Source organism: Panthera uncia, chromosome F1, assembly GCF_023721935.1.
Source record: "Panthera uncia isolate 11264 chromosome F1, Puncia_PCG_1.0, whole genome shotgun sequence".
In the NCBI taxonomy this organism is placed as follows: Eukaryota; Metazoa; Chordata; class Mammalia; order Carnivora; family Felidae; genus Panthera; species Panthera uncia.
The window spans coordinates 39,046,758-39,117,172 of NC_064813.1; the positions used below are offsets into that span (position 1 = coordinate 39,046,758).

A 70,415-nucleotide genomic window follows, 5' to 3' on the forward strand; every position below is an offset into this window, starting at 1 on the left:
TACAGTCTACCGAAGGTGTTATCCCCATGTCATAGCTGATAGGAGTATGCATATCAGTCAGGATGGGCTAGGCTATGGGTCACTAACAAATTCCCCCCAAATCCCCAGTACAGATTCCAAACACACATTCTCAGGCCCCACCCAGTCCGGCTGAATCAGAATCTCTAGGATGGGGCTGGGAATCTATTTTAAAAGCTTCCCCCTAGGGATTCCTGGGTGGCTCAGTCAGTTCAGCTTCCAACTTCAGCTCAGGTCATGATCTCACAGTTCCTGAGTTCGAGTCCCACATCGGGCTCTGTGCTGACAGCTTGGAGCCTGGAGCCTGCTTTAGATTCTGTGTCTCCCTTTCTCTCTGCCCCTCCCCCGCTCATGCTCTGTCTCTCTCTCTCTAAAATAAACATTAAAAAAACCTTTTTTTAATTAAAAAAATAGGGGTGCCTGGGTGGCTTAGTCGGTTGAGTGTCCAACTTCAGCTCAGATCATGATCTTGTTGTTCATGGGTTCGAGCCCCACGTCAGACTCTATGCTGACAGCTCAGAGCCTGGAGACTGCTTCGGATTCTGTGTCTCCCTTTCTCTCTGCCCCTCCCCAACTCGTGCTCATGCTCTCTCTCTCTCTCTCTCTCTCTGTCTCAAAAATAAATAAGCATTAATAATAATAATGATAATAAAACAAAATTAAATCAATAAAAGCCTCCCCCAATTCAGGGGAGGCTCTGCTCACTGTGGCACTCACAGATCCAGATCGACAGAGGCTCTGTCTTGATACGTTTGGTCATTTGTAAATGGGCGTAATGATAGCACCTATGTCTCAGGGTTACTGTAAGGATTAAGTGAATTAATACATGTAAGGTCTTCAAATAAGCTACGGCACATAATAAATACAAGAGATGGAAAAAATGATAACTTTCTGTGACAGGGAAAAGGGAAAGAATGGCATCCACAGTGAGTCCTAAAGAGTTCTGCCCACGGGTGACACAAATTACTTCTCACCTTAAGTTAGGGGCCAGAGCAAGCCACACAGCTACATCTAACTTCAGAAGAGGATAAGTGTAACCCTATCATGTGCCCAGAAGATGGGGAGTGTCTGTAAAGAGCAGTGTGGCCACCATGGACCCGTTGGTGTCCTCAGGAGGCAGGGCCATGAGGCAAGGTGTCCAGGGACTTCCCTTCACTCCTTGATTAGAGAGAATCAACGCCCCGCCCCGGCCCAGCACCAAGCCCTTGAACCCTCTGGAGGAATCAGGTTGAGGTCAACAGAGTGGAACTGTAAAAGGTTCAGGGCAGATGCTTCAGCAAAGTCACCAAGGGCTTGTCTGGGCATGAAAAATGCCCACTAAGGGCTTTATTTATCGTAATCTACTTCCTGAATTTCCATGGCCTTTGGGGCGAGTCTTCCTAGGCCCATAAACTTGGAACATCAGAGCTGGGTGGGTCCCCTAGAACCTGGCAGCTCAAGTGTGGTCCCGGGATCAGCAGCAACACCACCTTCCCCTGGGAGCTTGTGACAGAATCTCAGGCCCCACCCCAAACTACTGAATTATAATCTGCATTTGAACAAGATCCTCAGGAGATTTGCGTGCACCTTAAAGCCTGAGAGGCACTTCACTAGAATTAATTCAGGCCAACATCTTCATTTCACAGAGAGGCTGACACCCAGAGGGGAGGAGGGCGGCTCAAAGTGACACAGCTGGTTCCAATCTTGGCTCCAGAGCTTGCCAGTGATTTTGTGCAAGTCGCTTAAAAATTCACTGCATCTCAGTTTCCTCTTCTATGATAAAGGGATTATATAACTCCTTCATAGTGCTGACGTAGGAATCAACTAAGACGACATTAAGACCACTGCCAGCACATAGTACGTGCTCGGTACATGTGAGCTATTGCTATGGTCCTAACTCACTGTTCTGACACCACATCTCATACCTCCTGGCACATGCAGTTTCTTCTAAAAGAAGGAGGAGCAGGGGATGGGACCCAGCTGCTTGTGTCTATATCCTGCTCTGCCATTTGACCTTGAGCCCAGTTCCTCAATTGTTCTTTGGTTCCTGGCTTCAGTTAGATCATTCATAAGTGGATATAATGATGGCACCTACTTCACAGGCTTATTGTGAGGATTAAATGAATGAATACGTTTAAGGTCTCCAAATAGGCTATGGCACATAGTAAATGAGCGAGATGAATGAATGATACCTCTAAGGGTCCAAAAGAGGCGATCTAGATTGGATGGAGCCAGGCCCCGGGTAGGGTAAGGGTCTTTCTCAGAGGGAGTTGCTTCTGCTTTGGCCCCCAGACCTATGGCAAGTCCCCAGTCTGCTTCTCTGGCCCCTGGACAGCCCCCAACCCCTGGCTGGGTTTTTCTTTCTTTTCTTTCTTTCTTTCTTTATATTTTTTAATGTTTATTTATTTTTGAGAGAGACAGACAGACAGAATGAGAGCAGGGGAGGGGCAGAGAGAGGGAGAGACACAGAATCTGAAGCAGGCTCCAGGCTCTGAGCTGTCAGCACAGAGCCCGATGTGGGGCTTGAACTCACAAACAGTGAGATCATGACCTGAGCCAAAGTTGGTCGCCTAACCAACTGAGCCACCCAGGTGCCTCCAGGTTTTCCTGTCTCAACTGCTGAGATAGCCTCACTGGTGCTCCCTTGTACCTCGATCAGGAACCTCAGAAAGGCCAGAGCATTTTTGTCCTGGAGATGCACAGACTCGGGCAGGTGGGGCCACTGTTTTGAAATCTCTGAAGCACAGTCACACTGGAGAGGAGTTAGATCTGCTCTAGATGACTCTGGGGGACAGAAATAGGCAGCTTTGGGAAGTCCTCTCCAATCATGACAAGTATTCAGAGGCAGCTTCAGCTGTCAGGTGGGGCAGGGGCCTCACCTGAGAGGTTAACCAAATACAGATTCCAAATACAGATTCTCAGGCCCCACCCAGGCCAGCTGAATCAGAATCTCTAGGGTGGGGCTGGGAATCCATTTTAAAAGCCTCCCCCAATGATTCTCTTATTTGTGGGGAAGTGGGGGGGAGCATGGCCAGGGGGTTAGGGGAGGGGAGAGCAACCGGAGGAGTGAGAATCATCCGCTAGACGATCTGAGGGTTCTCTTTTGATCTTGACCACCTCCCTTTCTTGATCTAGTTCTGGAAGACATGGCCTCACTGGGATTCTGCCCTCTTCTAGAGGATTTCTGTGCCCTTGATTCAGGGATTACTCCCAAAACCCACCAGCAGCTCTAACCACCGCCCCCCCCCCCCCCCTTCCCTGCACCCTTGTCCCATGGCTCCTTCAGGTCTTTCTGCATCCTCAGGCCCTCAGGTGACCCAAACAGATTGCAAGGGCACTTCCTGGAGGCAGGCCTCAGGGGGCTGGGCTGGCCTCCCATTAAGACAGGCAGCTGTTTCCCATCACACCCTAAGAGCCCACATCAGGGCCACACCCCCAACCAGGACATTGTTCCCACCAAAATCGGTCTCCTGAAGGCGCCCTGGACGCATAGCTCAGAGATCACAGATATGAGAAAAGAAATACCTGAGTAGGCACAAATATCCTTGCTCCCCCTCTGCCCTTGGGTCAATTCCACAGTTGGATATACCGCAGTGCCCCGTAGCTTGCAAATCCTCCGACGGAGACTATTATCTGGGGTTTGGAGGCGAGCGCCCTCTCGCGGCAGAAATTAAGGTCCCCAGGGCCAAGGGGGAAGGGGTGTGGGATACGCGGAAGCGGAATGCAGGCCTATTGCCCCGACCCCACAGCGCCACCTGCTGTCTCCGGGCACAGCGCCAGCGCTGCGCCCGAGGGTAGAGGGCCCACTCCCTGCTGGTGGACTCTCCTTTTCCCAAGGCACCGTCGCCTCCGGGTGACCCTTTCCTTCTCTCGGAGCTCTCCCGCGCCACCCCATCCTACGCTGTCCAGACGGTGCTTCGGCGCCAGCCACCTCTGCTTACAGGCCTCTGCCTTTACTCCGGTTTCACTCCCAGGAGGTGCGTCCAGCCTCCTCCCCACCACGGGCCTGCTCTGGAAGACCGACTGTCCCCCAGTTTGACAGCTAGTGTAGGAGAGGCTAGCTAGGCAGATGGCTTTGTTCTGGGGTGCCAGCACCCACCCCTAGCAGCCAGCAGAGGGCAACCTATCTCCAGATTTGGGCCCTAAAAGTTCCCATCCTGGCCGTTCTTATAGGCCCTTTCCAGAGCCTACCATGATCCCACTGTTTGTAGAACCATTCCATCCATTCATCCTCCCTCCATGCACTAACCCTTCCCTGAGAACTTCCCTTTGGCTATATCCTGCTTTGGACCTAGAGAAGTTATCAAGATGAAGGAGACCTTGCCCTCGCCTGGGGAGCTCACAACCCCAGGTGGCATTCTCCTCCAGCCCTTTTACATGCATGTTGCACTGTTCTGCACCATTGACTGGTCTTATACATGTTTAGGTACTATTCCCAGGGTCAAGGAGATGGGTGTGTCAAGGCCACTGTTGGATCCGGTCATCTGGACATTACACATCCAAGGTCTGTTGTTAAAGCCTCTGCTTCTTGGTGTTTTGTAAATTCGCAGTGTGGGCAGGGAAGCCCAGCCCCAAAACATCAGACAGGCATCCTTCAGATGAGACGCTGCAACTCCTCAGACGAGCTCATTTACAAAAAGGTAAGCCCTGTGGGGGCCTGCCATAGTCTAAATGTCTGTGTCCCCCGCAAAATTCCTATGTTGAAATGCTAACCTCCAAGGTGATGGTATTCAGAGGTGGAGCCTCCGAGGTGGTTAGGTCATGAGGGCCGAGCCTTCCTGGGTGGGATTAGTGCCCTTATGAAAGAAGCCTGGGCGCTCCCTCCTCCTTTCCGCCATGTGAAGACACAGCAAAAAGATGGCCAAGAACCAGGAAGTAGGCTTTCACAGACACTGAATCTGCCAGCACCTTGATCTTGGATTTCCCAGCCTCCAGAACCGTGAGAAAGAAATTTCTGTTTTTTAGAAGCCACCCAATTTATGGTATTTTCTGAACTGATTAAAACAGAAATTGGCACCGAGAAGTGGGGTGCTTCTGTAACAAATACCTAAAAGTGAAGAAGTGGTTTTGAAACTGGGTAATGGATAAAGGCCAGAAGAGTTTAGAAATGTCAGCTAGGAAAACACCTACAGTGCTATGAGTGGACCTTGAAAGGAGATTCTCATGAGGGCTCAGAAAGAAATAAGGACAGCCGGACAAAGCCTCAGTCATGCCGGAGAATAATGACTAAGTAATTTTGAACAGAATGTTGGTAAAAATATAAATGATAAAGGCCATTCTGATAACAGAAATGAGGAACGTGTTTTTGGAAACTGTACAAAAGGGGATCCTCATTATAATGTGGCAAAGAACTTGACTCAATGTGTTCAGATACTAATGTCTCATGGAAGGTAGAACTTGTGAACAATGAAATTGGTTATTTGGCCGAGGCGATCTCTAAGCAAAGCATTGAAGGTGCAGCTTGGCTCCTTCTGACTGCTTATAGTAAAATTTAGGAAGAGAAAAACGACTTAAGGATGGAACTGTTAAGCAAAAAGGAAGCATAATTTAAGATTTGGAAAATTCTCAGCTTACCCATATTGCAAAAAAGTGAAAACATTAAGGGTGTGGCCAGGTGACTTTATGATAAGGAGATTAGTCTAGGTCAGCCATCTTAACAGAAGCTAAGTGCCACTCTTCAAGACAATGGAAGAATGACCCAGAAGGTCATTCAGTGATCATTAAGGCTATCATTTCCAACTGAGGCCCTGAGTACAAGGGCTTGGGGGTCATGGCTTCTTCCAGCTAGGTTTTAAACAATGGGGCCACCCGGAGCCATCACAGGGATAGGGTCCTGGCAAAGAGTCTGGCTGTAGGCATCACCCTGCTGGGCTGTGGGGGTGATGTTGCCACCCCAGTGGGTCCAGAAGAAAGGATTATTCTCAAGCTTTAAAGTCTAATGGAATTTGCCTCATCAGGTTTGGGACTTATTTGGGACCCATCATTCCTTTCTTCTCTCCTGTTTCTCCCTTTCAGAATGAAAAGGTCTATCTGGGGCGCCTGACTGGCTCAGTCAGTAAGAGTGTGTGACTCTTGATCTCAGGGTTGTAAGTTCAAGCCCCATATTGCGTGCAGAGATTACTTTAAAAAATAAAGCCTTTAAAAATTAAAAAAAAAAAAAAAAAAAAAAGGGACATGTCTATCCTGAGCGTGTCCCACCATTATATTTTGGAAGCACATAACCTGTGTTTTTCACCGGTTCACAGCTGGGGAGGGGATTTGCCTACGGATGAATCATACCTGGAGTCTCCCCCATATCTTATGTAGATGACACTGAGTGAGGCTTTGGACTTAGCCTTAGAGTTGATTCTGGAACAAGGTGAGACTTTGGGGACTGTTGGGATGGAAAGCATGTGTTTTGTATGTGAAAAGGATGTGAATTGGGGGACCCAGGGGCAGAATGCTATAGACTGAATGTCTGTGTTACCCCCCACCTCAAATTTTTATGTTGAAACCTAATCCTCAATGTGATGGTATTAGGAGGTGGGGCTTCTGAGAGGTGGTTAGGCCATAAGGGTGGAGACCTCATGAATAGAATTGGTGCCTTTATAAAAGAGGCTCCAGGGAGCTCCCTTGTCCTTTCTGCCAGGTGAAGACATGGCAGAAAGTTGGCTATGAACCAGGAAGCAGGCCCTTACCAGACAGCAAATCTTCCAGTGCCTTGATCTTGGACTTCCCAGCCTCCAGAACTATGAGAAATACAGTTGTGTGTTTATAAGCCACCCAGTCTATGCTATTTTTTTATAGCAGCCAGAATAGACTAAGATAGGGCCCTGACCATGCAGCACACTGAGCTAGGCCCCACCACTCTGTCCTTCCTGGGCAGAAGTAAACTTTCTGGATTTGACAGGAAAGTTCCTCTGGCGAAGTTTCCCTCCCGCTCAGGGGTTTTCCAAGCTGGAAGAAGTTCTGAGCGCAGTTTTGGGTCCTTGCTGAGCCCCTCAAATTCCAAAGCCCACAGAGTTTTCCCACCCAGATACGGGAGTGGCGGCCAGACGGGGCAAGGCAGCAGGATTTGGTTGGTCGGGTCATTCCAGGCAGTGTCGTTTGTTAGAACTGATACTAGAAAGTGAGCAGCCCTTGGAAAAACAGGAACAAACCCTACTTATCGCCACCTAACCTCCTAGGAATTTGATCGTTCTGTCAAAGTTCCCTCCCAGCCCTGTGGGTAGTGGTCCTCTCACAGACGAAGGATCTGGACGCCAGAATTCTGTTCTAAGAGCTTTATTGACCAGATGAGAAGTCAGCTTGAATACAGCTCATGCCTGCAGCCCCTTCCAGGTGACAGCTCCATATAGTGTGGTCCTTTCAGTCACTGGGAGCAGCGAGACCCAGCCCCTCCCCTTCCTCCTGCTGCTCCTGAGTGGGAGGGCCTGGAAGGGATGGGAGTGATGTGGCCGGGGAAGGGTCCCTGGAGAAGGGTGGGATGGAAGGGGCGAGGCCCCGAGTGGGCAGGTGGGGTCCTGAGGACTGGGCACACAGGGAAGGGGTGTCCGGATCAAGACCGAGGCTGCGTGTGCCTCCCTCCACATCCGAGGGTCAAGCAGGAGTGGTAAGAACAGAGCACTGGCCTGGTCTGTGCTGTGACGAGAGGAGCTGCCACCATAGCCTCGGGACCCAGGGGTAGGGGCAGAGCTATTTACCCTCAGGTTGGGGCCACTGATAAATGAAAGTATGTGTTGGGGGTGTTTCATTAGGGCTTCTGTCAAACAAGGAACTAGACTCCTGGGGAAGTCAGACCACATCTTGACTTTGGGGCTCTCAGACCTAAGTTGTTCTCTCATCCGGAAGGGGAGGACACCAGGTCCCCAGAGCCTCAGAGGCAAGAGGCCCAGAGAAGCAAGTGGCTCCTACAGTCCATGGCCCTTTCTCTGTGCCTTTCTGCATCCACCTAATAACTCCCGGAGCTGGGACATCCCAGGCCTATTCTAAGGGACACCAAGAAGCCCACCCTCTTACCCATAGAGGAGAATCTCCAGGATCCAATAAACCACAAGCTTCCTCTGCCCCATCATGGTCCTGCTTCCCTCCCCACTGGGCCTACTGCTCCTCTGGGATCTGAGATGTGGGCTCAGGGATCTTGGCAGGTTGATGACAGACACTCAGCCTAACAGGCCAAGAACAGAGGACGGTGGGGCAGGGTGTAGGAGGAGGGGTCGGGTCCCACCTACACTGAAACACTGAGGTCTCCTTCTGGTGACGGGTCAGATCCCAGGCAGAGGGAGCCCTTTAGAGGGGTGGGACCTCAGGTAGACTCCAAACCAAAGGGGGCCAGACACCCAAGTTCAGGTCATTAGTGATGTGTGGCAGGGCTAAGAGAGGGAGGAAGAATCCTGAAGGTCGCCGAGGCTGCTGGGAAGGATAGGCGATGAAAAGCACGGGAGTGGGCAGCGTGCGTGGGTGGCGGCAGCCTCACTCAGAGTGGACCAAAGCCCCAGCTCCTTGCCCAAAGCCGAAGCCCTTGGGTCCGAAGTTTTTAGCGTAGCATCCTGTGGAGAGTACGTGAGTGTAAGGCCTGGCTCCTCCTCCTTCAGGCCACACCTCCCAGCCCTCCCACTGGAGCACTGTCTGCTATAAGGGCATCGGACTAGGAGTTAGGAGGCCGGGTTCTGGTCCCATCCTGCCCCGATTGGCCATATGACTCTGGTCAAGTCACTTTTGCCCTCTGGCTTGTCTCCTCCTATGTAAAGTGAAGGGTCATATTAGAAGCTCTGCAATCGACCCCGAGGCCAGGAATTGGTTTAACATTTAGCAAGGGCATAACTACTTAGCCCCCGACCCCCTCAGACCTCTGGACCTCGCATTAGAAGTGCAACCACCCACCTTTGCAGTAAATCTCGCCATCCTTGTCAGCCAGGGTGGTGGACTCGAGGCCTTTGCCGCACTTGGCACACCGGAAGCAGGACTTATGCCAGGACTGGGTAGGGAAGGAAAGAGTTAACGCTGCCACCAGGGGCTAGAGTGTCCCTTACCCCTCCACCCCCAGCCCCATCCCCCTTGACATGAGGACGGGGGCGGAAGGGCTCAAGACCCTTGGGAAGTCTGCTCAGCTGGTACCACTGGGAGGATGTGGCCTGGGGGGCCAGGCAGAGGAGGAAGCAGGCCAGGGACCACGAACTACCTCATGCCATCTTCAAGGAAGTGTTGCAATGGCACCAGCTGCACCACAAAGGGTAGGTGAGGGGGTGGGACCACCACCAAGGTAGCAGCTGTTTCTCCACAGGCAGGGCCAGACAAGCCTTCTCCGGACCTGCCTGTGGGTTAGCAGTGTGGGCATGGGCTCCTGACTCGTCCTGGCATTGCCACTTACTGCTGCACAGTCTGTCATCTCCTGCTCTGGGACACCCCCCTGCCTACCTTGCAGGATGGATGGGAGATCTGCGTATATTCACATATGGTGCCTGGCCACAGCGCAGGCTATTGGAAGTCCTATCCATCGGAACCAGCCCAGCCTCTGAAGTTCTAGAACTGGGTGCCTTGTGCACCCACAAGCCATCCCCTCACAGAGAGTGGGCTGGTGGTATCTCCCTTGCTAGGTAGCTCTGGGGACTAGAGGGCTTTAGCAGGGTACCGTGCCTGCCACAGGCCTGGCCCAGAGGAGGCCCTGAACCAATCATATCTAGTATTACTCTGGAACAAGGGGGTCTGTGAAGTATGCTGATCTGAACAGAGAAAGGCCTGAAAAGTGCAGTCTCTCCAGGGGCCGCAGAAAGCTTTCTGTGGTTCTAAGAGGAGCCTGGAGGCCACACAGGGCTAACAAACAGCCTGCCGGGGGAGAAGCCGGCTCAGGTTTGTACACAGTGACGGGAGCCAGCACAGACAGGAAGACTTCTCAGCACCCTGTTCCCATTAGCCACAGCTGAGCAGGCTAAGCCACTGCTGTGTGGACAGCTCTGCAAAACCAGGAAAGCTGGGGGCAGGCAGCACGCAGGCAGGACAAAACAAAGCCTTTTAAGGTCAAAGAGCCTCCCTCAGCACAGCCTGGGCTGGAGAATGAGAAAGGAAAATGGATCCTCTCAGATTTCCTGGCTGCCAGACCTTCCATGCTCCAGGGACGGCAGGGTCCAGAGAGCTGAGATGCGGGGGAGGGGGAGGTGGGCCAGATCTTGGTCTCCTTCCCAGCACCCTGTGTACCTCAGCGGTCACCCAGCCTTTGCCTCCTCCTCTGCAAAGCAGGGGCTGCTACCCCAACTCTCCAGGCTGGAGCAGGGCTGAATTGCATATGGACCACCACCCGCCCCTCATTGCCTAGCCCTCCCTCCAAGTAAGCTTGACCCTTTTTTGCTCATTCATTCAGCACTCCAAATCACTCCTGTTCCTCAATAGTTCTTTCCTGGCCAAGGCCAAAGAGAGGTAGGTGGGAGTTTCTCCCAACTTTTTCTGCTTGAACCCCAAATCCTCTTATCCTATCCCTTAGAAGTTACAGCCTTAACTGAGAGACCCTGTCTAGGTAATGCACATACGGATTCTTCTCTAGTTTTCATAATTTTCTAATCTCCTAGTGAGACACTGTGAGCAGGAAAGATGCCAACTTAACAATAAGATTAATATCTCCTGTTTTCATATCATTTAATCAGTAGCGAAGATCTTCATTTTGGCCTCACAACAATCCCCAAAAGTAAACAATAACAGTAATAATAGTAATAACCCTAACAGCAATAGCCGCTGTGTACTGAGCACGTCCCAGGCACTGCACTGGGTCCTGAATGTGCATTCTCATTTAATGTGTAAAACAACTCTATTTGTCAGGGATCATCACTGGCTTCACCTTACAGATGCGGAGCTGAGGCTCAGAAGAGAGAAATGATTTGCCCAAAGTTGCACACCTAGTAAGCAGCTAAACTAGGTTTCAAACCAGGTTGTCTAGGGTCCAAGGTCTTCATCATCATCGTGCTAGGATTCATGATCCCTTCCCATTGTACAGCTGTGGAAGTGGGTTCAAAGAGGTTAGACGGCCCAAAGCAGAGTGGACAGTAGTAAGAGCATGGGCTTTGGAGTTAGATGGACCCAGGCTTGACTCCTAGCCTAGCCACTGCCTCGCTAGGAGGTCTGAGCAAATTACTTAATGCTTCCGACACTCAGCTTCTTCATCTGTAAAATGGGATAATGATACCTATCTCCGACCAGGACTGTCAGGGTTAAAATGACAGCCTGCTAAGGTCTAGATGGAGCCCAAGTGTTAGTTCCCCATCTGTTGGTCCCGGGCACCTTCCTCATGGCTTGAAAGCCAAGACCCAAAGCCAGAAGAGTTGCAGACAGGCTCTTGCCTTGGCCACATCACCCCTCCATCTGGGCTTCCTGTGGAGATCCCGAAGTCCTCTCTGGCCATATATTGAAGATGCCTCTTCTGTGATTCTCTGACCGCTACTCTGTGACTGCCAATTCTCCCGCCTCTTCTCCACTGCAGCCTCTCTGCGAGATGGGATTGTCTCACTTAGGATGCGGGCTCACTACAGTGATTCTTACCATGGCCTGGACTGGGGGTCCACAGAGGAAGGGCATACGTAGTGGTCAGAAATAGTTTGCAAAAGCTTCCCAGGAGGCTCTGATCAGCCCTGAACCTTGAAAGTTTCTCCCCTGGGAGTACACGGATGGGCTTCCTGGAGTCTACAACTTATGACATGGAAGGTATATAGATTTTTGAGTGGTTCTTAATACTTTGGGGATCACAAATCATTTTGAAAATCTGATGAAAGCTATGGATCTTCTTCCCAGAGACAGACATGTTCCTACAAAATTTTGCATATAATTTTAGGGGGCTTGTAGCTCCTTTGAAACCCATCCCTGCACCCTTAGGGGGCTGTGGTCCCCAACTCTAGAGATGCAAATTGATCTTTACAACTCCCTATAAATTGCCCCTAAGCATTTAATAATCAATTCCATCCATGGCGGGCCTGTTTTCCTCAGGAGTAAGAATGCTGGCCAAGCCACCCCTCCCAGGAGCCCACAGGTGCCTTCCTCAGTCCTTGCACATGGAGAGGCACAGAGACAAGCCACCCATAGGGACAAAGGGTTCCTCCTTCCCTAGAAGGGAGGGAGTTCAAGCCCAGTGCTCCGGCTCCCTAGAGCAAAGCCAGGGTCAGCGTTCTAGGACAAAGTTCTAGGACTCACATTTCAAGAAGGTGTCTCACCAGCCCGTCTCCCCGCACCCCATCTCCCCAGAAGCCACCTTACCTTCCCAGCACCGATCACCTTCTCGGCAGCATAGACTGCCTGGGTGCATCGGGGGCAGCGCTCAGAGCCACCAATCTTCTGGGCAAACTTGGATGCATTAGGGTTGGTGGTGGGCCTGTGGCCAGGGGCCCTGTGTGGGAAAGGACATGCGGTGAGATGACTTTCACTGAGGAACATGAGTGCAGCTGGCCCTGTGTGGGCATGACTCTGCCTTCCTCTCGCGCCAGGTAGCGGGCAGCTCTCCCGGCCAGGGCCTCCAAGGTCATCTCCCATTTTACAGATGGACAAACCAAAGCTCAGCACCATGCTATTTTCACAGAAGCATTGTACTCCCCTCAGTCACTGAGTTAAAACACGGGCATCATTTAGCACCTCGTTTGCTAAGAATTGCCCTCCTCCGGTCCCCATGCCTGCAGCCTGCCTATTATCAGAGTCTTTCCAGGAGAAATCTGCTGACAAATCACTCCCTCTGGGGCAATGACCTTGGCTAAAATGTGCTAACTCATCTGTCATTTCTGTCCATTCCCCCCAAGGTCAAGATGCTGGCCAGGCTGACTGCCAACAGCCACTGTTTCCGCAGGCCAGAGGTCGGTGGGTGCCAGTGAAACCCTGTAGTCTTTCCAGGGAAGGGAGATAACTTCCCCTGACAGTGGGCGAGAGACGGCGGAGGGAATGAGACTGGCCTGGCAATGGGGCTGCTTCTGAACCCAGGTCTGGCTCAGACACTGGCTGTGCGACCCCCAGCCAAGCCACTGAGCCTGGGCTGGGGTTTCTCTTCAGAGAAAAGGGGAAATTAGACAAAGTAATTCTTGGGGCCTCTCTAAGCTCCAACCCTGATAAAAATATAGGTGGCACTCTCCATACAGGGTGGAGCCTGTCCTGTTTTCTTCCCCCGCTGGACCCTCAGCTCCTCTCATTGGCTCATTGGGGTGTTCTAGTCCTACCCTGGAAATCAGGGGGTCTCTGGGGCACCTGGGGGGCTCAGTCGGTTAAGCGTCCGACTTTGGCTCAGGTCATGATCTCACGGTTTGTGAGTTTCAGCCCCACGTCAGGCTCTGTGCTGACAGCTCAGAGCCTGGAGCCTGCTTCGGATCCTGTGTCTCCCTCTCTCTGCCCCTCCCCCGCTCATGCTCTGTCTCTCTCTGTCAAAAATAAACAAACATTAAAAAAAATTAAAAAAAAAAAAAAAGGAAATCAGGGGCTCTCTGAGCCTTCCGCTGCTTAACCAAAAGTGGTTGACGATGTGTAGGACCCGGGGGCGGGAGGACAGAAGCCAAGGAAAAGTGGTGAGACTCTTGTACTCACTCCTCGTGCTTGATGCCCAGAGACTCCCCCTTGTCGGTGCTCAGCGTGCCTGCGCCCTGCCCGTAGCCATAGCCTTTTGGCCCATACTTCTTGCCATAGCACGACTTGCAGTAGATCTCTTCACCATGCACAGCCACAGTGGTGCTGTCCAGATTCTTCTTGCAGACCACTGAGGAGGGAAGTGACTATGGTGAGCCGGGTCTGGGGTGAGCTGCTTGCTCACTGCAAGCCCCCTGCCATTGAAGCTCTCTGGGCCCTCTGATAACTAATATCCTGATCTTTCAGGAGCAGCCTGGAAATGGAGGTCAGATGGCCAATGAGCTGGGAGGACAGAGGGAGGAGATCTGCGCGGCCTAATTCTAGAAATTTTGGCCCAGCCACCTCTCACAGGAGCCCACGTGTGCCCCCCTCCGTCCTCTCCACCTTCACACCCGCCTGGCGGCAGTGCACCCCAGGTTGCGAGGCAACGGGCTAGGCTGACCCCAAGCCACAGGAAAGGTGTTGAGGGCCTTCACTCTGCTCTCGACAAAGAGACCACGGGTCCCAACAGGAGAGAAGAAAACAGAAAGGAAGGAAGAAGAAGGGCAGGGTTTTCCTGCTCCCAGCAATGGGACCCTGAAAAAAAAAAAAAACAATCTGCATGCTTGGGGGTGCGGGGAGCACAGGCGAAGTGATGCACCCAGAAGAGCAGGTTTCTATTTATTAAGTACCCAGCATGGTGGGCTTTAGAGTGAGATGTGGGTCATGCTGATCACAACAACAAGATCTGGAGTTTCTGATCTCAGAAAACAGTTTGCCACAGGAGAACTGAGGTCAGACTCGGGGAAGAATTCCTAACCCCGGGGGTATGGGAGATTGGAAAGGGATGAGCTTCAGAAAGCCTGTGAGTCTCATATATCTTCCTGTGTATCTCAGAAGAGGCCTGTGCCCATGAAGTGGAGCCTGGGGCCCTGTGCAGTCAGACTGCCCAGAATCAAATCTCAACTCTTTCTCTTTGCAGCTGTGTGACCTGTATGTGATGGGCAAGTTATTTTGCCTTGCTAGCCTCCGGGTCTCCATTTGGGTTTTTTTGTTTATTTGTTTCTTTTTTTTTTAAGTAATCACTACACCCAACGTGGGGCTCGAACTCACAACCCTGAGATCAAGAGCGGTACGCTCTCCTGCCTGAGCCAGCCAGGTGGCCCTCGGTGTCTCCATTTGTAAACGCAGACAATAATATCTACCCCAAAAGGTGGTTGGGAGAACTAAATAAGATCTTGCATGTAGCGTGCTTAGCACAATACCCCATACGCAGGAGGTACATGATAAATGTTGGGTGCTCTTACTAGTATCATATATAAAGTTAGTACTGCGGGGACACAAGGGAGGAGGGAGGACAGGCCCAGGCCTCAAAAGATCATGTGCTCCCAACTTCCACCTACTTCTCTCAAGAGACTCGTCCTCACTTTATTTGCTTAGGTCTTATCCTACGATGCTAATTTGGTTCGATGAGGTTCCTTAAGTATGGCGGTCCAGTGTGCCCAGCGGTCCAGTGTGCCCATATCCTCAAACATGTCCTGAAGAGGGAGACCTCTAGCAACCACTGGAGAAGCTACGCCTCTCACCTCCCTGTGAGAAGGCTCTCAGCTCAGCAATTTGTGACTTGCCATCCTCTAGCTTTTAAAGGGTCGGGCCCTCTGCCAGCTCCTCTCTCACCCTGCCCTCCAGGTTGGAGAATTCAGACTAAATAAGGACCCTCCGGTCTTGCCCTTGACATTCCCACCTCATTCCAGTGTTCTGGGCAGCCCATATATGGAACTTCCCACCACCTCCCCTGGGGCTTGGCTCCCAGGAAGGAGGGAGAGAGAACGGCACGCTCCAACATTCCCTTCTAGGGCAGGAAGTCAGGAGTCGGCCTGGAATTGCTTCCCGTAAGACCCAAGTTGAACTGGGAATTCCAAAACCAGAGGGAAGGCAGAAAGCAGAGACGAGGTCAGTTGGGGGAGCAGAGGTCTATTTTGACTCATCATCAGGAGTCACAGGAGCTCAGCCCAGAGGAGACAGCGGGGCCTACAAAGTCGTTAGCCTCCAGGTGGCTCCCTGCAGGGCCAACTGAGCCCTGACTTCCAGAACCCCAGAACCGGAGTCGAGACCACCCTGTGGGTTTCTGCTCTGCTTTGTTCTCCCCAAGACCTTCTGCCCTTCCACCTCCATGCGGGCAATATAGTCTGGTCACCTGGAGGCTCCACCAAAGACTCAAAGGGAATTTTGAATGAAGGCCTAACTAAATTTCTACCAAGTGTTAAGATAAAAAAAGACTTAGTTGTGGTGAGTGATGCACCTGTCGGGAAAATGTCCTTCCAGATGCCACAGGCTCGGTGAGGCCTTTTTGGTGATGCTGTTTTGAAATACGGGCAAGAGGCAAGCCGCAGGTGAGAGGTCGGAGCCCCCTCACCCCACCCCAAAACAGAGAGGGATTCTCTCTGGAAGGAAAACCAAGGCCCACAAAGAAGTTTAAGCTCACAGAATTGGCCAGAAGCAGGGCTGGGTCAGAACCAAGCCTGATTTCCATATCTGGCTATTTTCTGCCTGCCCGAGACCCCCTTCAGGTAGGCCAAGCATGTGGGACCAAGCGGGTGAAAACCGACCCGAAATTTCAGCTGCAGACGAGGCGATGCTGGTGTCAGAAGGCATGCAGGGTTCCTCTGAGCTTCCCCTATGCTCTGCGGTTCCGGGAAACAGCCCAGTTCTGTCACTCACCACCATGGGGTTAGGTCAGACCAGGTCCACTGTTCCACAGGGCTGGCTGCTCAACCCTGCCCTGCCCAGGAGGGAGTTGGTTACAGCTCAGAGAAGGCCACACAGCCTCAGGCCGAACCCCAGCTGCAGCGCCCAGCTCTCCCGCCTGCTAAGAGGAACTGGCCACCCCTGCTGAGACCACAGGTGTATACTAGACCCTCTCTGTCCCTGCTTTCAGGTCAGAGGCCAAGCCCAGGGTGGAAGCCATTCTCCCCGACTCTTATTACATCATCCTGTCTTCCTCCTGTCTGTCCCAGGCCCTCAGGAAAGGGAACGTAGGTGCCACGCTGAGTAGAAGCCACAGCCAAGGACCCAAACGGTCAGAGGCCCAGCCAGCAAAGGGACTGTGGCCCTTAATGCCCCCCAGGCCCATACTCTGCTAACCTTAGGAAGGAAAGAGCCTTCAGAAGAAACTTAGGAAGGAAGGTGCTTTGATTCTCTGAGGGTTATTCTGAGTTCTTGAATTCAACCTGGACACTTTACACCCACTTCTCTGAAAGAGAGAAGGGACGCTCCTTCCAATCATAAACAAATGTGCAAAATGCTGTTCTGGCACCAGGAATAAGCAAGTTGTGGAGACACCTGATTGCCGGAACCTCTTTGGGCTCAGATACTAAGAACCGTGCAGGCCCTGAGGCCCCAGGCAGACGTAAGATCCTTCCCTATGGCTGTTACTTTCACAACACCCCCTCCCAGCCCTGCTCCCCGGCCTGACTTTCCACAACTGTTTCTAGTCCTCAACACCCCCTCACACCCTGCCCCAGGCCTGCTCCCATCGTCCTATGCCACCCCCTAAATTCCTGACTTCCCTCAACCACAACTAACAGCCACTCCTCCACAGGCAGGACTGAGGCCTCTCAGCTGGCCGCTTCTAGTGATTAAGCAACATTTGAGAGCAAAGACAGAAGCCCTATGGACCCCAGCAGCCCAGACCCTCTTTCCTAGCCAATGCTGAGCCCGCTTATTCCTTCTGAAAAAATAAACGGCTTGAAAATTCCTAAGTGCAGGGAACTGCTGATAACGAGATGCGGCTGTCTGCGGCCTCCTCTGCGGGCTAGAGGCCAACTAGGCCCCACCAGGGCTCGTTTACTCCCATTCATCAGACACAGCCCTCCGGCTGCCCCTGTGGCTGGCTGCGCAGGGTGTGGGCCCCTGCTGCCCTGTGCTGGGTGGCTTCCGGCTGAGTCTCCCAGCAGCAGGTAGAGATCTGGTGAACATCCGGTGACCAGGCGGCCCTTGGCCCATCTGGCTCCTACTCTGGACCACAAATCACCTGGGAACAGAGGGGCCACAGACACCCACCCCCAACTGTGCTCCATGCGATGTAGGATGAACGGGACCCCTTTTCTGGATCTCTCAGGTGGGGTGGGACTTCAGCGCCCTGTGAGGCCACCACACCACATTGCCTGCAGTCCCATAGGCACCGCGTGCATGTCCGGGGCAGTGCCTATCATGTATCGATTGCGGTAAGGACTTGGTTTTCCAAGCTTCTATCTTTTCATTCTCACAACAACCCCGTGAGATAAGTATTGTTAGCTCCCCTGTCACCATGAGGCAACTCAACCCAAAGAGAAACTGAGTAACTTGCCCATCACCACCACCCAGATAACCAAAACTGAATTCAGATTAGAACTCTGGCCGACTGGCTGAAGAAACCCAGGGCTTAACTAAGACATTCCATTGCCTCCCACTCTTGTCTGCCCTCAAGGAAAACTCGTGTCGCTGAAAATACCTCTTCCTCTGACCCAGACCCTCTGTTCTGATCACAGTGAACTGAGTCATTTAGAAATGGGGGGGGGGGGGTGCCTCCCTGAGGCACTGCTTCCTGGGTGCTCTGAAAACACCGTCGGGGTCAGGATCCGGACTCATCCAGGCTTGTGATTCGAGCCACTCTTGCTCTGGGTTACTGGGAGAGGATACCAAAAGATCTGCCTGCCTGCCTGATCTGTCTTCCTCTTATCCCAGGCTGTTGGAGCAAAATGGGAGGTGAGGGAAGTGACCAGGCAGGCTCAGAAGGGGGCGGAAGAAGGGAGAACCCAGTTCTTCTCCCAGACTCGGGTGTCCCCATAAAATTGCAGCCTCTTAACAAGTGATAATTTGGGTAAAACTTTTATGTTTTCCTCTCCAATGATGGCATTGTGGCAGGGAGAGAAAGAGGAGAAAGCAGAGTGGAAAGTTTCCCTAACCAAGTCTGAAAGCTTGGCTCCCAGCCCCCCAGCGGCTGCCACCCCCGCCAGCTCTGGCCAGCCCCTCCCCTTAGAAAGCAGCTTCTGAGCAGAACAAAGAGGCCCTTAAGTGTTTCCCTCCCCAGCTGCGCTCCAGCCAAATGTCAAGCTGTTTACATCCCATGGGGCCAGTTCCCTGGGGTGTTGACAGGCCCAGCCTGTGGGGGCGGGCCCAGACCCAGTCCCCACGACAACGACAGCAGGGCCCGGGGCGCGTACTCACTGCACAGGAAGCAAGATTTATGGAAGCTACTGCCTTCACACTGAACCTCTTCCGCAAAGTAAACCGTCTTCTGGCACACCCCACATTTCTTGCCTCCGCCCCAGTTCGGCATTCTGAAACGGGACACAGAAACGGGAATTAAATTTACGGGGAGATGGAAACACAGATTGCCCATGACAGAAGAGCCACAGGCAGACCAAGGACAGAAAGAGGGGGAGCGGAGCACCTGTGGGGGCCCCCAGCCCTGGCACTTCCTCCTGGCTTCTTGCCCCAGAACCATCAACAGATGTGCACTGAGCAACCATTGACTTTCAGCCTGTGCCAGGCACTAAACAGCATAAATAAGCAGCAGGGGCACCTGGCTGGCTCAGGGGGTTAAGTGCCCGACTCCCGATTTCGGCACAGGTCGTGATCTCACGGTTCATGGGATCAAGCCCCACATCTGGCTCTGAGCTGACAGAGCGGAGCCTGCTTGGGATTCTCTCTCTGCCTCTCTCTCTCAAAATAAGTAAATAAACATTAAAAAAAAAATAAACAGTATAAACAAGCATAAGAATACCAGCTCTAGGAGGCTGTAGTTGCAATAAATTGAACCCTCTGCTACATGCATCAACAGGGATAAATCTCACAGAGATGCACCCGAGCCAAAGAAGTGGATAAAGTGTAGTTCACAAAACACAAATCATTTGTGTAAGGTTCACAAGCAGACACAATTCATATTGTCGAGAGATGAACACATGGGTGGAGAAGTTATAAAGAAAAACAAGGGAATGATTATCACAAACTCTTATCTTAGATTTGGTGCCTCTAAGACAGGGAAAGGACCACAACCATCTTGGGGGTCTCCAGAGGGGCTGCTAAGGCGCCCCTTAACCTGGGTGGTTGCCATATGGGCACTTTATAATTATTCTTTGAACTATACGTGAAGGCTTTATATGCTCCTTTATGTGTATGATATAGCTCACCAAGAAACCCAGAGAAAATTTTAAGTAGGAGGTAGCACACAGGGCATAGTTCTCAAGCTTTAGAGCCCATTAGGGGTGCGGGGGGCGGGGGACTTCTGCGAAATCAGATTGACCAGCACCACACCAGACCCCAAATGAAGTACAGGAATCTGGGTTTTTAATAAGCACCTCTGGTGAGTCCAAAGCAGGCAGCTCAAGACCAGCTCTGAGATGCTCTACGTATTGGTTCTGACTTGAGGTCCTGATGCCAGATGGGGTGGGTCCAATTCTGAACCCACCACTCACTGGCTATGTGTAGTTGGTCTTTCTCCCCCCGCCACCACCCCCCCACACTTTTTTTTTTAAGTAGGTTTCATGCCCAGCACAGAGCCCAGCTGGGGGGCCTGAACTCATGACCCTGAGATCAAGACCTGAGCTGAGATCAAGAGTTGGACGCTTAACCGACTGAGCCACCCAGGGGCCCTGTCTTTGGGTAGTTGGTCTTTCTAAACTTTGATTTCTGTGTATAAAATGAGGAGAAAAACAAAAGCTATTTCATAGATTATTTCTGGGGATCAAATGAGGTAGGGCATGTCACAGGCATGACACAGGGGCTGGCCTAGAGTTGGCATTCACTAATTATTATTAACTCAGAAGCCCAAGACTGCAGGACAGGCCTGCTGCCAGTGGGTACCTGATGCCCCAGAAAGCAGCACAGAAGGTAAATGCCATAGAAGTTTGGAGAGCCTGGATCCCCTTCGGCTGATGGGATCAGCTTCTCTCCTTCCATTTCACTCCCTCACTCAACAGACATATGACCGAAGGACGCAGATGACCCTTTGGCTTTCCTTTAAAAATTTGTAAATGTTTATTTATTTTTGAGAGAGAGACAGAGTAAGAACGGAGGAAGGGCAGAGAGAGGGAGACAGAATCCAAAGCAGGCTCCAGGCTCTGTCTGAGCCGTCTGCACAAACCCCTACATGGGGCTTGAACTCATGGACTACAAGATCATGACCTGAGCTGAAGCCAGACGCTTAACCGACTGAGTCACCCAGGCACGCCGACCCCTTTCCCTTTCTTGACAGAAGTTCATGGAGGGCGGGTTCCCGTGCAAGGCACGGGCGACTGTGGGTAGAAGATGGGCGATGAGGTAGCCCAGGATGGGGTGCGTATAGGATGATGCAGGGTGTTAGGAAATGAAGGGGGGACGGGGCCAGAGGGGGCTGTTGACTCAGGATGCAAAGGCGCCTAAGGAGAAAACTCACCAGGAGCCTATCAGGAAATGCTGAAAACAGGGATGAGTTATCCAGAGCCCCGGGAGCAGGACTTGTGCCGACAGCAAGAATCAATGTCAAGGACAGAGGAAGACATGGTTTCCACTGCTGGAGAGCTTCCCACCTGACTGTGGACATAGGCCTCAGCTCAACAAGAAGGTCTAGGTCGTGCTCACAACGGAGTCCCACACCCTACACAGCACCTGGCATACAGGTGTTCAATAAGTAGCAGAGGAATGAACGAAGGATGCCCTAGGGCCAAGTGCTCTTGGGGCATTTCTGCAGAGCCTGGGACCCAGTAGAGGTACTCAGTAAAAGTGTGCAGGCTGATAAGCAGGGCTTAAGGTGGGCAAAGGGGTGTTGGTGGTGCTGGCTCATCACTGTCACTGGGGCTCAAATATCACAATGAGCACGGGGATTTTCAGCAAGGTTTTGTCCCAGCGGAGGAGACAGACACATTTTCATTCCCCCCTGCTTTGTCCTCCCACATCCTAAAAGCTGGGGTTTCCTCTGGTCCCAACCTGGCCCCCATCTCTCCCCAATCTCCTATGGCCCCACCGCACTTGCTGTCCTTTCATGCCAAGGACGTCCATACATCTCTGGCCTCGACCTCTCCTCTGAGCCCAGTCTCGTCCATCTGACTGAGTTCAGGTGAGTATCTCTGCCTGGATGGTCCACAAGTACCCTAGTTTCAACGTGCATGACCTGAACCCATTGCCTTTTCTCACACTTGTTCTTTTGCTCGACTTTTCCGTTTTTTGCACGTGCTGCCACAACCATTCTCTCCATCACAGAGGAATTATCCCACAGCCGAGAATATCAGTGGGTTCTTCCCCCTCCCTTAGCTGCACCCCACTCTATGCTCCCCTTTGGCCACTCACCCCCAAAACCTGTGCTGACCCTATAGGCTCTCTCCTCTCCAGCCCTCTTCCCAGCACCCTAACCCAGCCTACTCGCCTCTCCCTCACGCAGCCCATCCCCTTTGAAGAAGACACCATGCTATATTCACCTGTTTCTTGGCAACTATCCCAATTTTCAGCCATGGCACATGGCCTGGATCTAACCTAAGCAGCCAAGGCTATTGGCTTAAAGGTGGGCCAGCTATACATTTCAAGCCAATAAGATGGGAGAGGGCAGTTCTGGGGGCTCTGGAGGAAAAAGCATCCCGATCTTCGGAGAAAACTTCCTGGAAGCAAGTCTCTCTTCCCCCCAGTGAGGACAGGGAGCAAGGGGCTCTGAGGTGGTTGTCCCAAGGGGGACAAACAGTCTCAGAATGAAGCTGACAGCAGGGAAGACAGAGCTGAGAGACGAAAGAAAAAGAAACCGAGTCTGTAATGACATCATTAAGCCACCAAATTCAGCCAAACCTAAAGTTCAATCTATCTCTGAATTTTCCAGTTAAACCAACAAATTCCCTCTGTTGTTTAAGTTACTTTACAAGTGAACGCAGCCCCAGGGAGACAGCAATTATGGCCTTGCTGCTTCTGGAATCTCTTTCCTATTCCATTCCCAAGCAGCTGCCAGATCATTTTTGTGGAGGCTCCCCCTGCTCAAAAGCCATCAGTGACTCCCCGCTGCCTGAGAATAATCACTCCCCTCACACTGAGGTTCTCCCCTGCGTGGTCTCCACTTCCTTTTCCAGCTGTCTCCTGTTACCATACCTCCCAAATGATCAGGGTTGGCGAAACAATCACTGGGTTCTGCCCCCACAATGCCCGCGCCGGACCTGGCCTGTGGGAAGTGTTCCGTCAATGCCTGTGCACAGAGTGGCCAACCACAGCCATCCCGTTCTCCTGCGAGGGCTGCTTCAAGCACCTGTAGTGACATGCGAGGGGAGCTCTGCTTGGGAAGCTTCTGGGGAAAAAACGTGCCTGTTCGTACGACGCCACACAGGTTCTCTTCTGCCTCTGACTAAGGGACTAGATGTCACCCCCAGAGAACTCTTGCAGCCAGGGCACCCCAAATGACAGCCTGCCATTGACGGCATGCTTACTATGCACCAGGTTACAAAAATCATCTCATTCTTCCCCACCTGGAGATGGGGTATACGTGCCTACCTTATAGATACGGAAAGCAAGGCTCAGAGAAATTAGGCACTTGCTAGCAGTAACTCATCTGGAAGAGACAGGACAGGGATTCTAATGCGGGTTTAGCTACTTCTGAGTCTTCTGCCTCTCCAGCTGTCACACTGATGCCCCATCGTATTTCAGTGTGCCTGCTCGCAGTAGGCATACAGTACCCCAACGCGTGGCTCTCTCCTCCCTTTCCAACCTCCTGAACCAGCAAGGGATATGCTTCATGCCCCTAGGAATACCCCCGAAGGAGGAAAGTTCCCCTAACCATGTGGTTGAGAGCCGGTTCCAAACAGTGTTTTGTTTCCAGATACAAAGCCCTTCTCCCTCTGGGGGAGACCCACAGCTCCATACAGGCCTCTCCTTGTTCTCCAGCAGGGCCCCAGGGAAACAGGAACATGGGCGGAGAATGGGTGAAACCCAAGGCCCTGCCAATGAGGAAAATCTGCCCGGGATGCCTGCACCATTCCTTTGAGCCTGGCCATTTGGCTGGGGGCTCTCCTCTCAGGAGCCCAGTGAAGGGACAAGGGCTCTGGAACCTCGGGATGAAAAACAATGATGGTTCACTAACTGGAAGGGTCCCAGACCACCCCTGTGGATGGGCTCCCCATCCCCTCTGTCCACATGAGGACCCCTCCACCTGGGACTTGCCGTGGGGAAGTCTCAGCTGGAGGGAGCCCTGGCCACCTCCCTCCCTACAAGAGGCAGGGAGCACTCTTCACTCCACCCCCGCCCTCCTGCTCGGCCCCTTCTTTCCAACAGCCAAATTCCAGCTATCTATCAGGAGGCCGAGTGGCCTTAAAAGGAAACCTGTTTCTCAGAGTTTCTGGGGTGCTTAGGAGGACACCTAGCTGCTTCTCAATTGCCTTCCTCGTTCTGGCTGTCAAGAGGCACTATGGGAGACTCTGAGGAGGCAAGTTCACCAGGTCAGAGTTCAGGTGGGAGAGTTCAGTAGTTAGAAAAGTGGGTCTGCACTCCATCCCTTCGTAGCTGAAGGATCGTGAGCAACTTACTTTCCTCTCCGAGCTGCAACTTGCTAGTCTCTAACTTGAACCATACATGGGCTCCCTAAAATCGCTGCTCAGAGGAGTGATGAAAATATATGGAAGTGATGGCAGGGGGCCAGGCATACCATTAAGTCCTCGGTCCTCTGATCACCACTGACAGGACCGGCCCAGGCAAGCTTGACACCAGCTGTGGGGCCAGATGTCTGCCGTCCTTCCAAGCTAGTCCACATCTGGAGGGAGCAAGGCTTGAGCAAGAACGTGCCAAATGGGGACCACGGATTCCTGGCTGATCTGTCAGCCCAGCAAAGGAGACAAGTGACTTGCCCTTCTTTGGGATCTAGTTCCCCCTGGCTGCCTGAGATGCAAGCAGAGACTTGTGTCTTTATATCAAGCTCTTTTGTATATTGTTCTGGGTGTTCAAGAATCATTGCTATCTTCTGTAATCCCATTATCCACCTGGCGAGTTTGCAGCGGGTGCCCTCCGAGAGTTACATTCCCACTGGCAATTGCAGTCTGTGTTCTGGTTTGCCCTTTTTCACTACGTTGATCATCTCAACAGAGAATAGGCCTTGAATTTTCTGCTGAATGGCTAGAAATATCTGGTCAGCTCTTTACCTGAAATGTCAGGATCCTTAGGGCCGGCTGGAAGCTAGAAGCCAAGGGTTGGCCTCTTCTGATAAGCAGCTAACTGTCCACACCTTTCTATCTAGTTGTCCCATTAAGAGCTGTATCCAGATCCTCAATCTTGAGAGGAGGGATTCAAGATGGCGACTTGCATAGCAAGAGAGAAAGAAGCAGACGTAAGGCACAGACGCTCATGTTCACACACGTCATGAAAGTTGGGATGAGGTGATGGGTTCAGCGTGGTCATGTGTGAAGTCCAAGGAACCATCTCAGAGATGGATAATCCTCAGCCACCGGCCACAAGTGTCTGAAGGAAAGCCTCCTCTCGTCAAACCGTGATTTGACAAACCATCCCATGTCTTTATTCGTCCAGTGGAAAAATCCCATCTCTCCCATTCCAAAAATCTCTTTTTCCCTAGGGTCAAAGAGCAACTTTTGGCCACAGAGCTCAGGTCCCCACCCACTCGGTCTGGTAGAGACCCGTCAGGTGTTCATCTAATTAGAAATGCACTGCTCGTATTACCTGAGCTTTGTGGTACTTGGCCAGGTACACGGGAGAGCTGTCACCCTTTCCAGTCCTGTAGCTCAGCCTCTTCTTCCATGCCCCGTCAGGAGAGCAGCCAAGGAGAAAGAGGGAAGGAGGCAGGGCCATGTTGATCAGGGTTCAGAACCCACGTCTTAAGAGCTGGCACCCGAAAGCCCAGGAAATAGACTTCCCCCGACAATAATGGTCACTGGAAGGGGGAGGAATGGCCGATTAAAAAAAAAAAAAAAGCCGCAAACTTGGGCGCCTGGGTGGCTCAGTCGGTGAAGCGTCCGGCTCTTGATTTCAGCTCAGGTCAGGATCTCGCGGTCAGTGAGTTCAGGCCCCACATCGGGCTCTGTGCGGAGCTTGCTTGGGATTCTCTCTCTCTCTCTCTCTCTCTCTCTCTCTGCCCCTACCCTACTTGCTCCCTCTCTCAAAATAAATAAATAAACTTAAAAATTAAAAACAAATAATTTAAAGAACCCGCAAACTTGCCCCCAGCTTCACACCGCCCGCTACACGATGTCTTCACAGACCTGCACATGGCCCACCGCTCTGCACGTGGCAGGATCTTTGAGCTCTGGTGACTCCTGGCTCCGTGGAACCCTGGGACTTGACCGTCATTCCAGCTCAGCTCTCTCCCTGTGCTAGGAGCGTTCCCTTCCCATGGCCCTTGTGTCCATGGCCCTTGTGTGACTGAGCTGACAAGTACACTGTTATGTCTCTTCCTGCTTGTCTCTTAATGCCTCTTAGAGTAGATCTCCTTCCCCTGCAGAGCTTAGAAACCTGAAGGTCAACAAAAGAAGGAGGGGGAGGTCTATGATTTTTTTTTTTTAATATTTCAAAACTACTACAAGAAATCTTATATTATAATAAGGTCTCACAGACTAGTCAACGGATCAAGTTTCTCTGGTTCTTTTCTGGAATGATGTCAATGCAGAGTGGTAACAACTGGTCGTCCCACGCTGAAAGGTCTGACTGATTTTTCTTGGATTGAATTTTAAAAAGCAAAGACAAATTAGCACTTGGACCTTATAAAAACAGGTTGTCTGCAGCTGACTTCGCAGGAGGCTCCATCCCCCCACACTCCCCTCCGGGCCCTGCATAAAGAGCACCAGGCACACTGGAGAGGAGGGAGGAGGGTCCTGTTGCCTGGTTGGGGCCGAGCCTGTGCTCCAGCTGCAAACCTTCTATTTCTTACTCCTTTGTTACTGTTGAGGAGTCAGACGCTGCCTTTCTGGCCCTGGGGAAGCACTGGAAATACCAGCGTCTGGAAATGCTAGCCGCCTCAGTATTTACACACTTTACCATACATGGGAATTACTCAATGCCCACGTCAGACGAATTCCTGGGGAGCTGCGTAGTACAGCCACGTCATTTCCATAGAAAATCCTGACGACTGGAAACCACAGGCAAAGCCTCTGGTACCCAGCAACCCCCTCCCTGCTCTCCCTACCCACAGCTAGTTACTCTGTGTATGTGTATGTGTGTGTGCCTTTTTCTCAAGCAGCCTCTTTTCCAGGCTTCCTTTCTTTCCTGGAAACCTGGCCTGGAAATTCAAACACACATCAGACCTGGTAAAAGCATACCCACTAGATCTGACACCTAACATCCAGGGGCGCCCTCTCCTCCCTGGCCGTGCAGCAGAAACCTTGAGGTCATGAGTTCTAACCCTGCCTCCATTCACGTTCATAATGGCAAAGCCTTATCTTCCTTAAGTACTTTATAAGCCACAGCAAAGCACTTTGTACAAAGCGCGTGTGTTTCACAAATGGCAGATATCGATTGCCCTAGTAAACTGATTTAGAAATTGGGAATGTAACGGGAGCAAAGAGGAATAATAAAGTGACTGAGCATGGAAAGAGTTGGCCTATCTTTGAATGGTAACTCCATAACTGACCAGCTGTAGTACTGGGCAAGTTACTTATCACTCCTGAGCCTCAGTTTCTTCATCTCTAAAATGGGGAGCATCGGACTGTTCATAGATTGTGCAAGATAATACACAGGAAGGATTTAGGCCAGTCTCTGGTGCACGGTAAGTGCAGATATCTGCTTACTATTACCTTAAAGGAAGGTCAACGCTAATACTTCTTGTTCAATTTTATGACTCAATTTTAGATATTTAGCAAGATGCCCAAGTAATGGCAGATGGTTGACTTGGAGGAAAGGTCCTTTTGTTCTCCCTGGCAATTCTTTGTTTAGAAGTTCTTACTACACCTCAAAATGTAAAATGCAGGGGGCACTTGGGTGGCTCAGTGGGTTAAGGGTCTGACTCTCGATTTCAGCTCAGGTGATGATCTCACAGTTTGTGAGCTCGAGGCTCATGTTGGGCTCTGTGCTGACAGCGCAGAGCCTGCTTGAGATTTTCTCTCCCTCTTTCTGCCCCTCCCCTGCCTCTCTCGAAAATAAATAAATATGTAAAAATGTATAATGCAGGACTCTTCAGTCCTCAAGCAAACCTACTTTTCACAATAAGCTGGGCTTACAAAACTATTTAAAACCTTGGCAGCCTATCAACCCAGCCTTCCCAGGGGCGCTTGGGAGGCTCTGTCGGTTAAGCATCCGACTTCGGCTCAGGTCACAAATTCATGGTTTGTGAGTTCCAGCCCCGCGTCAGGCTCTGTGCTGACAGCTCAGAGCCTGGAGCCTACTTTGGATTCTGTGTCTCCCTCTCTCTCTGCCCTCTCCTGCTCATGCTCTCTCTCTCTCTCTCTTTCTCTCTCAAAAATAAACATTAAAAAAATTGTTGTTTTTTTTTTAAAAAGCCTTCTCAATTTGTTTTCACCACCAGGAGAGCCACAGGAAAATAAAAACTATCTTTTTTCCCCTCGCCTGGTCCTCAGTAATGCTCACAGGGAAAAACTGGCTGCTAACTGTTTGTCCAGTAGGGCAACTAATAGCCTGTATCTACCCCGTTGGTTCACCAAATGTTTGCTGACCACCAACCGAGTATCCACACCACACTCCCAGGCTACCACTCTACTCCAATGAGGACGCTAGGGTCCAGATGCAGATGTTTACAACTGAGAAAGGAAACCCCCGGGGCCAGGGCAGACCAGAGGCAAAACTTGTGGCACCCCCATTTCCCACACCTTATTAGCCGGAGGGCCTGCTCTTCAGCTTCTCTCCTGCATCCCGTCCCCCCAGACCCTTTGGCCTGGGCAGTGTCCCCCTCCCCCTTGTGTAGCCCACACCACACCCTCAGCGGGATAAACTTCCTGCCCGGTCTGACTGTCCCCACCCCGGATATCCTCCCCGAGGCAAAGGGTCATTCCCTGGGAAGCTGTGAGCAGTGCAAGGCTGCATTCAGCTGGGATGGGATAGAAGCTGCCTGAAAGCAGCTGAGGACTGAGGACAGTCTCTCTTTGAAGAGGAAACCCTGGGCTCCTGAGTCAGAGCCCGGCTGGAGAGTCAGGAGGCACCTGTTGAGCGAAAGCTAGGGGACCCTTGTCCCCGAACCCCAGGAGAAATCCCCAACCTGCCCTCTGAGATGACAGACACGGCCAGCACTTCCAGCCTCCTTAACTTCTGGGAAGGAAAGGGGAAGACAAGACAGAAGACAGTAATGGAGCCTCACCGTGTTCCAGGTCTGCGCAATACCTCCCAAAGTACCCTTCCCAAAAGAAACTAGGCATTGAGAAGTTAAGTCACTTGTCCAAGGTCACCAGTATATTGAGTGGCAGATCTAGCTGTCAAGGCTGAGCCAGTCTGCCTTCCAAGCAATCTCTCACGGAGATTCCAGGCTGCCTCTTATGACTCACTTTCTACCCAGAGCCCAGTGGGTCTCCTTAGTGTCACTGCCACTGGATCCCAATGCTGAGCCCTGTCAGGGAGGGAAGGGCCTGCCCATTCATTCACCACCCCCCCCCCCGCCCCCCACCAACGGGAGCAGCAGGGTGGATGGCTGGACCCCAGGCCTCTAGGGAGGGGCCAAGCCCAAGCTACTCCTCCCAGCCTAGACCCAGGTCCTGGTTAGCTTACCACAGCACAGGGATCAAGAGCATGCAGGATATCTACCCCCACCCCACCCCGCCTGTGAGTGTGGACACAACACCTGCTTCAGAGGTTACTTGTGGGGTAACATCTTGCAACTTGCTTTAAATATGCCCAACACCAGCTCCTTTCTTGCTCCCCAGCCTTCAAGGACTGAGGCCACAAAACACTGACGGTGGGCATAATCGTCCCCACCTGGCACCAAGACTTGGGGTGGGGGCAGGCGAAATGTTGCCGTTTCCATCTGGTTCCTTAAGAAGAGTGAAAACTCGCACCTGCGCTCAGGGCACAGATGCCCCAGGCTGGGCCCTGAAGCCAGATGGTTCCTCCACCCCACCCCCGGCACGTTCTCCTCCCAGAGCGGGAGGGTGAGGGAAGGGGTGGCACGGATGCCCTCATCCCCCTGCCGTACAATGAGCGTCAGTGGCGCGCAGAATCGCTGATTGTTCTGCTGCCAGACCTGCGGGCGGTGGGGGAGCCCGGCCACCCCGGGTCAGGCGCACGCAGGAGCCATTTGTGCCAGGAAGCCCCGAGCCGGGAGGCACCCAGCGCCTCCTGGAAAGGGAAGCGCCGCTCCGGCTAAGTGTGGCCGCTTCTCCCACTCCGCGGCCCGCGACGACCCCCCCCCCTCGGCCGCCCCACTTTGCTTTCCAGCAAAGTGGGGCCGCGGCGGCCGGGAGGTCGGGCCGGCGCCGCGCGGGTGCAGCGCGGGGCCGGGAGCGCGCGGAGGGACCGGGCCGGGCCGCGCGGCCGCGGGGCGCACTCACCTGGCAGCTGGCTGCGCGGCGCGCGGGTGGGAACGTTCTCGGAAGTGGCGGCTGGGTGCGCCCGGCCCGCGCCCCGTTTTGTTCCGCTCGGGGGAAGGCGTGTCCCGGGCCACGCCAACCAGTGGGCTTTGCACACTGCACCACAGCAGGGCTGATGTCATGGCGCGAAGCCCCGCGGAGCTGCCCTCCCGCCGCCCCCACCCAGCCCGAGCCCCAGACCCGGGGCGGCCGGACGCCGCAGGCGGAGACGCCAGTTCTGCCTCTGCGGACCCACTGTGCGCCTCTCCGCTGCTGCTGCTGCTACTACTACTGAGAGCACGTGCCCGGACCTGTCGGAGGGGTTTTCCTGTTGGCCAGATGAGAGGTTGCAGATGTGAGCCGAGAGATCAGACTCCCGGTAAACTTGTGCCCCGAGTAAATGGAGGAGAGGCAGGGGGAGTCTTATATTCGCATGTTCCGGTGGCAAGGGGTAAGGGACACATTGGGGCGCCAGAGTAAGACAGGCCTGAGCTCTGATCTTGCCCCTTCCACTTACTAGCTGAGCCCCTGGTCTAGACACCTACCCCTTCTGGGTCTCAGGCTCTGCATCTGTTAAAGGAGTATAATCCACAGGGATGTTGTGGGGGTTAAAATGAGATCCTATAGGACTCGTAAGCCCTCAGCAGTGGCCACCATATGACAGATATTCAACTGTTAACTCCTTCGTCCAAGGGCTCTTGTCCCTTCAGCTTTCTCCCACCTTCCCGGCTCCCCAAAGGAGAACACCCCACCCCACCCCCAAAAGCAGCAGTTCTGAAAAGTGGGTGCCTCCTCTGGGACTTTTCTCTGGGTCTCCAGGCTTCAGGATGACAGGTACAGGCTCAGGTCACTCAGAGCCGCCCCTGGAGCAGTTATTACTGGGTATGGCACCTTCACCCAGTTCCCAGCCCTCCCTGAGTGCCTGCTACAGGCATTGCACAGGGCAGAGAGGCTCACTCCCTGCAGAGCTGCCTCTTCCACCAGAGGAGAGCCTTCACCTCTTTCTTGGACTCAGGGATAGCCCAGAAACCCAATGCCCTGAACAGAGAAGGAAGTCCCCAGGGGCCCTAGGCCCTCAAGCCGGTTCCATCCCCCACAGCCCTGCCCTCCCTGGGGGGCACAGAGCACTGCCCTCTGTTTGGGAACCTGTGGACCTGGGTTTGGAGGAACAGGAAGAATCTAAGAGGCTGATGTTCCCAGGAAGGGAAGAGTGACAAAGAAGTGAGAGCCTCCGGGAGACAAGATCTTCTAGTTTGCAGTTTCTTGTAGCTTGTTCACTATATTTCTAAGTCAGAGGGAAACCGAGGGCTGGTGCTGTCTCCCATTCTCCAGGGCTCGGTGACATTATTTGCACTGAGTGCAGACCGAATGAACTACACTCAGGTCTTGGGTATACATTTCACTGTGATTGTGTATGTTCTGTGGGTGTGACCCTGTGTAACTTTCTACAGCTCTCTTGGGCTCTAGAGTGTTCTCTGAGAAGGAAGTACTACAGCCTCCTTCTGCCCATAGCAGTTAATGGGAGGGGCAGGTCCTGGAGGCAGCTGGTCACCCTTCACCCCAAGTCACCTACAGATGCAGCTGCCAGCCTGGACTGGTGGCAGGGGCTCAGACCCTCAAAGGCTTCATTTAAAGTTCCAGGATGGCTGAATCAACTCTCATCTAGGAATAAAATCAAGCATCTTATAATCCAGAAGAAACATTTTTCCCCTGGCCAGCCCCTTCATATAAACCAGGCCCTCCTCGGGGCACCTGGGTGGCTCAGTTGGTTAAGCATCTGACTTCGGCTCAGGTCATGATCTCACGGTTCATGGGTTTGAGCCCCGTGTCGGGCTTTGTGCTGACAGCTCAGAGCCTGGAGCCTGTTTTGGATTGTGTGTCTCCCTCTCTCTGCCCCTCCCCCACTCATGCTCTGTCTCTCTCTCTCTCAAAAGTAAATAAACATTAAAAACGACAACAACAACAACAACAAACAGGGCCCTCCAGGATTGGGAAGTCTACAAGCACCCAACCAGTGTTTCTTGCAGATTGGGCCATCCCCATCTGACCCAACCAAGATGTAGGAGGAAAAACCAGGAGAATTCCTGGCCATCCCTGCACTGAGCAAGCAGTAGATTAGCAGGCACATTAAATAGCAGAACTACAGTGTCAGGGACCATGGGCTTGCTGCCCAAAGGTGGTGGTCTCATGGGATTATCCTCTCTCCCTTTAGCTCCCGAGATCCTGGAGAGAGAAGCTTTGGAGTCTTGCCCAAGATTTTGCAAAAGGGCAAACGCCTGCATGTCCTTCTTTGGCCTGGATTTGTCCTCTCTGGAGTCGTGGGCCTGTTGGTGGATTTCTCCAGTAATGACATGCCAGCCTGTGCTGTGCAGTGTCTGTAGAGAAAGACAGTGGTAACCGCAGGCACACTTGGGATTCTTCCAGAGGATTTTAAAGCACCTTGTAAATAGAGGGGCTATGTCATGTGTCATCCAAAGTGAAATGCTTTTAACAGTGACCAGTATAGTTATGATATTCATAATTACACGAAGGCAACAGGACTGTCCCAGGCAAACCAGGATATATGGTCGCCCTGCATGTTCACCCAAAGGCCGTGTCAGCGCACATGTCTTAGAGCTGTTTAGGCAGAGCTGGACGTAAAGGAAGCCAAGGAGGCCCTGCCTCGTCTACTGTTTCTGCAGAACCTCGCACCTTTTGGTTGTCACCCTCCCTGTTGCCAACCATTTGGGCTTGGGCTTGGGCAGCTCATTTGCAGGTAAAGAAGACTCAGGGAATCAGGCAGGACTTTGGGATCGAGGTGAATCAAAGGTGTGCTGGGGGCCACCAACCATGCAAACAGGCATGAGCCCAACGTTGAAATCACACAAAAGGCCAGTAAACACCATCGACACTTGGGACATCACACGTGCTGAAATTGTTAGGGCAGAGATACTCATTCCGGCTGACCTCAGTTATGTAACTGTGCCCTGATCGGCTCTGCCCAGCCAATGGCACCCAAATCTGCAGAGATAATACAGTCAGAGTTCATCACCAAGAGATTCTCTGCTGGGGGTTCTAGAAGGAGATTGGGCACACACAGCGGGGCTTGGTTTCTTCTCTGAACTCTGAAAAATGTCTCAACTCTTTAGTATCCTCGCTAGGCACTCTACCCCCCCAGTGCCTCTGGATTGGACAGCTGGCTACCGGAGAGAAAGTAGGGCATTATACAGGCAGGCAAGAGGCTTCTGCAACTTCCAAACTCCTCTGCTGCCTTCTCTGACGATTTCTTCTCCTTCCTCTCTCATCTGCATCCTGAGGTCACATCTCACTCCCTTCTTGCTACAAAGTATTCCTTTTTCTCATTGATCCCAGGTGGGGAGGACATGAGTGTAGGCCAGAGACTGACAGTGAAGGAATGTGGTTGGCTGAGCTCTCCCCATCACCCCGGAGAGCTTAGAGATCCAGGCTGGGCCACAGATTTCTCATTTGTCCATCCATCCCTCCATCCAGCCATCTGTTTGCCCTTCCAGCTATCCATCCATCCGGCAGACATTTATTAAAGTCCTACTCTGTGCTGGTCATGTACTGTAGGTGCTGGGAATATGGGTAAGAGTATTACTTGGACCCTGACCTCAAACCGTTTGTAATCTCGTGGGTAAACTAATATCAGGGCCCTTGTCTTTCAGAGGCAAAAGGGAAGGGGTGTAGAGGACAGTGTGTAGACAAAGGATGAATGCTTAATTCTTTTTGTGAAGAAGGGCACTGGGGCAAGAAAGTTTTTTCTTTTCTTTCTTTCTTTCTTTCTTCCTTTTTTTTTTTTTTTTTTTTTTTTTTGAGAGAGAGAGAGGGCACTAGTGAGTCAGGGACAGAGGGAGAGGGAGGGAGAATCCCAAGCAGGCTCCATGCCCAGTGTGCACCCAACGTGGGACTCAATCCTACGACCGTGAGGTCATGACCTGAGCCAAAATCAGGAGCTGGGCACTCAGCCAACTGAGCCACCCACGTGCCCCGAGAAAGTTTTCTTAGAGCAAGTGAGATAGGAATGCAGTTCTGAGGGGCGCCTGGGTGGCTCGGTCAGTTAAGCATCTGACTTCAGCTCAGGTCATGATCTCGTGGTTTGTGAGTTCGAGCCCTGCATCGGGCTCTGTGCTGACAGCTTGGAGCCTGGAGGCTGCTTCCGATTCTGTGTCTCCCTCGCTCTCTGCCCCTCCCCTGCTCATGCTCTGTCTCTGTCTCTGTCTCTCTCTCTCAAAAATAGGTGAACATTAATAATAATCACACCTAATTATTGAGCACGGACTGCATGTCAGACCCTTTACACCATCATCTCCATTAATCTTCACAGTAACTGAAGACGTGAGGACTATTTCTTTAACATTCATTTTTTTAATTGTTATTTTAGAAAGAGAGTGTGCACAAGAGCGGGGGGGAAAAGGAGCAGAGGGGGAGAGGGAGAATCTTAAGCAGGCTCCACACTCAGTGCGGAGCCTGATGCAGGCTCCAGCCCAAGACCCTGGGGTCACGACCTGAGCTGAATTCAAGCGTCAGATACTCAACCGACAGAGCCTCCCAGGTGCCCCCGTAAGGACTATTTTTACCCCCTCTTTTGCATGTGAGGTAACCACTTAGCAGCAACTAAGTTAAGAGGCTGTCGCTATAATCTAGATCGGTTTTCTTCCTCCGTGACATGAGAGGGCAGACTACCCCCACGCTCTCAGAAGTTCCCCCTGGACTCCCCTGAGAGCAGAGGGGTGGACGTGTCCCCCTGGAAGAACTCAGGATAGTGGCAACATCAGCCCACTCCCAGGTCTCTGAAGTCTGAAATTTATCATGAAAGTTTATTTAAATTTGCATTCTCCTTCACAAATCTCTGTTTTAATAAAAAGATAATGTTGGGGGCACCTGGGTGGCTCGGTCCGTTAAGCATCCGACTCCGGCTCAGATTATGATCTCACAGCTTGTGGGTTCAAGCCCCACATCAGGCTCTCCATTGTCAGTGTGGAGCCTGCTTCAGATCCTCTGGGCCTCTCTCTCTGCCCCTCCCCTGCTGGATCTCGCTCCCTCGCGCGCTCTCTCTCTCAATATAAATAAATAAACTTAAAAAAAAAATGTTTTCTCAAAGATAATGTTGAAAATTATTGAACATTAAGAGAAAGGGGAGTTCTTGGGAAGTGTATCATTCTCATTGTGTCACTCCAGGAGCCCCTGGCAGGCCTCTGTGGACCCCTGGGACCAGTAAGGGACACCCAGACTCTTTGCAGTTCTGGATTTCCCTGGATCTTTCTGGATCTGGCTCTACACTGCTGAGCCTTGACAAAACAAGTCAAAAAGGAGCTGTGGTGGGGCACCTGGCTGACTCGGTCAGTAGAACATGCAGCTCTTTTTTTTTAAAGCTTTTTAAAAAATATATATTTATTTTTGAGAGAGAGAGAGAGAGAGAGAGAGAGAGCAAGCAGAGGAAGGGCAGGGAAAGAGGGAGAAAGTATCCCAAGCAGGGTCCACCTGTCAGCATAGAGCCTGACTTGAGGCTCAAACTCATGAACCGTGAGATCATGACCTGAGCTGAAATCAAACGTAGGGCACTTAACCCACTGAGCCACCCAGGTGCCCCAAGCACACAACTCTTGATCTTGGGATCATGAGTTTGAGCCCCACATTGGATGTAGAGATTACTTTAAAAAGGGGGTGCTGTGGAATGAGGTCTGGCTGTCCTGACCTGGGCTCTCTGCCTCTGTATTCATGTTTCCCAAGGAGGAGCCCTTCGAATCTCTCAGGGTTTGCGAGAGAAATGAGCCTGATGGCCAAAGGCAAAAGACCAAAAAGTCTGCAAGAGAATGTCATGAAGATAAAGTGCTTGGAGGCGAGAAAAAGGGAAATCCATCTGGAAAGGATTAGAGGGGATATTACAGAGGGCTCCCGCTTAGGAAATTTGTTCTGATTTTCAAGCTGACATTAACACTGTGAAGCACAAAGAATGTTACAGGGGATGGCGTGCCTGGGTGGCTCAGTCGGTTCAACATCTGACTCTTGATTTTGGCTCAGGTCGTGATCTCACAGTTTGTGGGATCGAGTCCCTACTCAGGCTCTGCACTGATAGTACACGGCCTGCTTGGGATTTTCTCTCTGTCCCTCCCAAACTTGCACTCTCTCTCTCTTAAAATAAATAAATAAACATTAAAAAAAAAAAAAAAAGAGGGGCACCTGGGTAGCTCAGTGGGTTAAGCATCCGACTTCAGCTCAGGTCGTGATCTCATGGTTCGTGAATTTAAGCCCCACGTCAGGCTCTGTGCTGGACAGCTCAGCCTGCTTCAGATTCTGTGTCTCCCTCTCTCTCTGTCCTGCCCTGCTCGTTCTCTGTGTCTCAAAAATAAATAAACATTTTTTTAAAAATTAAAAAAAAAAAAAAAAAAAAAAAAAGAATGTTCCAGGGAAGCTTGGAAGGTGATTCAGAAACTTTTTCAGGGGAGGCTCAGTGTCAGGTCCTCAAGAGTAAATAAATGTGGAACAGGCTGAAAAACTTATAAAATTAAGTGCGGGCAGGGACAAACAGGAGGGGCTGAGAGGGAAAAGGGAAAGAGGGCTCCCAGTGCCCCTGTGCAGGCTACTGCTATCCTGAGTCTGACAGGCTCTAGGGAGAAGTGCAGCTATGGCCTGGGCTGAAGGCTCCGGAGAAGTTTCTCTGAAAGACTCCGCTCCAATCACCAGCTGTCCTTTGCTCCTGATCAGTTTTGTTTTCCCCTTTCTTTAAAACCTGTTTTCACTGTTATCCTGTCTGGGACCACTTCAGCTGCTCCAGCCCTCTCTATGGTTATCTGGCCAGACAGCAGTGATTTAAAACAGTAAAGTAGATTGGAAATAACCAGACTTTAGGCAATACCTTTGACTGCTCTGTTCCATCAGGATCAATACGAAATTAGACTCTGAAACAGAAGAAAGGATTGGCTAACTTTTGGAGTCATCAGTCGAAAGACAAGTTCAAGGGGCGCCTGCCTGGGTGGATCAGTCAGTTAAGTGTCCGACTCTCGGTTTAGGCTGGGGTCAGGATCTCATGGTTCATAGGTTCGTGGGTCCGAGTCCCGCATCGAGCCCCATGCTCAGAGCATGGAGTCTGCTTGGGATTTTCTCTCTCTCTCTGTCCCTCCCACCACCCCCCTCAAAATAAATAAATAAACTTTAAAAACAAGGACAAGCTCAAGAGACACAGAGTTTACTAGACAAGAAGGTCTCAGAGGAAAGGTATTGTAGCTTATTCTCCTTTTTAGCTCACTCAGTGCCTTACATGGAGCAAATGCTTTTAATATTTTATGAATGCATGCACCAAGTAAATTCACTTCATAGTTTGGAAGGTAAGAACCAGGAGCAAGGCTGCCATCTGCTGGTGAATTTGTGAAAGACACTTATCAGGGGCCTTTGTAACCTAAGTGGCCCTTTATTCTGTAACCTTAAGAAAACCTCCACCCTGGGGGTGCCTGGCTGGCTCAGTCCCTAGAGGCTGTGACCCTTGATCTCAGGGTGAGATCTCAGGTGAGTTCAAGCCCCACATTTGTCATGGAGACTACTCACAAGAAGTTAAAAGAAAACCCCCAACAATCCTTTTCTCACCAACATCGCCTGATACTTAAATTCTTCTGCCTCTCACTCAAGACATCTTAGCTTCCTAGTAGAGAAACCAAAAATATCCTGAGACGCTAGTCAGAGAAAAAGGCCTTTGCAGGTAGAGGAAGCTATTTTGCAACTCAGGACACTTCTCTCCATTGGCAAACATTCACTCTCCAAGATGCATTTCCCCATCACCCATCCAGATGTGTAAGCACCAGTGCTGGCCAAGGTGCCAGGAGTATATGAATCAGGACTTTACAGGAAGAGGTGAGACGAAGTGTGCACCTGCGTGTGGTATGGGAGACTGCACAGGCCAAGAGCATTGGGAGCTCGGGACAGGAAGACTCCACTGCAGCAGTCAGGAAGGCTTTACAGGAGCTGAACATATGGTAGTGAACTCGGCCATCAAGGGCGGCTAGGCCCTTGACCTGTAAAGATGGAAAGTGCTCCAGTTATCTATTGCTGGGTAACAAATCACCCCAAACTGGATAGCTCAAAGCAACAACAGTTATTTTTACCTCTCATGGTTCTGGGTTTTACTGAGCTCAGTCACATAGCTTTTGCTCCGGATCTCTCATGTGATTGCAATCCGATGATAGCTGGCCAGAGTCATCATGGAGACTTCCTTCTTCACATGGCTGGCAACAGATGCATCTGTCTTGTTACAGTTAGCCTACAGAAGCCCTGCCTGTAGGCAATCCATGAGGTCAGGACTGTCTCACAGCATGGCAACCGCATAAGGGCAAGCATCCCCAGAGGGAACCGGGAGGAAGTTGCCTTGCCTTCTGTAACCTAGCCTCCGAAGGCACATAGCAGAACTTCCCCCCCCCCCCACTCTTCCAGTTGAGACAGTCACAAGGCCCCACCCACTTTCGAGGAAAGGGGACGCGGACCCCTCCTCTTGATGTGTGAGTGGCAAATTTCTGGAGGAGCAGGTAGGATAGGAAACATTATCGCGGCCCTTTTTGGGAAGCACACTTTGCCACAAGCAGGATGGTCATTCCAGGTGGATACCTGCATTGGCGGCACCTGAGGAGATGCATTTTTCTCAGAGGGAAGGCAATTTCTAGAGCCTGGGCATTGCTAAGAGAAAACATGAGGTTTTGGAAATATTCACTGTACCATCTTTACTAAGAATCATGAAACTCGTTTCTCTGAAAAGGAGACTCAGAGAAAGGGGGAGATGTATACTGAACTCTCAAGGTGGGGGTGGCAGGAGGCTGAGACGGATGGCCAGCTTCAGCTGCCCAAGACAGTGCAGTGGTGGTCATTGAGGGAGCCCACTGTGTGAGGTTCTATCAAGACCGATTCTTAGAAGGGTAAAAACGTTCTTGTGTCACTACAAGAAGTGGCCGGGAATCCCCAGAGGGTATGTCCAAGCGAAGTCTTTGAGAGCAGCGGTGGGCAGGGCCAAAACCAGAAAGTAACAATTAATAGGAAGCTATAGCGTGGCCAGAGAGATAAGATGTGCACAAGTCAGCGTGGTAGCTATCAGTTTTGGTGCGATACAGAAGCAGGAAGCAGTCCTCATGCCAGAACAGGAGCTAGGTCAGAGATAAAATACAGCCCTATGGTTATAAAGCAGGTTGACACTGAGATGAATAGGGAGTGAGATCAAGGACCACAGCAGAGCTTGAGGGCCCAAGGCCTTTGGTGGGACCAGGGCCCGAATGCTCCGAACACTGTGTCAACCACCAGCCTTATAGGGAAAGATGGACGAACGTGGTTTAAAGGCTGGATGAGCCAGGAATGGTGAGATTCAGGCTTGGCTGTCTGGGAATTAGGGGGTTTGTTCACCTAGCAGCTGCTGGATGTCTCATAATGTGCTTCTAGTGACACAGTGTCTGGGCCCTGAGACCTGAAGGGGAGGGAGACTTTGGCTTTTGCATATTCCATGACCTGACCATATCAATAATCACATTCAATCTAAATGGTATAAACACCTCATTTAAAGGCAGGGATTGTCAGATTGGACTTTCTGAAGATTTTATTCATTTATTTTTGAAGGAATCTCTCTATCCAGTGTGGGGCTTGAACTGACGACCCCCAAATCAAGAGTCATATGTTCTCTGACTGAGCCAGCCAGGCAGCTCCAAGATTGGATTTTTTTAAAAGTAAGACTCAACTATCTGCTATCTACAAGAAATTAACTTTAAACATAAAAACATAAGGGCTCCTGGGTGACTCAGTTGGTTAAGCATCCAACTTTAGCTCAGGTCATGATCTCATGGTCCGTGAGTTCAAGCCCCACATAGGGCTCTGTGCTGACAGCTCAGAGCCTGAGCTTGCTTCAGATTGTGTCTCCCTCTCTCTGCCCTCTGCTCACACACTCTCTCTCTCTCTCAAAAGTAAATAAACATTAAAAAAATTTTTAATTCATATAAAAACATTAATAAAAGAATAAGAAAAAATACTATGCTAACACTAATCAAATAAAGTTAGAGTTGCTATATTAATACCAGACAAATTGATTTCAGAGAAAAGAATATTATCAGAGATAAAGAGAATCATTTCATAAAGACAGAAGAAACACTTCCTCAAGAGGGTGTAATGCTCCTAAATGTTGGTGCACCTTAACCACCAAACAGAGGAAGGAGCTTGTACTCCCTGGGAAATGAACAAAACCAAACAAAAAATATCAAACTTAAGTTTCCACTGCTATTTTATACAAAAGTTACAGAGAACAGTCAAATTTTATGTAACATATAAAGAAGGAGCAGGGGCGCCTGGGTGGCTCAATTGGTTAAGCATCTGACTTTTGGTTTCAGCTCAGGTCATGATCTCACGGGTCGTGAGTTCAAGTTCAGAGTCAGACTCCATACTGACACACGGGGCCTGCCTGGGATTCTGTCTCCTCTCTCTGACCCTCCCCCAACTTGTTCTCTCTCTCTCTCTCTCTCAGAATGAATAAACAAACTTTTAAAAATAAATGAATAAAATAAAGAAGCAGAAAACTGTGACCCATAACCATAAGAAACCTTCGGTTGACCTAGTTATGGGAATTAGCAGACAATGACTTTAAAATTACTATCATCAATGTGTTGAAGAATTTAAAGGAAAAAAAAAATAGATAGGATGAGTGAAGAGATAGGTTATTTCAAGAGAAACAGAAATTCCAAGAAAGAGCTAAATGCAAATTGTAGAATTGAAAAATACAGTATCTGAAAATAAAAATGTACTAGATGGGCTTAACAACAAACTGGACACTGCAGAAGAAAAAAATTAGTGATTTGAATAAAGGCCAATTGAAATACCCAAATTAAAGCAAAAAAAGAAAAAAATGTTTGGAAATCATTAAGAGAGCATTCACAAGCTGTAGGACAATAGCAAGGTGTCTAATATATATATGATTGGAGTTCTCTAAGGAGAGGAAAGAAACAGTGGGTAGAACAAAATACTTAAAGAAACAGTGAATGAATTTTTTTAAAGTTTATTTATTTGCAGAGAGAGAGCAAGTGCGTGCATGTGTGCTCGAGCAGGGGAGGGGCAGAGAGAGAGGGAATCCCAAGTGGGCTCCTTCCCATGAACCATGAGGTCAAGAGCCAAAATTAAGATTCAGAGGCTTAACCAACTGAGCCACGCAGGCGCCGCAAAATAGCGTATGAGATTTTGATAAAAAAATACGAATCCACAAGTCCAAGATGTGTAACTAAGCACAAGCAGGATAAATACAAAGAAAACCATACTCGGCACATCAAATTGCCAAAAAACAAAGATAAAGAGAAAAATCTTAAAAACAACCACAGCAGGGCAAAAATAATTCATTGTACCAGTGGGAGTAATGAAAAATATGAAAGCTGTTTTTCATCAGAGAGAATACCATTCACTGGTAAATAAACAAAATGTGCTATATTCATACAATGAAGTACTATTCAACAATAAAAAGAAATGAGCTACTTGTATATACTAAAATATGAATGAACTTGGGGGCACCTGGGTGGCTCAGTCGGTTGAGTGTCTGACTTCGGCTAAAGTCATGATCTCAAGGTTCATGAGTTCGAGCCCCACATCGGGCTCTGTGCTGACAGCATGGGGCCTGCTTCTGCTCCTCTGTCTCCCTCTCTCTGCCCCTCCCCCCTCTCAAAAATACACATTTAAAAAAATAAAATATGAGTGAACTTTAAAAACATTCTACGTGAAAAGGGACAAGATGCAAAAGACCACATATTATATGATACCATTTAATGTCTAGAAAAGGCAAGTCTGTGGAGACAGAAGGTACATTAGTGGTTGCTTGTGGTTCGAATAAGAACTAGGACTGACTACAAACGGGTTCATAGGAGGATTGCTTTGGGGTGTTGGAAATGTTCTAAAATGAGACTGTGGTGATAGTTACACAATTCTTTAAATTTACTAAAAATCATTGAACTGTACGCTTACACTGTGTGGATTTTATGATATGTAAATTCTATCTCAATAGAGCTATTGAAAACGTAGTAAAAGAGAGAAGCCACAAATTTGAAAAGGATAAATGAAAAGCATATAACTGAAGTGGGATTGTTAGCCATAATATGTAAAGAGTAATTATAAATCAAGGAAAAAAGATGAACAATATAATTGAAAAAAGATTAGGAGATGGGAATAGAAGGCAATCTTAACGACCAATAAACATATGAAAAAGTACTCAATCGTATGAATGGTTGGTGAAATGCAAATTAAAATCATAATGATCAGTGCATCTGGGTGGCTCAGTCATTAAGTGGTTAAACCTCCATCTCTTCATTTCAGCTCAGGTTATGTTCCCAGGGTTGTGGGCCTGATTCCTGTGTCATTAAGATTCTTTCTCTCCCTCTCCCTCTGCCCCTCCCCTGTTGGCTCTCTCTCTCTCTCTCTCAAAATTAAATTAAATTTAATTTAAAAAATCAAATCAAATCAAATCACAATGACCTACAATCTTGCATTTCTCTGGTTGTCCAAAACCAAAAACAAAATCTAACAATCCCAGTGTTACCTTAAATGTGGTAAACTTAAAGACATCCAGACGGTCAACCGTGTGGGTAGATTCCTGAAGAAACACAAATGTGCACAATAAGACGTGTAGAAGAATTTCTGTAGCAATAAAACTGTGCTATAGTGGCAAAAAGCTGGAAATAAGAGAATTGCTAAGTTGTAGTATAGTGGCACAATGGAAAATTACACAGCAGTGGAAATGAATAAATTAAAGCTATATGAATTAACGTAGATGAACCTTACGATGTAACGTTGTGTCAAAAGAAAAGTTGTAGAAGAATGTGCATAGTAGGACTCCATTCATATAATCAAAATATGCAATGCACACATAGTGTTTGATGTGTTAAAAGTATAAAGATACGCACAGAAATGATTAACAGCAAGTTCAGAATAGTATTCCCTCTGTGGGGAGAGAGAAATACCATAGAGGAGGAGATGAAATTATATTTGTACTGCTTTCTTTCTTAAACCGTATGGTATTTATGGATGGGATGGTTAAATTTTATATGTCAACTTGACTGGACCGTGGGGTGCCCAGGTATATGGCCAATATTATTCTGGGTGTTTCTGTGAGGGTGTTTTTGGAGGAGATTAACATTTAAATCAGTAGACTTCAGTAAATCAAATTGCCTTTCCTAATGTAGGTGGGCCTCATCCAATCAGTTGACCCTCCCTAGAATAAAAGAACATTCCTCCTTCCCGATTGCCTTTGAACCAGGACATCAGTTTCTTCCTGGGTCTCAAGCCTACTGGCCTTTGGACTAGTATACCATCAGCTCACCTGGTTCTCAGGCCTTCAAACTTAGATTGGAAGTAAACCATTGGCTCTCCTGGGTCTCCAGCTTACCAACCCGCTCTGCAGATCTTAGGACTCGTCAGCCTCCATAAGTGCCTGAGCCAGTTCCTTAGAATGAATGAATGAATGAATGAATGAATGAATATCCTATTGGTACTATTTCTCTAGGGAAACTCGACTACAACAGGTATGTTTGTTAAACTATTTTCCATACATCTATTATGTCTAAAATATTTCATAATAAAAATTTAAAGAAAGAAAGAAAGAAAGAAAGAAAGAAAGAAAGAGAATGAGTTGTTAAGATGTCAGGTGCTATAGAGGTCAAGTAACATGAGAACTGGAAAACACCCATTAGACTTAGCTTTTGAAGCCGATGATTGCCTTTGCTGGAGCGGTTTGGGCACTGTGTTCAGAGTGGAGGTCTGACAATGACGGGTGTTGGAGAGACAAGGAGTACACGCACCCTATGAAGTGAAGGACAGCACTGGGCCTGTTGCTGGATGGGGGTGCAGGGTAGAGGAAGGGGTTTGGGAACGAGTGACTTCACTTCTCCTTGGGGCTGCCATACTAATTCTGTTGGAATTCTCAGCGTGCTGGTGCTCCTTTGGTTCCTGTGACTATTCCAGTAAAGATTCTGGAAGACTTGGATTTCGTCTCTAGGGTGTCCAAACTGATTTCTAAAATAACTTAACCACAGATGCAAATATCCTAGATGTCAGCTTTCTTAGCAGTGGTTTTCCAAAGAGCGTAATACTAAGCTCTTTCCATGGAAAGAAAGACATTAAAGCCATGATTATCACACTGTTAGCCCCAGGTCTAAGTGGGGGAATGTCAGACTCACAATAAATTAAGCTAAAAGTTCAGGAAGGCTCTGCACTGGAATAAGAAAGAGAGAGAGGGAGAGGTTTTTCTTTTCTATTTTCCTTTTTTTTTTTTTTTCCCCTTGTTGAGTGGTTGAATTTGGCTAATGGAGTGTTGCTAATGGTTTCCGAATTTAGGTTCTCAGGGATCTGCAGCAGGGAGTTGTTCCAAGCCACAGGGGCTGAAGGGACACGCTAGTCTGTCTCACTCCTCCCAGAAACTCAGTCTGGGTTTTACTCTAATTTCTTGGTTTCATCAGAGGAGCTCCAGATGAGGAGAGATTCTGCCCTGGGGTATTTCTCCCTACCCCTCCCAGACAGATTGCAAGCTTTTTCCAATACTCCATTCTCCCCGGGGCTTTCCCTGGTTGCTGCGGAGAGAAACCCGCCAGCAGGGGTCAGAAGTGTCTCACATCTGGCCTGGAGCCGCTGGCCACATGTGCTGTTTGTCCTGGCATCGCCCGGGTTCATGGGGAACTGGAGAACACCTTCTTGCTAATGCCTTGGCATCACTGTGAGCGTCACCGGCTCACGGTTCCTTTCCCTGAATGTGTAGTATGATGGGGAAATGGAAGGTATGTTCATTCAAAGACTGAAGTGGGTGTGGGGGTATAATCCAGACATCAGCAATGCCAATTCGCCATCTGGTTTTCTACCAGGTTTTTATGTGTATTGGCACGTGCCATGCACTCTGTAGGTCTGGATGTCAGAGGACGTGTGGCTCGGGTCTGCCTTGTTGAAATTTTCTCAGATTCCTGGGGTGTCTGGATTTGCTCCGCACCCAGGCGCTCCATGAGCTCTCCCACGGCTTAGAGGAAAGTTTGTGCGCGGCTCCTACGATGCCTGCCCAGGCCACGCCTCCACGCATGCTCAGTTTGAACTGGAAGTCTCCCAGGGCAGCCGTCTCCAGAACGAATGTCTGAGCGGCCCAAGCCACACAAGAGCAAGTTCTGCTCTCGTTTTCAGACTCTTCCTAATCCTTGGCCCCACTGCAAGTCTACTCCCCAGCTCTGGTTCTCTTTGACTCCTCTGGTTCACATTGCTCTTCCGCTGCCAGGATAGCTAAAGGGATCCCACTGGAGGTGTCTGTCTCCCTCCTTGCTCCTTGGTCTCCCCCACCCCTAAGTGGTAGGGGTGGGAGCAGCCAGAGAACCAACGGGGGCCTATGGGACAGGTATACAGAACTCTGGGCTGGAAGGGGTTCCAGTATGTAGCTGAGATTCTCAGGACCCAGCACCTTCCAGGCAGCTTCCATGTGCTGTTGTGACAGGCAGAAGCCATCCCTTTCCACCTGCCAAAAGGAGGACGTCTGCAAAGCCTGGGCCCCTGGCCTGCTATCCCAGGAGTAGAGTTACAGCAGCTGATCTAGGCAACAGGTGTAGCCTGCATGGTACAGCTGCTGCTGGGCACATCTGTACAGATGGGGGAGGGCTGCACCAGCAGGGCCCATCAGTCATTCCTTCTCACACTCCCCAGAGCTGAGGGGGATGTGCAGAAAGGACCAGGGCTGAGAGAAATGTGGGAAAACTGGGGTGAGCATTCACAGAGCACTAATTTTCCCGAGATCCCAGAGTAGGACCCCTTGCCAGGTTGCCCCAAAGTCAGCGCAGCTTGTCCCAGCAGCTTGAGAGTCAGAGCCCTGAGCCCTCCTCCTTTGTCTTGCTGCCCAGTGCCTTGGCTTGCAGCTAGCTCCTCTCCCTTCCAGGCTGGCTCAGCTCAGGAATTTGCAGGCTGGAGCTCAGGATCCTGGCCTGCAGTGGCTCTCACAGAAAACTGGGAGGGACGGACTTGAAAGAGTGGCTCTTTATATATGCAGATAATCTCTTGCCATTTTAGTTCCTCAAACCACAGAATCAATTAAAGGGAAAGGGGCACATTTGGGGGCTCTGGGTCTGTGTCAGGCACTGGGTCCAATGCTTTACCTACATCATCTCATCAAATCCTACCCCAAACCCTGCCAGGTATATATTGTCAGGATCATTTCTGTTTCACAGAAAGAAACCAAGGTTATGGTCACAGTGAATACAGTGAATCTGACACTCGATTGTAGCCCTCACTCCAAAGCTTGTACTCTGTCCATTGTACACACTGCCTGAAACCTCCCAGTTCCTGGGGAATCCCGCATCAGGCCCCCAACCCTCTTCCCTGTGTAGGGAAATCCCTGCCTATCCCCAACTCATCCATTTCTGCTTAGTGCAGCCAAAGTCACCTCTACAACCTCAATCGCCAGGTTCGTTTGACAACTCACAGCCGTCCAACACCTCCAGTCACCCCACTGCCACCCAAGTGGATGCTCTTGTCAATGGCTTCTCACACCTAATTCCCTTCTCTTGGTCTAGCCCTGCTCCCCCTCAAGCCCTATCATGGGCCTGAAAACCTTTCGCCTCTATCTACCACTTTTCAGTGGTCCAACTCCACACCATTTTTTCCCCTCTCAAGACACTTCTTTTCTTAGTATTTTAAGAAGATTTATTGACACGGGGCGCCTGGGTGGCTCAGTTGGTTGGTTGTCTGACTTCGGCTCAGGTCATGATCTCATGGGTTATAAGTTCAAGCCCCGCAATGGACTCTGCGCTGACAGCTCAGAGCCTGGAGCCTGTTTCAGATTCTGTGTCTCCCTTTCTCTCTGCCCCTTCCCTGCTCGCATGTGCTCTCTCTCTCTATCTGTCAAACATAAGTAAACACTAAAAGAAATTTTTTTTAAAGAATATTTATTGATAGAAGAAAATGTTCACAGAATATATTAGGAATACCTTACCATTTCTTTTTTTTAATGTTTATTTATTTTTGAGACAGGGAGAGACAGAGCATGAACGGAGGAGGGTCAGAGAGAGAGGGAGACACAGAATCCGAAACAGGCTCCAGGCTCTGAGTTGTCAGCACACAGCCCGACGCGGGTCTCGAACTCACAAACCGCGAGATCATGACCTGAGCCGAAGTCGGACGCTTAACCGAGTGAGCCATCCAGGTGCCCCAATACCTTACCATTTTATTTGTCATTGTATAAGTCATACATGGATGCATGTTCCTTGTAAGAATAACCACAGCAATTCAAGCATACAGAAAAAATTAATGACTCCCCTGATGACTCTCCCAGAAGTAACCACTGACATCAGTTTAGAGTGTCTCTCCAGACTTACCAAAAAAAAAGTGTATTTGCATACAGGTTTATGTACGCATAGAAAATATAGTTTTGTGAGGCATCTCTTGACGTAGATCATATTATGCAAATTGTTTTGCAACTTCTATTTCTCTTAATACTCAATATGAAGATTCTAGGACTATGTCGTACACCTTACATAGTTTGTATATAAGTTCTGGGTGAAGACATACCATTCTTTACTGAGGCCTTAAGAATCTAGCTTGGGGTGTGCCTGGCTGGCTCATTTGGTAGAGCATGAGACTCCTGATCTCAGGGTCATGAGTTCAAGCCGCATGTTGGGGGTAGAGTTTACTTAAAAAAATAAAAAATAAAACTTAAAAATAAAAAGAGTCTAGCTTAGGCTCTGTTCCTTGTCCAATGCATAAAACCGGCTACATAATTTCCGGAGTCCAGTGCAAAATAAAAATGTGGGCTCCTGTATTTAAAAAAATTATTGAGAGGGGCGCCTGGGTGGCTCAGTCAGTTGAGCGTCCGACTCTTGATTTTGGTTCAGGTCATGAGCTCATGGTTCGGTTTGTGGGTTTGAGCGCTACTTGGGATTCTCTCTTGCTCCCTCCCTCTCTCTCTGCTTCTCCCCCACTCGTGTGCCCTCTCTCTCTCTCTCAAAATAAATAAACATAAATAAATAAATAAATAAATAATAAAAATTTAAACACTGCAACAGGAAAGCATTAAACCAAACAGAGTGTCCTTCTAAGCCTGGGGTCCTGTGTAACTGCACAAGTCACATGCCCATGAGGTTGGCCTACCCATGGGCTCTAGGCATGGGTAGTGCCTTGAGGCACTTACGAGCTGTAAGACCCACACACTATATTGACCTCACTTGCTTCACCTATAAAATACAAACAAAAATGGGCTCTACAGAGACTGGCTGTCTCCTAGATGCCTTGAGTCACTGCATCCCCTGTTTTGAAAATGGACATTCCTGCCTCAGCCTCCACATTGGCTCTTGTCCCTCGATTCTGCACCCAGCCTTCCCCAGCTGCATTCTCTGTTCCAAGGCCAGCATGCTGGGCATTCCAGCTCTCACACAAGCAAACCCCCAGGGTGTGTGTCTGCCAATTGGCATTGTTCTGGGGGCACCCACAAAACAGCAGGGGGCCAGACAATGACATCCTTGTGCCTTGGGTAGAAAGTCTCTCCAGAGATAAGAGAGCACTGAACTATCAACCAAGAGACCGGTTTCAGTGCCAGCCGTGCCACTAAATTGGCTGTGTGTTCTCAATGGGCAAGTTGCTTAACAAGTTGGCACCTTAGCTTCTTTATCTCTTAAAGGAGAGGGTGGGATTAGATAGTCTTTAAGACCACTCCCAGTTCTGAAAGTCTGTATTTAAATGACTCTAAGAGAGGGAAAAAAAATGACTCTAAGAGACTATATGGTAAACAACATTGCTTGGGCATTTACCATACACCATTTGCAAGCTCATTTAGTGCTGATAACAAGCCTATGAGGCAGGCACTTTTTTTTACATTTTACAGATGAGGGAGTTGGGACTCAGATTAAAACATATACTGGAAAAAAAAATGAAGGAAAAAAACCATATACTGAAAGAGGCAAGTTTGGGGGCGATGGAAACGTTCTAGAACTTGGTTGTAGTGATGGCTGCACAACTCTGTCGATTTACTAGAAATCATAGAATTGTACACTTACAATGGGTGAACTTCACAATCATTATACCTCAAAAAAGCTGTTAGAAAGAAAGAAAGAAAGAAAGAAAGAAAGAAAGAAAGAAAGAAATGTAGGAAGGAAGGAAGGAAGGAAGGATGAAAGAAAGAAAGAAAGAAAGAAAGAAAGAAAGAAAGAAAGAAAAAGAAAGAGAGGAGGAAATGTACTGAGGCTAGTAAATGACGGAGCCCACACTGCCCACACTACCACCCAGAGACTCCCTTTCTCTGCAGATACGGAGCACTTGAAAGCATGGACTCAGGAGCCTGGCTGCCAGTTCAGACAATGGCTCTGGCACTTACGAGCTGTAAGACCCACGCGTGATATTGACCTCACTTGCTTCGCCTATAAAATACAAACAAAAATGGTGCCTGTTTCAAGCGGTGGTTGTGAGGCTTAAATGGATTAATGTATATGAAGTGCTTGCAATTGCAGCCAAGTGCTACAGAAGGTATGGACTGTTACCGGCTCCAGGATTGCTACCGCCAGAGCCAGCCTTCTTAAAGGGGACTGCTTCTCCTTGCCAACCCCTTCTCTGTCCTCCTGGCCCCTTAAAGAGACACTTCTTTTGAAAAGCCATCTTTGGAAAAACACTGTGATGAATTTCAGTACGTCTCACTTCCTGGTAACAAAGAAAGGGAGAAGCAGCATCTTCCCGATAAGGCAGTGACTCGCTCCGTCTCGTAAAACATTCATTACTGTGCCAGCTTTTCCCACAGACTGTTTCTCCCAGGTCCTCCTCAGCTCAAACAATCAACACAGAGCGCCCTTCTTAAAGGGGGTCCTGAGGCCAGTCATGAGGCCTGAGTGGCCACAGACGGGGACAACTGCTTTGCCCACACTCCACCCCATCTCACCGTCACGCAGCCCCTCACGGGTTAATGAATCAAGCTAGAAAGGGCAAGGGTTATTAGTGGACAGTCAGCTCTCTACCACTTAAAAATGAGTTTTCAAGCCCTGAGCCCATAACCAGAGGGCATGTGACTGGGGTGGGGAAGAGGATGGGCTGGGGATGTGGGCTGATGCTTTCCGTCTGATTATCACACTTCTGCTTATATTTGCACAGCATTTTATAGCCACTTTCTCTTCCATTATCTCACTGACTACTCACCTAAGCCTTGGTGGGTGATGATTGTTGTCCCCTGGGTGTCAACACCCCTTTTTAGTGATGAGCACATGGAGGTGACGCCCTTCAGCAAGCCGCTGAACCAAAGCACGGACTCAGGTCTCCTGATACCATGCCCAGTGTTTTTCCACTGTGCTGAAGAGGAGGAAGTCAGAGACTCCCTCGGACTCCACCTCAGAAGCTCTAATGGCATTTACTAAATGGCCAAGAAAATAAAGCAATGTGCTGTCTTCATATCCCCACCAAGGGCCTTACAACTTCTCTGGAAACCCTGAACAAGAGAGCCCAGAGGTGAAGGCAGTTCCTCCGTGGGTCACATGGAACGTGAGAGCTCTGACTCTGTTCAAATCCCCGAGGTCCCCCATCAGATAACCCTAGTGGTGAAACAAATGAGCATTGGTCCATAGACCTCAGTGTGCCAGGAAAACAGGCAGAGCCCCCAAAGAAATCAGGCTGGACCTGGAAATGTCACTTGCTATGTGCTTCCTGAGGCTCCCAAAGCCCTCATCTCAACTCAAGCCAGGTCTGAGCTCCATAAGGGTGACAACAGGCTCCTGGGTTGGTTTTTTAAAACCCATTTGTCACATTGACATTAATCCTCTTGTTAACAATCTTCTGCCCTGAAGCAGGATTGAGTCTAAGCTGTGCAAGGAGTCGGGGGCAAAGGGAGTGGTTGGGTTTTAAGAAGTCTCAATAAGGTCAGCAGGGCCAGGAGGCCACTTTCTTCATGAGCCAGTAGGGGGGAAGGGGAACACTTGCTGAGCAAGGGTCTCCGGCAGGGAGCCTGAATCTTCTTCAATTACCAACCCTTTCCCTCCCCAGCACCCCTGTTGTTGTCTCCACCCTCCACCCCCCACAACCAGGCCCTTGCCTTTACTTCTTATTGATTTTCATATTTAAGGAAAATCCATTTGCTTGATTCAGAGCAACTGAGTCATCACTGTGTTCAGAGGAAAATCGCTCACAGAGTAGACACTTGGCAGAAGCCACTTGCGGGATGGGTGGGGACTCTGCTTACACCCCAACGGCGCTTTGTCCAGAGTTGCTTCTGGCTTCTCTCTTGCTCTGTCCTGGCCACCTTCTCTCCCAGGAGCCTTCACATCCACTGCCCGTCACCCCAACCAGACTGGCCTATTTGTTCTCTGCTTTCCAACCTGTCCACATGTTATTATGTTTATCTGCTGGAGGTTTATGATTGGGACATTTGGAGCAGGGTCAGAGAGGACTTGTAGGATCAGCCATCCACAAATGGGGGGGGGGCTATTAATCATATGCACCAATGGGAGAAATTAAACTCTTACAAATCATGGCTTTGGCCCTCTTTATCTTTCTGGGTAGTGCCCAAGGAACAGCATCATTCCAGCGTTACCCATGTGGGTGAGGGCCCCTGTGTCTCACCTCAGGATGGGTCAGGGGCAATTCAGTCTCTGATACTGGTTTGTATGACTATTGTGTAATCTTGGTCCCTGGGCCTAGGAGGGCCAAGGAGCTCAGCCAATCCACGCTATGAGCCCTCAAGAAGGGACAGTGCTGTTTTTTTTAATGATTTTTTTTAACATTTATTAATTTTTGAGAGATAGAGACATAGAACAGGAGCAGAGAGAAAGGGCAGAGAGAGAGAGAGGGAGACGCAGAATCCTAAGCAGGCTCCAGGCTCTGGGCTGTTAGCACAGAGCCCCACACAGGGCTCGAACCCAGGAGTGAGATCATGACCCAGGCGCCCCAGAGACAGTGCTGCTGCTTTTTTTTTTTTTTTTAATTTTTTTTTAACATTTATTTATTTTTGAGACAGAGAGAGACAGGGCATGAACGGGGGAGGGGCAGAGAGAGAGGGAGACACAGAATCGGAAGCAGGCTCCAGGCTCTGAGCCATCAGCCCAGAGCCCGACGCGGGGCTCGAACTCACGGACCGCAAGATCGTGACCTGAGCTGAAGTCAGACGCTCAACCGACTGAGCCACCCAGGCGCCCCAAGACAGTACTGCTTCTTAAAGCACCAGGCTCCCCTTTGCAGGCAGAGGGGACTGCGCAAAGAAAGGAAGAATTCCAGGTAGCACATCGTTGAATGTCAAATGGATGCAAGGTTGTAGGACTCAGACTTAATAATGCATGGTGAGTGGTGTCCCAGACTCTTCTAAGCGGGCCACCCGTGTTTATTGCACTTAATCCTCCCAACAATCTTATGAGACAGTAACAATTATTATCCCATTTACAGACGACGAAATCGCGGCGGTCAGAGGTTCAAGAATTCGTTCAAATTCCCACAGCTAGTAAGCAGTAGATCCAGGATTTGAGCCCAGACAAGTCTGCCTTAGGAGCCCATACTTTTAGCCATGACACCCTCATCTCAGGTGCCCCTCAGAGACAGCCCCCTCCCCACCGCAAAAGACAATTCATTCCTTTCATGTCAAAATCCTTCCCCCTGATCGGATGGGAACTTCAATGTCACTGCTAGTTCACTGTCTAGTGCTCCTTCATCCTCCCTTGTGTCCACATGCACTGCGGCCTGCTTGGCTGGATAGGGCCCCAGGCAAAACTCAAGGGTTCTCATCCTGACTCTGCTCAGCTCCCTACTGGTTGATACTTCAGAGACCTCCCAGGGAGTTGACCTTTCTGCTTTCTATCCTTCAGCCCCTCAAGACCCCGGAAATCAATCAGTCCTCATGATGGCTAGAGCTGGTGAAATCTCTGATCCCAATCAGCTGGGTCCTTGGCCACAGTTACTCCCTTTCACCCACAGAGCTCAAAGCTTGCTCCAGAGGCAGAGGCCACCTGATTTCCTGCTGCCCTCTTCCTGCAGAGTCTGGAAGCCCTCAGGCCCGGAAGCGGGGGTGAGGGTGGGGGTGGGGGTGGGGGTATGAGGGATGGGGGGTGGAATCCTTGCACTGCGGAGAGGTTGCCGAGGTTCTGGCCGAGGACGCTCTTCGGGTCTTGTCATTTTCTCTCTCGTCTTCTGCCCCCTCCCCCCACTTCCATGGGCCCTAGAAGGAGGAGGGGCAGCGGCAAAGTAGAGAACGTGGGAAGAAGTCACGTTATTTTACTGAGCACCTACTATTTGCCGGGCACTTCTGGGGCCTCCCCTCTCCTCTGCACCCGAGATCCAACTCAGATAGGGGTAGAGAGGAAGGAAGGGTGGGCGGAGTCAGAAGCGGGTTGAGGTGGCTGGCGGATTCATCTGCCCCCTTTCAGTGAACCGACCGAACTAACTGCAGCCCGAGGACTTGCTGGGGAGGGGTGGCGGGTCCCCGGGCAAAGGAAAGGCTCAATTGTGCGAAGGCTTCCTGCCCTGCCAGCTCGCGGCCCCAGCCTAGCTACCAAGCAGCCGCCTTTCTGCGGCTGGGGAGGCGGGACGGGAAGGCGAAGGCAGGAAAGGGTTACGGGAATAGCTTTCCAATGACAAAGTCTGGAAGGGACCCATGCCTCCGCCCCTCTGCGGGTTAAACTGGCACAGTGCGGGGGGAGGAAGACGAGGGAGACCAGAAACACAGCCTGCCCTGCTGCCCGCCCCCCCTCCCCGGGCCCCCGGTCGCCGGGCACCCCCTCCCCGGGCCCGCGTCGGAGGCAGCCGGCGTGTGCCTGGGGCAGCGGGTCACGAGGCTCCGCCCCCGGCAGCCCGGCCCCGGGGGACGCACTTTGTTCAGGATGCCGCCTCCCCGCTCATTGTGGGGCCGGGGCCGGCGGCGGCCCTAGTGTGAGCGCGCGGCTGGAGCGCGCGGCGGACGCCGACCCCCGAGCGAGGGCCGGACCCGGCCCGGGGACCCCGGAGAAACTTTCTTATCGCGAGGAGAGCGCGCCCGGCCCCGCGCTGCGCTGGGGATGCGCGGCTCTGCGCGGCGGCGGCGCGGACCGGGACCCGGAGCTGGAGCCGGGGAGGGCAGGCGCGCCGGTGAGTGGCCCGCGCGGGGTCGTCGCGGGGGCGGGGACCGGGCTGCGCGCGGCGGCCGCCGCTTCCCACTTTGCCGGGCCGGGACAGATCCCCGGGGGGAGGTGAGCCTGGTGCCCCGGGGAGGCTGCGGGCTGCGCTCGAGAGAGGCGCTGGAATAACAACGGAGGCGCTGGCGGCTTCCCGGGAGGGTGTGTGCCGAGGCGTCCCTGGGGGACCGCGCGTCTGCTCCAGGACTTGACTCACTAGGGGCTACCAGCGTCAGCCTTTCGGAGCCTCAGTTTCCCTTTCTGTGAAATACCTGCAGTGTAAAGTGTGTTGAGATCCTATAACCAAAGACACCAAGTGCTACGTTATTACACACACACACACACACCCGTACCCGTGTTTTCTCCCATCCCAGCGGAGCGAGCAGAGCAGCTGGAGCAGGTGACCTTGCCGGGCTGTTCCAGAAAATGTTCACTGGGTGCCCAGGTTGTGCTGCGAAGCGTCGGCCGGCCACACTCCCGGAGGCTGTCCTCTTTGGCGCCAGCCCAGTGGAAGTGTTCCCTGGGGGAGACGAGAGGGAGGAGAAAGGAAGATTCACTGAACACCAGGAGCTCACCTGAGGGCTCTCGGGCGCTTGGGCTCTTGTGGTCCCTCTATCCTCACCCAATATAACCTGGTCCTAGGTTAAAGAATCAGCCAAGTCTGCAGAGGGCAGAGAGGGGAGACAGGATCAGGGGAGGGCGTGAGTGGTGAGTGGTGGGGGCGGTGTGCAGGGGTGAAGTCCACTCAGCAGAGAGGGTTTCTTGTCCCCCGGAGCCCAACACGGGAAAATCAGCTGGTGAGTCAATGGGACTTTGTTAGGACAGCCACAGGGCGCAGCTGGCGCCGGCTTAAGGGAAGCGCCCGGATCCCCCCTTGATAACATGCTGTTTATCTGGCTTCCTGTTTCGATGATTGGGATACCATTGGCTTGTTCAAATTCAATGCTGAAAAGCCTGCGGCCACGTTCCTTCTGCAAAAGCAGAGGGCTTGCCTAGGTTTTCATCTTTCATCTGCCTTGTTCCGGATGCATGGTGTCCCCTACAACTCACTTATAATGGGGCAGCTGGACTTCACACAAAGAACCCCTCCCCAAGTAGGCGGAGCTGCCACTTCAGAGACCTTGGCTCCCTTCAGACCCAAAATACATGTGACTCCAGCCTGCTTATGAATTTTTTTATCCTGCTTTGAATTTTAGTTGGTGTTTCTTTGGAATTAAGCTGGGAAAGGAGACTATGGCTATGGGTTGCCTCCCCTAAAAAGAACTTTATGTCATCTTAGTGGTGCATGCTTTCACCGTTAATTTCTGGGGGAAGTTATCAGTTTGTAGTTCTAGATCATCCTGTGTTGCTAACAAGCTGGATGGTCAGAGAGCAAATAATTTGCCTTTCTGTTTTGGTTTTCACTTCTTTAAAATGGAACTGGGGATAATTGCTACTCCTGGAAAAATAAACAAGGATTTTTGGGTCTGTGCTTCAGCCTCTAGGGTATATTTCCTAAACTTCCTAGGTTAAGGGGGAGCAGCGCCTACTCTGAACTCCAGAAATTTATCTGAACTCCGTTGTGGCAGGTTTCACTTTGTGTTTTACTTTTTTTTTTTTTTTAAATGTTTTTCTTAACATTTATTCATTTTTGAGAGACTGAGAGAGACAGAGAGTGAACAAGGGAGGGGCAGAGAGAGGGAAGCACAGAATCTGAAGCAGGCTTCAGGCTCTGAGCTGTCAGCACAGAGCCGGATTCGGGGCTCGAACTCGCAAACTGCGAGATCATGACCTGAGCCCAAGTCTGACGTGCAACCAACTGAGCCACCCAGGTGCGCCTCCATTTGTGTTTTAGACATTTGGGATTTGTGCACATTTCTTATCTCCCGATGAATGCTATCTACCCAGATATCCTGTCTGAGCACCCAGCACATAGTAGGCACTTTATAAACGTTTGCCAGATAATACGTTTGGAAAAAAATCTAACGAACACCCAGGGGCCTCCCATCCAAATCCAATGCCCTTTTATTCATTTTTTGAGAGTTGTTTGATTTGCCTCCACTCCACTTTTTCCCTCTCAAAACACAGTCCATAATAAGGTCGATTTGCCCACAGGTGGTCAAGCTTTAAGCATTTGGGCCTTTTGTGAGATCTACTTGGGGAGCCCTGGCCCTGGGAAACTGAAAACAGGAGTGCTGTTTTTCCTTCCTTGCCAAATCTGCTCCCCTCCTGAGTCCACGTGAACCTCTGGCTTCGCTCAGCTTTGGTCAAGTAGAAAAGAGCGGCCTGGAGTAGAAAAATCTTTTGTCCATTCTTTACAATTTGTCTCTCTTCCCATCTTTATTTTCTATCAATGTCACTTCCCTTTTCTTTTACAGTTCTTTTGAATTCTTAATGGGTTTGGCCTTTAGAAAAACTAGAATGTCAAAGTCAAAAGGATCTTTTCCCCTCCCAACCCCTGCCCTGCCCTCCTCCCCTTTTAGGGACAAGATCCAGAAGGCAATGGACTCAAAGCCACACAGCCAGGGTGCTTTAGAGGCCAGCCTAGACAGCAGGCAGGTCTTCTGGCCACCAGTCTAGGGCTCGTTACCTTTCAGCAAATCACCTTCTTGCACTCAAGATTTTTCTCTGCCTAGTATGTCCATCCACAGATCCCAGCACATGTTAGTTAGCTGTCCATGAGGGAGGAACAGAAACAAGAGGTTAGGAGACCCATCTCAGTGATGGAAACCAACCACCAGCTCTTAGAGTCTCTGGAACATGGAGAACTAAGAATGTGGCAATACTTGGCAAACCCTTCATCTTTCTGGCCCCTAGTCACAAAACAATAATTAAAAACACTTTCTAGTTCCTTCTTCCACTTAAAAAAAAAAACCCAAAAAACCCAAACCCACCAACTTTTCAAGTGAAAAACACCCTCCTCAGTAAACAGTTTGCTGGGCCTAATCTGTTCCCTCAACCTCCCAGGAAGGCTGACTCAGGCCTGATTTCCTCTGAGGAGCCTGGGATTTTACTTCCTTACTTCCTGTGACTCTTGAGACGTGGAGGGAGGCAGGATGGCCAAGACTCGGGCCTTTCTGAAGCGCCTGTGCGTGTAGTTCCGCTTCTTCCACACGTCGTCCTGTGCAGTCCATGCGACCGTCCCCGTCAACCTTTGTGCTCTACTTAATTTTAATATGAGATGCACTAATATGCATGAAAAATTAAAGGTGCTGATGCATGTGCCTCCACCCTGACCATTAATAACAAAATGTTTCCACTTCAAAGGACTGGGAGACTCTTTTAATGTCCAGTCCTTAGATGCTCCGAAAGCTTTCCTGAATGGAATTGTTTTCTTAATTTCCTCTTCAGATTGTTCACTGGTGGTGTATTGAACCACAGCTGATTTTTGTGTGTTGATCTTGTACTCTTGAAACTTTACTGGATTTATTTATTAGCTCCGGTAGCTTTTTGTGGGTGTGGATTCTTTGGGATTTTCTATATGTAGGAGCACATCAACTATAAATATAGTTCTTCTCCATTTCCAATTTGGATGCCTTTTTTTTTTTTCTTCCCTAATTGCTCTGGCCAGAACTTCGAATACAATGTTGAGTAGCAATGGTAAAAGCAGACATCCTTGTCTTGTTGCTAATCTTAGAGAAAAAGCTCTCAGTGTTTCACCATTGAGCGTGATGTTTGCTGGGGATTTTTTCACAAATGCCCTTTATCGTGTTGAGGCAATTCCCTTCTATTCCCAGTTTTCTAAGTGTTTTCATCATGAAAGGGTGTTGGGTTTTGTCAGATTCTTTTTCCTGCACCAATTGAGATAATCATGTGTTCTGGTACATTACAGTGATTGTTTTTCTTATGTTGAATTACCCTTACATTCCTGGGATAAATCCCTCTGAAAGCTTTTTTTGTGTTTTAATTTGCAAAGTTTTACTTCTTTTATTTAAAAAAAAAAAAAAACTGAAGAAAACTTGACAAAGTGCTAACAGTTTGCAGTTGGGTGGGTCAATGCATGTTCAGTATATTTTTCTTACAGTCGCTCTACTTGAAACATTAAACAGTTTTTTTATTGTGGTAAATATATGTAACATAAAATTGACCATTTTAACTACTTTTCAGTGTACAGTTCACAATACTTTGAAGTGTACAAAGTTACACTGTTGTGTAACCATTACCACCATCCATCTCCAGTTTCTTATCTCCCCAAGCTAAAAACACCTACCCTGGTAAATAGTAACTCCCCATTCTCTACTCCTCCCAGCTCCTGGCAACCACCATTCTACCTTTTATCTCTATGAATTTGTGAAGACTTTGTGATCACTGGAAAAGTCAGGACTTCAAGACTTTAAATGAAGTGTTAAAGGGCCTCCCCTGACTTCCAATGAGAACATCCTGGGGGACTTTGATTCGGATCTTCTAGACTTACAAACAGGCCCTCAACAACTGCCCCCGTGTCAGAGACATTTGTGTCAAGTGTAGAGATGAACTGATTCCTGGTCATCACGAGGCTCAGAGGACAGCAGCATCATCCTCTGTGTGAGCTTCATTTCTTCCAGTTCAGTGGTTCTCCATCTTGGCTGCACGTTAGAATCACCTGGGGAGCTTTTATTTATTTTTATTTAAGTTTATTTCTTTATTTTGAGAGAGAGAGAGAGAGAGAGAGAGAGAGAGAGAGAGAGAGAATCCCAAGCAGCACTGTCAACACAGAGCCCGATGTGGGGCTCGAACTCACAAACCATGAGATCATGACCTGAGACGAAATCAGGAGTCAGACACTGAACTGACTGAGCCATCCAGGCACCCCTTACCCGGGGAGCTTTTAAAAATCACTGATTCCTGGGCCCACCCCAAGAGATTCAGCTTCATTTGGTTTGGATCGTAGCTCTGGTATCTGTCATTTTGTAAAGCGCCCTCAGCGATTCTGATGCACAGTGAGGGTTATAACTACGCAGCGGTTGAGCTGATTTACTCCCGGAACCCTTGACTGGTCACAGCTTTCAGTGACGCAATTCCCTCCCCATCTGGACAATAATACTGACCCACTTTACATCCCTCCCCTGATTTTAAAATCCATTTGTAAATAGAATAAATGTCAACTTCTGTAGAGTTAAACTTGCAAACTTGGAAAGAACCTTAAACTGTCATGTAGCCCTATTCTTTTCTTTTTCAGATATCTCAGGCCCCCCTAAAACATCCCCACCAGGGGTCATCCAGCTTGGACACCTCTTTGGTGGGCGACTCCCAACAACAGTGGGTGTATTGCAGTCATCTTTTTTTTTTTTTTTTAATTTTTTTTTTTTCAACGTTTATTTATTTTTGGGACAGAGAGAGACAGAGCATGAACGGGGGAGGGGCAGAGAGAGAGGGAGACACAGAATCGGAAACAGGCTCCAGGCTCCGAGCCATCAGCCCAGAGCCTGACGCGGGGCTCGAACTCACGGACCGTGAGATCGTGACCTGGATGAAGTCGGACGCCTACCCGACTGCGCCACCCAGGCGCCCCATAGTCATCTTATTCTGTATTTGGTCAGCTTGGTCTTTCAGAATTTCTTCTTATATTAATCTGTCATGGCTATGACTTCCATCCACTGGGGAAAGATATCAAAGGTGAATGGGTCTCACCAAAATGCATCCCCAAATAAAGTAGGGGATGTGCAAAATACAGCGTGTGAAAGAAGTACAGTGACAGCCTTTCAATATTTGGAAACGGCTACCACGTGTCTGCCCCATCTTTTCTTCTCTGCTCTCAGCTGCCCTGTTTTTTCAGATCTTCTTCGTTGGACGTGTTCTGGGAAGATGTACGAGGTAATCGCAAGAATGGAGATCATGAAATGAGCCAGACTTCCAGTCAGGGTTGAAATCTTGACTCTGCATGTAAAGTCCTTAGCACATGATGAGTACGCAGCAGATGTTAGCAGGTGAAATCATGTTATCCACAGTGACATCATTATCTCTATCTGTGTGACCTTAGGCTGGCTAAGGAACCTCTTAGAGACTCAGTTTCCTCCCCAGGAAAAGTTGAATGAAAGTACCTCACTCATCAGACAGTGTTCCCCAACTTGCCTGATCTCAACCTCCTTCCTCTCCTTCAGTGATGCCTATGATCTGGCAAGTTTGGGAAATACAGGCAGGGAGTGATTGCGTGGATCAAGTGAGACCACGCAAGACCTGACCCAGTCCCTGGGGCTTTCAGTGTGTGAGCTCCCTTAATGCCAGATTCCCCACCGCCCCCCTCGTTATACTAATCACCCTTAGAACAAGCTACAGTTTATCTCCATTTGAATGTATTATGTCCAGAATGAAATGTAGCACCGCAGTTAGGAGTTTACTGGTACAGATCATCCATAGGCAGATCACCTATTATCAGTTAGGCAAAGCAGCTTTTTTTTTTTCCTTCCAATTTGTAGATTACTCCTAAAACCTTGAGAGCTGGGCCGTCAAGGAAGAGATGGGAACCCGATAACATAAAGGAATGAGAGTGTCTGACCCCATCTTTCGCTTTATATTGTTTGTTGCTGAACTGATTGGTTTTCTTTTGGTGTTACCTAATTTTTTTTTTTTTTTTTTTTTTGTAGATGGCAAGTATAACATAGAATTTAAAGTCGATTACCAGTGCCTCTTTTCCCAGTTCATTGGTGCAGATAATTGAGTTGACTGGAAGGAGCGTCTGGGTTCTGGGTAGTGCAAAGATACCAACTGTTCTCTCCTGATTTCCTTTGAACAAAAGAGAGACAGCTGATGAGACACCCGGTGAAGGAGCCTCGGCCAGGACCCAAAGCGGGCAGCTGTCTGCTTGGCCTCTCCTCTGGGGCAATTCTGGACAGCCCCTTGGCTCTCCCTCCCCAAAGCTTCAGAAGGAGGGCTGGATTACACGGGCCACCCTCTGCACCACGGAAATGCTGTCCGTTGGTCCCCCCAACCTGGGAGCTCTCCATCACCTCCCGGGCTTGGTCAGCTTTACGAGGGCTTTGAGATGTCAGGAAAGCTGCCCCCACCTCACTGGGAGGGGCTGTGGGAGCCACAGTGTCAGGGCCTACACCTAATTCCCAGAATAGGCAAAAGACCTTTAGGGTGCTTTCCAACACTGAAAGTGCTTCTCCCCACCTCACAAGGTTTTATTCTGAAAGATGTCAAATCAGTAGAGAAAGTGAAAGATCAGTACAATTAATGTCTGGATTCACTGATTGTCAACATTTTGCTATACTGTGCTGTCTCCATCTCTGTCTCTGTCTCTCTCTAATAAAATTTCCTGAGCCATTTGAAAATGGTTTGCTGACATTGTCACACTTAACCCCTAAATACTTCAGCATGTATTTCCTAAGAACAAGGGCACTCTCCTACATAACCACAGTACCATAATCATATCCAATGATACTGGATTTAGCAGAAGTATTTAATCTATGGGCGCTATTCATATTTTCCAATTGTCCCCTAAATGCCCTTTAGAGAGCGCTGTGCATTTTTCCCAACCACAGCCTGCTGTGTGGAGGCGGGAACTGCAGTTTTCTCTCCCTGAAAGACGGAAATGAGGTCACGATCTCTTAAACTTGGGATAGTGACATACTAAATACAAAGCACTTGGATTTCAAGTAATCTTTATAGCCACTGAGTGAGGTGGTAGTAATGTCCTCCCCATTTTACTGGTGAAGAAATCGAGGTTCAGAAAGTTTTCTTAGCCCCAGTGGTATTAGCCCGTATTACCATTCCATGCTGTTTGTCACGGAATAATGATAGAAAAAGAAGGCCTTTTATTTACTAAAAGTCTTCTGTCATTCACATTTCTTATCGTCTTCACCTTGTGTTACGTGGTGTTAGGACATGCTCTGCTGCCCCCATTTTACATTGAGCAAAGTGAGATTGAGCCCTTCCGATGCTGGTAGGAAACAGTATTTATATCATCAAGATAATGTAAATGACATTTATTGGTAATCTTGAAGGAAGCTCGATATGGTTAGTTGTAGTTGCTGGGCAGACTATAAAGCAAGTCAGAATAAAAGCTTGTCTGAGGGGCGGAGGGGCGGAGGGGGCGTCCTCCAATACTCTCATCTGATGGCAAGGGGCTTTGAGAGAGGCTGTCAGAGTGTTAGAAAACAAGAAACCAGGGGCTGGCTGGCTCAGTCGGAAGACGATGCGACTCTTGATCTTGGGGTTGTGAGTTCGAGCCCCATGTGGGGTGCAGAGATTACTAAAAAAAATAAAACTTCTTGGGGCGCCTGGGTGGCTCAGTCGGTTAATCGTCCGACTTCAGCTCAGGTCATGATCTCACGGTCTGTGAGTTTGAGCCCCGCGTCGGGCTTTGTGCTGCCAGCTCAGAGCCTGGAGCCTGCTTTGGATTCTGTGTCTCCCTCTTTCTCTGCCCCTCCCCTGCTCATGCTCTGTCTCTGTCTCAAAGATAAATAAAAACATTAAAAAAATAAAATAAAATAAAACTTCAAAAAAAGTAATTAAAAAAAACCAAGAGGTGGGGTGGGCAAGTTGGGGGGCGGGGAAAATGGGTGATGGGCATTGAGGAAGGAACTTGTTGGGATGAGCACTGGGTGTTATTTGTAAGTGATGAATCACGGGAATCTACTCCAAAGGCAAGAGTACACTGTATATACTGTATGTTAGCTAACTTGACAATAGATTATGTATGTATTTATTAAAAAAAAAAAAAAAGAAGGGCGCCTGGGTGGCTCCGTCAGTTAAGCGTCCAACTTCGGCTCGGGTCACAACCTCTTGGCTCATGATCTCAAGCCCCATATCCCCACGTGGGGCTCTCTGCTCTCAGTTTCAGAGCCCGCTGCAGATCCTCTGTCTCCCTCTCCCCCTGCCCCTCCCCCACTTGTGCGTGCATGTTCTCTCTCTCTCTCAAAAATAAACGTTAAAAAATAAATAAGTAAATAAACCAAGAAACCAGATTTTGAGATTAAATGTGCAAATAATAAAAAAGCAACCAAAATCAAATATTAGAAGGAAGGAAAGAAGAAAGAGAAATGGGTTTAGTGCAAGTTACCCATCATTTTCAACTATTTTGGGGGGTAATGATCGATACAGGCCGACAGTGGCAAAACAGGAAATCAGGTTATTAGTATATTATCTAGAGGGTAACCGCCATAGGAACTAATAACAGAAAACTATTTGGGCAATAGGGTGGGGCTGGGAAGGGGTGGAACAGGAAACTAGCTTGTTATCATAAGGTCTTTTGTGTAGTTTGATGATCGGTGACCACCGTAATAGCCTCGAGAAAGGCAGGCTTTGAATTCAGACTTCTGGCTTCCAAATACAGAGAAGGGACAGGGCAAAACGTCTGGCCCCTCAGAAGCTTCTGAAATGTTAGGCTGAAGCCAAGAGGGCCTTCTTAAGACCTTGGTGCCCACTGGACATGCCTACCTGGAGAGAGCCCCAGGACATGGCACCCCCAAGAGGATGTACCCGCACCCCACATCCCACAGGAAGTGTTAATACTTTTGTTGTAAAAAAAAAAAAAAAAACTTAAAGATTTTTATAATTTGGCCTTTCAAAGTATTTAGACATTGGCGGCTCATTTGTTCGTAATTTAAAATTGGCTGTTTCTTGGTAACCCTGAACACATGCAGAAATTATTGTGAAGTGAGAAAAATGTCACCTGTAAGTTATTTTCAAATATAATGAATTTTTATGGAAAGTATATTTAAATATCAGTGCCGTTATGATGTTCCATTTTACAGATGTTTAAACCATGATTAATTTCAAATTGGCAGTTTCATTTTTATATTTTGGAACCCATGACATTTGCTTCCATGGGCCTCTGGAAAGCAACTTGGTCCCGGGCCTTCTGTCCTAGGAACAGGTGGGGTGGGCAGTGAGCGCGGATGTGGCCCCTGAGGGATCTGTGGGTGACTGTTTGAGACCCACATCACTCGGGGACATTCATGGCCTGACACCGAGAGTGCAGCTGAGCTCTAAGGAAGTCACAAGACCCAAATCCCATCCTCCTATCATAGCCCCTTCTCGGGCCTTTACCACGGAGCTTCCTCTAGTTTAGGTTCAACCTTCGCTGAACGATTTCACAGCCCCAACGTCTCATTTCCTCCTCATGGCAGTGCTATGAGGTGGGAAGACAAACGTTCCTCTTTCTATACAGGGTGAAAACGGGACTCAGAAAGGCTAGGTAATTTGCCCAGAGGTTTAGGGAATCAGGTGGAAGAACCCTGGCTTCTGACCTTTATCCTTCCCAGTACCCCATGGCCCATATACGGCAGAGGTGGACAAGCGTCTTTAATAGCCCGTGGTCATCATATCTGTTACACAAATGCGGAAATCACATTGAGGTGGTTTTTTTTTTTTAATTCTGCTACTGCATTTATTTTGACAAGTCCTTGAGATTTGTCTTTTCAGTGACAGCTATTTAAAAGTACATCACCAATTTTATCACTCCTGCTAATTTTACCCAGGCAAAGGAACAATGTGAAAGTGTTACATTTTGAGTTCCGTTTCTCATTTTCTCCTCAGCGTTGAAAATGACTGTTGTGCATGAATTGAGGGCTGTGTTAAGCTGACAATCCATTAAGACTTTTGCTCTTCAGCTGTTCTGGACCTTATAAACTGGTCTTTCCCTGTTTACACACCTCCTGTGATCTCCAGAGCTCTCTCTGCCACTCATTACCCACCTCCTTAGGGAATGTCATCGCAACGACACATCTGTTAAGGCCACATCACACCTCTGAGTCATCTCCCCACTTCCTTTTGCTGGCCATGTCCAGAAAGAAATCAGAGGCCACTAGGGAGGTTCAGAAAGTGACCACAGGGTTGGGGTGGCTGTGGGAAGTAGGTGGGAAGGGCCATTGTGAGCTGGCCGCAGAGACTGTGACACTCATACCCAATACCCACATCCAGTCCCGGACAAAGACCTCTGTGTTTGGGATGACAGGGCTGGGGCAGATGTCGGGGCTGGGGGTGTGGGGCGTTGCTGTGCGGATACAGTCTGGAAGAGGCTACCCAGGGCAGAGAAAAGGCTGTAAGACCATGCTCTGGACTGAGAGCTGGCAATCGCCTAGCTGGGTCCTGGCATGTGGTAGAGGCACAGGAAGTATTTGCTCTTTGCTTACTCCAGATAAGCGATAGGTTTGCCCTTAAGCTGAGGGACAGGCAGGAATGAACATAAGTGCCCTTAGTCCTAAATTTCCCTGGCTTGCTTAGCGGCCACCTCCTTGCTTCCTTGGCTGCTCCCTGACATGGGGCCTCTGAGTGAACGGGGTGGCAGAAAATGCAAACTTTGGAGTCAGTCTGACATGCAGCCTCCCTGAGCTTCAATTTCTTTATCTGTTCAATGGGGACAATCGTACCTACCTCGCAGAGTCGTGAGGGTCATCTGAGAGGGTGTCACAAACCATCTGGCATGAAGCTAATTGGAGTCATTACCATCGGCCTTGGCCTGGATGGCCCCTTGGCTCTTTGCACTGGGGCCTGGGAGGGCAAATGCGGGCTACACAACGTGACTGAGCAAAGCCAAGGATGCAGCAAACATTCAGCACCCCCAGCTCTGCAGACCACGCTTCTGGGCGGATTTATCCCCAAAGGGGTGTTTATATACCGGACAGGGGGGAATGGTTCTCTGTCTGAGGGTCAGACAGACGGGGTGGGAGCGGTGCCGGCTCCAAGATGTATGGTCCCTCTGGGCCCCACTGGGCTCCAGACTGCAGGCCTCTGGGGGGTGTGGGGGAGTGGAGTGGCCTGGGGTTTTGTTTGGCAAAGCCCGCCTATTATCTGGCCCAGGCTGTGTTTCCAGGGCATTATAAATAGCACCGGCTTCGGAAGGAGAGGTCGCAGATGTGGCTGAGGCAAAGTATATGGGAAGGTGGGGAGATTGGAAATGATGAACTCAAGCCTTTGTGGGCCAGACTACAGGATGGGGGCCGTCTCCATGGCAGTAGGACACCAGGGAGGGCTCAGCCTGGGTGCCTTTGAGGCAGAAGGCCTGACTTAGAAGCCAGAAAAGCCTGTGCTCAGTGGCCCGAGGGCCCACTCTATTTGCCTTCATCTGCCTCTTTGTAGAGAGACCGGAGCTGCGGCCTGAACCTGGGCAGGGGACTAAGCAAGAGCCTGAACAAGATTCCAGATCTTAGAGAGATGAGGAAAAGCAAATGCCTCCTCACCTTCAGCAACACCCCTGTTCCCCAGCGAGTGCCCTGGGGTTGCCTTTCCCTCCAGTTGTAAGAGAGGGAACCCCTGTCTCTTCCTTACTGTTGGGTTCTATTCTATTCTAAATTGAGATGCACTCCACAAACCGTGAAGTGCACAAATCGTAAGTGTCCAGTTTGATGCTCTTTTTTTTTTTAAAGTTTATTTATTTTGAAAGAGAGAGAGAGAGGGAGAGAGAGCAAGCAATCAGGGGAGGGGCAGAGAGAGAGGATCCCAAGCAGGCTCCATGCTGTCAGCACAGAGCCCGACACGGGGCTCGATCTCATGAACTGTGAGATCATGACCTGAGCCAAAATCAAAAGTCAGACACTTAACCTACTAAGCCACCCGGGTGCCCCTGATGCTTTTTTGACGGATGAATACACCTTCATAACCCACGTCCCAGTCCAGAAACAGAGCATTTTTATCAGCTCATTGTTCTTCTGTCTGTTCCTGTTCCATCAGGACACCTACCCTCCTCCCCCCGCCCCCCAGCCACAGTGTCACTGTGCTGATTTTTATTACCACTGTGCCTGTCCTTGAATTTCATGCAAATGGAATCATAGGGTATGGACATCTTAAGCTCAACATAATATTTTTGAGATTCAGTCGTATTGAATGATGTAGTCCTTTCCTTTTAATTTCTGATGGAGGAACGTACCCCAAGTTTATCTTTGGGGGAGCCTTTGGGCTGCTTCCTTTGCTCTAGGGTCCACATCTACTAAGCAGCAGTCGGGTATCTGCTAGAGTTTTGAAAATTAAGATGAGCTGGACGTCTTTGAAATCTGCAGTGTCACCTGTTTTCCCAGAGCACTTCCTGCTTTGGTGGCCCCCTGTAAAAGGCCACAGTACCTTTTCTTTCCTTTGTGGACTAGAAAGTCACCCTTACCTCCTAGAGCTAGAAGTTCGGATCCCCGGTGGAGAGCCACAGGTTTTTCCGTAAGACAGAAAGTTGTTCTCTCTGAACTGAGCTGACGCATCTTGACAGGTAGGAGGGTCTGACCCTGCATATGGGGACCGGAGGACGTTAGCCTGAAGGTGCAGGGAAGACAGCCAAGGCCCAGAGCAGGGAAGTGACCAGGAAGCAGTGCTTTCACAGGAGTGTGGTCCACGTCCGCCTTGGTCAATGAGAGCATCTCAGCGCCTCGCACAGAACCTGGCGCACAGCAGGCTTTCGAAAAAGAGGTGTGGAATGAACTAGTGGATTGCAAGGTGGAGAGTTGGGCCAGCAGACCCACTGCCCGTTCCTGACATGGAATGCCTCAACGAGGGCAGCCCTGCTGGGAAAGGAAAGGAAGAGTGGGTAGATTTTTTTTTTTTTTTACAAAGGAACACTCAACAGGACTTCAAGAATTGGCCATGGAAAGGACACGAGAGAGAGGAGAATCAAAGAGGCATACAGTCTTTTTTGGAAGAGCACTGCACTGAGAGCCGGGGCCTGACTTTGGATCCCTCTTGCTCATCTGTCCAGTAGGTATAATGTTGTGTGTCAGTTTGCTAGGATTGTCGTAACAAAGTACCACAAACAGGGTGGCTTTAGACCACGGAAATTTATCGTCTTAGTTCCGGGAGCCAGAAGTCTAAAATCAAGGTGTCGGCAGGGCCGTGCTCCCTCTGGAACCTGTTCTGGAGAATCCTTCCTCGCCTCCTCGAGCTTCCGGTGCTTGCCGGCAATCCTTTGGCATTCCGTGGCTGATAGATGCCTCCCTCCGGTCTCTGCCTTCATTGTTACGTGGCCGTCTCCTCCCTGGGGGTCTTCCCATCTTCTTCCCATTGTGTGTGTCTGTGTCCAAATCCCCTCTTATAAGGACGCCCTACTTATAAAGCCAACCATACTCCAATATGACCTCATTGTAGCTAATTACATCTGTAGCAACCCTGTCTCCAAATAAGGTCACATTCTGAGATACTGAGAGTTAGTACTATCTTTCTTGGTGACACAGTTCAATCCATAACCTGCCTGATGACATTGAATGAGGCAATGCATGTGAAGTCCTTTATAACTTCATGAGTTAGGCAAGTATCGGGTGGTTTTAGCTATGGGACCTGCTTTTGACTTCTTGTGTGCCCTTGTTCAAATCTCCTCCCCTTTCTGAGTCTTGGTTTCTTCATCACATTTGGTCTCTACATTCTTCTCCAGAGCTCTATCCTGCAATTCTTTGCCTCTGAGGCTGGGAGATTTCAGGTCTGGGATCTGGGGGGCTGTGGGCTCACTAACAGTCGTGGGGAAGTCAGGAGGGGGAGGGAACTGCCTGAATACCAGAAGGTCCAGTGCATCATTTGGGTACCCAGCTTCCTTCTCCCGGTGGCTGGGACCCTGGAAAGTCCTGAGTATCTTCTCTCTGTACCCCCTGGGTTAGGATAGCCCTCACCTCAGTGAGGGCTAGGAGGGAGGTCTGCTATAAATAGCATTTTCCAGTCATGTCTTCCCCTGCAGGAAACACAGCAGCCTGATGAGGCAGGAAAAAGGTGTTTCCGAAAGAGAGGCCAGGAAAGGGAGAGGATAAGTGAGGGTTCTGGAGCCAGATGGGTTTCCTGGGTGCTGGAAGAAAGGTACCATGGAGGCAGCTCATAGGGGCTCAGTGTCAGCTGGTGTCAGCTTCTGGGGCTGGCAGGCATATGGCCCTGCCTGGGGTCTGCCGGTCACAAACCCCATGACAACAGCCAGTGAGAAGGGCCCAGGTTGGATTTGGGCTGGGAGATTTAGGATTTCAGGTTGAGAGAGAGGATTGCAGGTGTCACATTCATTCACTTACCGATCTGTTCGTTCATTCGCTGAGCATTTTCCACAGCTTGGGGCTGAGCTAGGTGCTAAGACAAGCAGTGTGAGGCTCATTTGTAAAAAAATGGGTCTGGTATGCAAGCCAAGGATTGCACCGGAGGCAGCGCCAGAGGCAGCCTTGGACTGTGGGAGGACGGAGGAGGGGATGGTAACTGCTGGAGCGCAGGCAAGGCCTCCCAGGAGTGAATGCCATTGGGTGCAAAGAATGAGTGTGAAGAGGAGGGAATGGGGTGGCAGGGCCACTCCTCACCTCTGCTCTCCTGGGCCCATCCTTTGTCCAACGCCAGTGTCCAGGAGGGGTCTGAGGAGCTGCCCTGTCTCCTCCGTGGAGACTCTGGGCCAGTCCCTGGGATCTGCCTCTGGAGAATTGCCCCTCTCCTGGCCAGCAGAGATACACCGTCATCCCTGTGTAGAAAACATGTTCGATTCTCAAGTGCCATCTCCTTGAAGAGCCCTAGAAAGTCATTAATCTTCCCCTATAAAAACAGGCTTGATTCTACTGAGGCCTCTGCAGTGGCAGATGTCACAGGCAAAAGCTCAGGCCAGCAGGCTCATCCTGGGACAGGGGGCGATGGTGAGTCACCCAGGAACCCAGGAGCCCCGACCCTTGGTCCCCCAGCCCTCCATGACCCGGCCAGACCACAGGGCCCCCCTTAATGGCTGGAGGGGACGGAGATAAAAACAGGCTGTCCTTTCTGTTAAAAACCCCAGAGAATTCTGCTTCGGTGTCACGATGAGATTCCTTGGCCTTCCCATGCCACCAACAGTGATGGTGAAATGCTACACTTAAACCCCAGTCATTCTTCCAGGATGGGTTGTGACTCGTACCCAACACAGGATTCCGGCGCCTTCTGAGGAATCTGGACGAATTTCAGCTTGTGTGCTCCCCTTTTTTGTGAAACAGTGCATAGTAGTTTTGGAAGAAAGACAAAAGTTGGGGTATGTGCCTGTGCAGCGCCTCGCAGTCCAGCCCATGGCACAGCAGTCAGACGTGTATGGATGCTGAGTGTCCAACCATGCGCGGGGGCCCCCATTAGGCCATGCTTTCAGGATGTTAACTCTCCATGTGGGGGTTACTTACAAATCTGACTGTGGTCCCAGAGGTCCCCTGGGTCAGCCCGAGGGAGAACTGAGGTCAGAATGACCCAGCCACCTCTAGCACACTCAACTATAACCTCAAATTGGTACCATTCTCTGCTGGTAACAAGATGACGGGATATTTCTTGATCTTCCCAGTTTTCAGGTGGGTAAACTGAGGCCCACCTTGCCCATGCCGCTTAGATTGGAAAGAACACGTAATGAAAGCCCAGGAGAAGCTGGCCGGAATCCGGTCCCTTCCCTGTAATGATACTGAGAAATGTCAAATAGGATTTTTGTTTCAAAAGAAGGGGAAGGAGTGAGGAGAATCAGGGAGGATGCATCTCTATGTAGTGTCTGGGGTTTGCTGGAGAAGGATGAAAGGGCTCCTCGGGGCCTTGGAAAGGAAGCTGTGTCCTGGGCAGTGTCTGG

General features: G+C 49.9%; 2 protein-coding genes and 1 long non-coding RNA gene across 6 annotated transcripts in view; 1 reads left to right on the forward strand and 2 right to left on the reverse strand.

Annotated features, from left to right (window-relative positions):
* Window positions 1-7,244: 7,244 nt before the first annotated feature.
* CSRP1 (cysteine and glycine rich protein 1) lies at window positions 7,245-30,054 on the reverse strand. Its single transcript, XM_049634344.1, has 6 exons — window positions 29,949-30,054; window positions 18,742-18,854; window positions 13,516-13,684; window positions 12,211-12,340; window positions 8,860-8,953; window positions 7,245-8,525 (listed from the first exon to the last, which is right to left on the reverse strand). The coding sequence occupies exons 2-6, from the start codon at window positions 18,851-18,853 to the stop codon at window positions 8,449-8,451; spliced, it is 582 nt and encodes a 193-aa protein (XP_049490301.1). The 5' UTR covers window position 18,854; window positions 29,949-30,054; the 3' UTR covers window positions 7,245-8,448.
* Window positions 30,055-53,799: 23,745 nt separating this feature from the next.
* Window positions 53,800-70,415, forward strand: part of NAV1 (neuron navigator 1) — a 244,343-nt gene continuing 227,727 nt past the window's right edge. For 3 of the 4 annotated variants that reach the window (XM_049634332.1, XM_049634333.1, XM_049634334.1), the window contains exon 1: window positions 53,918-53,990. The gene's annotated coding sequence lies outside the window, so the exon portion shown is untranslated. Of the gene's footprint in view, window positions 53,991-70,415 lie in introns of all 4 variants that reach the window. The other variant, XM_049634335.1, reaches the window with a different exon arrangement.
* Window positions 56,469-65,042, reverse strand: LOC125925398 (uncharacterized). Its single transcript, XR_007458819.1, has 3 exons — window positions 64,615-65,042; window positions 60,594-60,697; window positions 56,469-56,667 (listed from the first exon to the last, which is right to left on the reverse strand). It is a non-coding gene; the product is annotated as an uncharacterized LOC125925398 (long non-coding RNA).

Coding starts and splice junctions, on each gene's coding strand:
- CSRP1 (XM_049634344.1), bottom strand. CDS start 18,853: ATGCCGAACTGGGGCGGAGGCAAGAAATGTGGGGTGTGCCAGAAGACG. Junction 13,685..18,741: donor TAAATCTTGCTTCCTGTGCA/GTGAGTACGCGC, acceptor TTCCCTCCTCAG/TGGTCTGCAAGAAGAATCTG. Junction 8,954..12,210: donor AGGTGATCGGTGCTGGGAAG/GTAAGGTGGCTT, acceptor TTCCCTACCCAG/TCCTGGCATAAGTCCTGCTT.